This window comes from Orbicella faveolata, unplaced genomic scaffold (genome assembly GCF_042242905.1).
Source record: "Orbicella faveolata isolate gen_17 unplaced genomic scaffold, um_ofav_v1 contig_48, whole genome shotgun sequence".
Taxonomy (NCBI): Eukaryota; Metazoa; Cnidaria; class Anthozoa; order Scleractinia; family Merulinidae; genus Orbicella; species Orbicella faveolata.
The window spans coordinates 1,485,658-1,555,000 of record NW_028301578.1 but is presented as its reverse complement, the minus strand read 5'-3'; the positions used below and the strand labels follow the sequence as shown (position 1 = coordinate 1,555,000).

At 42.4% G+C, this 69,343-nt stretch overlaps 7 protein-coding genes and 3 pseudogenes across 8 annotated transcripts in view; 4 read left to right on the top strand and 6 right to left on the bottom strand.

The window, feature by feature from the left end:
- LOC110054409 (uncharacterized) overlaps positions 1-4,642 on the bottom strand; it is an 11,377-nt gene extending 6,735 nt beyond the window's left edge. Inside the window, exons 1-4 of the mRNA XM_089281552.1 lie at positions 3,817-4,642; positions 3,061-3,135; positions 2,508-2,654; positions 1,093-1,194 (exon numbers count right to left, since the gene is read on the bottom strand). Of these exons, the coding sequence (XP_089137678.1) occupies positions 1,093-1,194; positions 2,508-2,654; positions 3,061-3,135; positions 3,817-3,819 (327 nt within the window). The 5' untranslated portion in view covers positions 3,820-4,642. The remainder of the gene's footprint in view (positions 1-1,092; positions 1,195-2,507; positions 2,655-3,060; positions 3,136-3,816) is intronic.
- Positions 4,643-8,811: 4,169 nt separating this feature from the next.
- On the top strand, positions 8,812-20,457 carry LOC149095896 (uncharacterized). Of its 2 annotated transcripts, none has more exons than XM_089281641.1 (6): positions 8,812-9,161; positions 9,839-9,913; positions 10,320-10,430; positions 11,576-11,677; positions 14,011-14,191; positions 19,726-20,457. In XM_089281641.1, exons 1-6 carry the CDS (start codon positions 9,159-9,161, stop codon positions 20,013-20,015), a joined length of 762 nt encoding a protein of 253 aa, XP_089137767.1. In that variant the 5' UTR covers positions 8,812-9,158; the 3' UTR covers positions 20,016-20,457. The 2 variants fall into 2 exon arrangements, with proteins under 2 accessions (XP_089137767.1, XP_089137766.1); XM_089281640.1 differs by having other exon boundaries at positions 8,819-9,161; positions 10,320-10,466.
- Positions 20,458-25,173: 4,716 nt separating this feature from the next.
- Positions 25,174-27,257, bottom strand: LOC149095895 (uncharacterized). The gene is made up of 2 exons (XM_089281446.1): positions 26,849-27,257; positions 25,174-26,557 (listed from the first exon to the last, which is right to left on the bottom strand). Exons 1-2 carry the CDS (start codon positions 27,057-27,059, stop codon positions 25,386-25,388), a joined length of 1,383 nt encoding a protein of 460 aa, XP_089137572.1. The 5' UTR covers positions 27,060-27,257; the 3' UTR covers positions 25,174-25,385.
- A 741-nt stretch (positions 27,258-27,998) lies between these two features.
- On the top strand, positions 27,999-28,572 carry LOC149095894 (uncharacterized; annotated as a pseudogene).
- A 15,697-nt stretch (positions 28,573-44,269) lies between these two features.
- Positions 44,270-45,232, bottom strand: LOC149095893 (uncharacterized). The gene has a single exon (XM_089281502.1). It carries the CDS (start codon positions 45,230-45,232, stop codon positions 44,270-44,272), a length of 963 nt encoding a protein of 320 aa, XP_089137628.1.
- Positions 45,233-45,745: 513 nt separating this feature from the next.
- LOC149095892 (uncharacterized) lies at positions 45,746-47,039 on the top strand (annotated as a pseudogene).
- Positions 47,040-48,014: 975 nt separating this feature from the next.
- On the top strand, positions 48,015-49,022 carry LOC149095891 (uncharacterized). Its single transcript, XM_089281503.1, has one exon. The coding sequence runs from the start codon at positions 48,354-48,356 to the stop codon at positions 48,831-48,833; it is 480 nt and encodes a 159-aa protein (XP_089137629.1). The 5' UTR covers positions 48,015-48,353; the 3' UTR covers positions 48,834-49,022.
- A 2,225-nt stretch (positions 49,023-51,247) lies between these two features.
- Positions 51,248-52,833, bottom strand: LOC149095890 (uncharacterized). Its single transcript, XM_089281630.1, has one exon. The coding sequence runs from the start codon at positions 52,814-52,816 to the stop codon at positions 51,431-51,433; it is 1,386 nt and encodes a 461-aa protein (XP_089137756.1). The 5' UTR covers positions 52,817-52,833; the 3' UTR covers positions 51,248-51,430.
- A 24-nt stretch (positions 52,834-52,857) lies between these two features.
- Positions 52,858-56,054, bottom strand: LOC149095889 (uncharacterized). Its single transcript, XM_089281629.1, has one exon. The coding sequence runs from the start codon at positions 55,389-55,391 to the stop codon at positions 53,160-53,162; it is 2,232 nt and encodes a 743-aa protein (XP_089137755.1). The 5' UTR covers positions 55,392-56,054; the 3' UTR covers positions 52,858-53,159.
- An 8,423-nt stretch (positions 56,055-64,477) lies between these two features.
- LOC149095888 (uncharacterized) overlaps positions 64,478-69,343 on the bottom strand; it is a 4,888-nt pseudogene continuing 22 nt past the window's right edge.

The following is a 69,343-nucleotide window of genomic DNA, read 5'->3' as shown; positions in this document are numbered from 1 at the left end:
AAGCAGTGAGTTCACAGTTGTCGAACGTGCTCGATCGAAGTTTATTTCGGAGCCTTCCGAATCGAAACTTAACTCTGACTCCAGTGACGAAAAAGAAATGATTCTGAGACAAAACTTGGACGTTTTAGTCCCAAAATACATCGGAACGATTAGTTTTGCGTTCTATTTTCTCAAGCAAATACAGAGAGTTGACTGAGGCGCTATTGTGTTTGGTTCCTGGGTAGACGTCATCAGGTACCGCCGCCCCAGACTCCCTAAAACGCGGTCGTGAAACACTTAATCGCGACTTTGAAAGGGCATAGAAAATCGAGGATTCAACCAAATTCAAAAATGTCTTCGCCCAAATGCTTCAAATAAAGTCTAGATTTGTTTTAGCGAAAAAAAATTTTGGGGGTTAGGTGCACTTTAAACATGTTAACCCTTAGCTTGACATGCGGAAGGCAGGTAAATTTCAGCAACGCTAAACCTGTGTTTCGGCCGCCCTCCACACTAAATTTAAAAACTCTATATTACAGTCTTTTTTCCGCGAGGAAGAAAATAAACGAAATGGTTTATGGATATTGATTAAATACCCAGAATTGTTTCAGCATAGACAAACTGCGATTTTGAGATGGCAAGTATGCACAATATATCTTGGAACAATTGTTAAAACAATTATTTCATAACACCAAAACTTCGTTCCGTTTCTTCTGTTACTTTTACAAGAGAACACATCCCGTGCCCCATGATTATCTTTTTAAATCTATTTTAATTTTATTAGAATTATTCCATAAGCCCACGTAATTAATCCCACACATCGTTATGCAAACATTTACATCCTTGAAGTAAAAAGTGAGGTTATAAATACTGCATCGAGCCTCCTTAAAGTATATGTGGCCTGTACTGGAAATGTCTCCCATTTTCCACGAGAAAGGTATTTCTCACTTATTTTAAGCAATGGTCTGGCAGCAAACAATGCCAACACGAACGACTCGGAAAATGGTCGAAAGACTACAGTAAGCTCAGAAACCTTGTGAAACACTGGCGAAATACCCATCTCTATTCCATGGGAAATCACGTTGTAAATTATTAACACTGAATTTTTCAACTTACCTGATCCATGTCTTGCTTCATTTTTCCTGGTGAAGGCAAAGATGAGTCCATCTTTGACACGTAACAAACTTTATCTTCTGGATCACGACGAGCTGAAAAATCCTGTGAAGACAATGAAGAGTAATCCAAATTTCTGATCTACCTAAGTTAAAATTAATAACTAAAATATGTCACAAAATAATTTAAACGTTTTCGAGATCATCATCACAAATAATCTTTATATGCATGATGACATCAGACTAGCAAACGTCACCACCAAACCTCGGCTTAACTGAAAATGCAAATATTGTAAATTTAATGATGAACGTTGTGAACTAAAGGGCTGCCAATGCGATGAACCGATCTTTCTCGTTTGTGGTCGAGAAAATATTTTGTTACATAATTACCTAATTTTTGTGGCGTCAACATTTTTGTTTTCCAATTCCTATATAAACGCAACCCATCTGTTATCGGCTCGAAAGAATAAAGAAACGCAGATTGATTGACGACTTTCAAAATGGCTCTCGACTCGTTAGGGTAATTGTAAGGCGAGGAGGCGTAAAATAAAGTGCGGCTTTTCTATGCATTTTACATTTTCATTGGTTACAAACGAAACAGCTCAAGGGTTCCATTTGAATTTGTAAGTTAATGATTGCCGTGTCACGCAACATACAAACTTCACAAATACGTTTGTAACACCGTTGTCATATGTTTGTGCGAAAATGCCCGTTTCTAAATATCACGAGTTGGCTTAAAGACCTTTTATATACCACAGGCGGCCCAGCTTCACAATGCGAGGATTTTTTTTTTTTTTTTTTTGATCTTTATGCGAACGTCCAGCGCGCGAAACGTGACACGGTTACCGCCGACATCTACTATTACATAACGACCGAGTTTGGTTACGCGAAACGTGACCTTCGCCTTGCAGTATGTGGTGGTGTTGTGTTACAACGGTTTGAATTTATTAAGGTTTGTACGGGGAAAAACGGTAATCGACATTACAGCTGAAATTTTGGTATTTTTGCAATAAAAATGACTCGCCTCAATACCTTGTTGTCTTTTCTATTGTCATCTCGCTTCTCAGCTCGATCCGAAGCCTTTTAAGCGAGTTATCGCTTTAGTAGAGGAAAACTATTATGCCACATTTTTAAATTTAACTTTTAGAAAGATGTCGGGGACTACTGTTCGTAGAGTTCCATGCAAAAATGAGTAGGGAAAATTAAAAAAAACAGTTGTTCTAATGCATGCTCTTAACATTTTCTTAGAATTTTGGTCAATCTCAGCCTCGATACTTTTATGAGAAAGGTTCTCCTTAAAAGAGAATGTACAACTTTCCTACGATATCCAAACTTAGTTAAATATTTATCTGCTTATTATAAGAAACTTCGCCAGATGAAATTAATTTGTAATTGACACTGAATTGACTCAGAAATTACCTCAATGAAAGCATTTAATTGTTCCAATGCATTCACCTCGCCGTGTTTAGGTACACGAATCACTTCTGTTTGTTCGTCCACATCCACTTCCACCTCCTCATTGACGTTTGTTCCATTCTCAACAACTTTCAAAGCATACTTTTCGACCTGCAATAAGAGAACCAAAATCGAAAACAAATGTCAGAGAAAACAGAAAATCGAATATTTGTTGTCTTTTCTTATTTATTCATCAAAAAGGAGAAGATCTCATCCTCTTGAAAAAATGGATAAACATCTTTAACTTTTTCCTTTTTCACACGGTCGCAGACCACATTGGTGAATTTTATCCTTAAGTACATGATCGGCTAACAGCACTGAATTGGAAAATAACATTAAATTCGGACTTGGGGGGTAAAACTTTGATATCGCTTCGTATGTCAAAAAGACATCGTTTTCGCATTGATACCATATCTTGAAGGAAAATGTGTAGGAAAGGTATTGTTCAAATGAATAACTTCTAAACAATGACACATTAAAATGACACCTTTGACAAAAAGTGTTTTAAAGTCCTTACTTTGCAATTCACTTGAAGTGCACAAATGAGAAAGAAAACGTTCAGGGTGAAAAGCATTTTCAGAACAGGAAATGCCTACAAAAGAAAAATAAAGAAATATTGACATTAGAGACCGGCAACCAACAAGCACACTTAATTCAGTAAACATGAAAATGCAAAGAAGTGCGATTATTTCGTTCAATACTTTTTAATGGCGTCACTCAGAAACGGAGTCTCTGTTGATACTGTATAGCGGCATCCACGCGAACGATAAGACGAACGTCAAAGAGATACCTCTTAGTCGTCGAGACTGACTACGTGGTTAGTAGGTGAGTGAGTGAGTGAGTGAGTGAGTGAGTGAGTGAGTGAGTGAGTGAGTGAGTGAGTGAGTGAGTGAGTGAGTGAGTGAGTACGTGACACTCATCAGACTAAAGCTGCCATAAACAACCAATCAAAGTGCTGCTTTTGCCTCATGTGTCAGAGGATTTGCTTCCAATTTGCGATGACTATCTTTGTTCTTCTATAAACAGGAGTAGATTTCCTTCTTATTTGTTCTAATTTCGCCATACCTGACTGTAATTTTTTGATAGAGGCGGATTCTTTGAAAATTTTCATCAAGTGTTTCAAGATACTTGTTTGAAATCTTGAGCGGCCGAGGAGGCAATATCCTCTTTATATCGGGATGGCCGACTTACCATGCTTCGATTTCTTTTGTTATTCTTCTCTAAACCAGTTAAAGAATATTATACAAACAGTAATTTCACGATGCCAACTTACCATGCTCCAGCAAAATTCTTCAGAAATATATCTCTTGACTCGAGGCAAAGCCTGAATGTAAACTGCTGATGGTCATATTCGTGCCTCACTTATATTTCCACTGTTTCAGCAATTTGATTGACTTAGTTTAAATTCCAAAATTCCAAATTTGGTGTGCTTGCTAATACTAAGTTAATTTTTGCTGAGTTGTCGTGTTTAAGGAAGTCAATGAGAATTGTTTTGACTAAAGTTTAGCGTTTCAGCAATTTGATGGACATGCACTTCCCAGGTATTTAGTGGTTTCTGAATTGGGGTTAATTTTAGTTCACCTCTTGTGCTGAAGGAAGTCAATGACGTATTATGGAAGATATTCGGAGTATTCGGATACCGAACGAGGGTCCGAGAACCGGCATCAGAACGAAGAGCCATTTGATTTCACTCTCAAGATTTTCCATAAAGTTCATTGTTAAACACAAGAGGAGAACTTTTTTTTTAAGAAGCATCGTTAAAAACGGATTGAATTTGTTAAGCATGTTCATTGTGTACAACTTTCTAATTTTATTCTCCCGTTCTACTTGTTCGCTGTTAAAATTCAGTTTTAACGAAGAACAACTAATAGTTTTACACCGCACTTTCTACCGTTTCAGCAACTGGATTGACTCACACTTCCCAACTGGGTAACTAGGCTTCGAGTTCTTCTAGAAAGAAAGGTGTAAGCGTCCAGGTCAAAATTCTTAATTTCATAAAATCTCAAACTTCATTCAACATCAAAAGCTAATCAAAATGTAATATGCTTACGCTTTGTAAAGTGGAAACCACTTTTAAAAACACATATGATTACCTGCTTTGTGAGGGCTTCATACGTTGGATTCCACATCTAATAGTGTTCCTGTTGCGCTGAAGGAAGTCAAAGAGGAATTTCACACTTCATTTTCTACCGTTTCGGCTATTTTATCGGCATGCACTTCCACCTAATTCTTGGAAGTTTGGTAGTTTCATTCGGGTTTTGCGCAGACTACGATCGAATAGTATCCCATGACGCAATTTTCTACGTACGTGACGTAACATCGAAGTTATCATGGATTTCAGCGTGAAATAACGTGGTTTTCTACGCGGTCTATTTCTTATTTTTATTGCAGTAAAATGTTAGAAAAGTGCATTATTTAATCTTTGACGCGATTATAATGATTTGTAAGGGTTTAAGAGTGCGGCCATATTATAGTATTCTTGTCTTTGATTGTGATATGTGACTATTCGCATCACAAAGTGTGCGCTGACCTGTAACAAGGACATGGATATTCGCTTTTCTTTGCACAGTATGTTGATGTCTTCGATTTTTGGGCATCACGCCACAAAATATAGACATAATAATGATTTTTGGCAAAGAAGTACCGAGAAGTACCAACACTTTTGTGACCTTTCAAGCGATCAAAGTGGACTGAAATTTCGTAACATACCAGTGTTGCGTGTGTGAATGTCTGTTTCAAGTTTCAGTTCGTTTGGCGCCTTATTCCCGAGCTTGGTCATCTTTTAGAGTCAAAATGATTATTTTCGAAGGTGTTTTGGTTGCTATTCCTTCCGAAACTGCAAAATGCTCAGCGGTGATAACTAGCCTTGATAACGGAGTGTTTAACTTCGTAAATTTCAATAGTTCAATGGAGCCGTAATCAAGAGATGTCATGCAGCAAACGGCACAACACGGAACAAGCCTGCTAAGAAGCGGGCAAGAGATGTCAAAAGAAAAATCAGAAAACCCCTGAACTTCTCTTCGGAGAATGTACCTGTTGTAACTTATTCGTATCAGCCCAGGGCTTCTTAACCCAGCGAATAATTCGTCCGTAGGCGAATTCACAACAACCACAGGAACGAGAGCTCTTCTTCGTTCGTCCATGCTTTCCACATAGCTTATATGTATTTCTCGACAGACCAACAAAACACAAGTAAAACCCCTCACTGTAACGGCAAAACTCTCCTTTGAAACGCATTGAATACAAACTAACTCGGTACTCTTAAAAGCAGAAGCTACGGAATCCAGACAAGTGTGAAAGCACGCCATGGCTTCATCCCGAGAGCGTGGAATAAATGATGACGTCACGTACGCAGTGATAATATAAGCCTAAACCAGATGCATCATGGGATACTATTCGATCGCCGTCTGGGTTTTGAGAGAAAAGGAGGGTTCAAGTGTTTAGATGACTTGTGTGTTGACGTCAGACTATCAACTGCATTTGGTTGGGGATGAGTAGTCTCTCATAATTTTAGGTTTTTTATTATATCGTGTATTTGTATTCATAGTGTCGTTCATTTTTTATTAGGTTTGTAACTTAACAAATCTGGTGTAGTTATGTGGTTAACTTCAAATTATAACACTAAACCAGAAAAACCCTTTAAAACTGTGACGACGAAGAGTTCTTGCGGAACTGAAATATTATTTTCCGAAATTTCTCGTCGATCAGACGCACGTTCACTTGACGTTTTATCACAGCATGCGGCGTGTCCAAAGCATTTTTTTTGTTTAATGTTTCAAATGGTTTAATAAACTAAGATGACTGATAATGTAATGTCTACTAACTTAAAGGTTTGATATCGGATGTTGGTAGAACTTGATGCCCTGAATAATACCTGGTAGTTAGTATTAGCCTGTTCGCGACCCACGCAGTATGTTTTCCTGTAATCTTTTAATGACTGCTCATTAATTCCTGCTAATGATGGAACAAACTTTACTATTGCCGCGTTTTATTGCGGCTGTATGCAGTTTCTATTGACATTGGTAACGTTGTCTTAGATCCTTTTGAGCGGTCGTAGAAACGTGTTAGATTTATGAAAAGAACGCCAAACTTTTGCAGTTTAAGACACTAATAATGTGGTCGGTTTTGAAAGAGTTCATGGTTAATTGACTGCGCATAATCAACAGGGAGTCACAGCCAATTAACTAGAGAGATAATTGTCTTGAATAGCATAAAAGCGGGTTCCAGTCTGCTAAGCATGAGGTTTTAGATCTATTTTTGTGCAGGTCAGCGTAAAAGATAAGTTCAAGTCTAAAAACGTTTTGACATTAAACGGATTTTGATAAATGATGAATGTGAGAACTTTTAGCGAGTGTTTGGATAGAAACCAACTGGGAACACTTTTAAACTTGAAGCAGTTTACAAGGAATAGCTTTTCCTGAAAGAAAGAATTCGAACAGAAAACGGAAGAGTGCTTTTGACAATGATCAGGGTTTTTTTTCCTTTTTTACTTCTCATCCGCAACGAAATGCATTTGATAGCAGTCGGCGAGTGGGGGCAAATCCAGATGTAACGGGTAGAAAGTGTAGTGTAACATTCTTCAGTAACTTTCTTCAGTACAACAGGCAACAAGTATCATAGCCGAGAATAAGACAGAAGTGCATGGTGCTCGAATTGTTGAAACAATGGAAACTGGAACATAAAATTCTTCTTAGACTTCCTTCAATACAATAGGAAAACTAAACTTTAACCCGAATAAATGACTTCATAGCAAAGCCGGGAATTTTTTCTATTGCACAACGTCAATTGAAGCCACTGCCATCCTTTTCATCACATTCTATTCATAAAGGATGGTTCGTTCAAGTATGCTCTTGTAGGGTTTGAAAAAACACAAGATGTCGTAAACAATTAATTGAAAATGATGGTGAAAGAGAGAGAGGGAGGGGGTGGTCTGGACAGCCAAGGGCCTGGGATCCACTAAACTAATCTAAATTTAACCCCCAAAAATGGGAAGTGTATGTCGATCAAATTGCTGAAACGAGAAAATATCGCCTGTACAATTCCTCCTATTGACTTCCTTGGAAACGACACCCCAGAAAAAATAAATTGTATCAAACTCCTTTAACGAGGATATTTTCTTGCAGAAACAATATTTTCAAAAATTGTTCCGCCGATTGCGCGCACATCCAACATTTTGTGAACAAAATTTGTTTCTGCAACTAATTTGTTACGTGTCTGTGAAAGCAGATAAACATTGAAACATTTTTCCAAAACTTGAAGTTTCATCGCTTACGAGGACTTTAATACTGAATAAATGCGGACGTGATGTGTACTAAACTCAGCCTGTTCCCGCATTTAAAACTTTTTGAATGTGCTCTCCGTGATATCATGACAGGTATGATTTTATTCTTACAGCTCATTTTCTCCCGCTTGTAGTAAAACGAACACAACAGAACTACAAGTGCTGAGTTTTGCTGTGGTGTGAACCAAGGTTTATGCAATTTTTATTTTCCTTGGTTACGTAAGTCACAAAGCCTTTTAACTGGTAGTAGAAACGGGATAAATTAATAACGAAATAAAAGCCGAGAACGACAAAATTTGATACAAGTACAGCTGTAGTTGATTGAATTGACGCGGTTTTGAAAGATTTTACGGTTAATTGGCAGCGCAGTTGCGCGGACCAGAAACAACAGGGCGTCACGGCCCATTAACAAAAGGGCTCTACTGTTTTAATAGTATTAAAAGTGGTTTCCACTTTACAAAGCGTAAGCACATTACATTTTGATTAGCTTTTGATGTTGAATGAAGTTTGAAATTTTATGAATTTAAGAATTTTGACCTGGACGCTTGCACCTTTCTTTCTAGTAGAACTCGAAGCCTGGTTACCAAGTTGGGAAGTGTGAGTCAATCCAGTTGCTGAAACGGTAGAAAGTGCGGTGTAAAACTATTAGTTGTTCTTCGTTAAAACTGAATTTTAACAGCGAACAAGTAGAACGGGAGAATAAAATTCTTCCTGACTTTTTTCTCTTCCTCCAACACAACAGGAAAACTTAATATTTACATCCCAAGAATGAAGCCATAATAAACTTAAGAATGATATGAGATTAGAAAGTTGTACACAATGAACATGCTTAACAAATTCAATCCGTTTTTAACGATGCTTCTTAAAAAAAAAGTTCTCCTCTTGTGTTTAACAATGAACTTTATGGAAAATCTTGAGAGTGAAATCAAATGGCTCTTCGTTCTGATGCCGGTTCTCGGACCCTCGTTCGGTATCCGAATACTCCGAATATCTTCCATAATACGTCATTGACTTCCTTCAGCACAAGAGGTGAACTAAAATTAACCCCAATTCAGAAACCACTAAATACCTGGGAAGTGCATGTCCATCAAATTGCTGAAACGCTAAACTTTAGTCAAAACAATTCTCATTGACTTCCTTAAACACGACAACTCAGCAAAAATTAACTTAGTATTAGCAAGCACACCAAATTTGGAATTTTGGAATTTAAACTAAGTCAATCAAATTGCTGAAACAGTGGAAATATAAGTGAGGCACGAATATGACCATCAGCAGTTTACATTCAGGCTTTGCCTCGAGTCAAGAGATATATTTCTGAAGAATTTTGCTGGAGCATGGTAAGTTGGCATCGTGAAATTACTGTTTGTATAATATTCTTTAACTGGTTTAGAGAAGAATAACAAAAGAAATCGAAGCATGGTAAGTCGGCCATCCCGATATAAAGAGGATATTGCCTCCTCGGCCGCTCAAGATTTCAAACAAGTATCTTGAAACACTTGATGAAAATTTTCAAAGAATCCGCCTCTATCAAAAAATTACAGTCAGGTATGGCGAAATTAGAACAAATAAGAAGGAAATCTACTCCTGTTTATAGAAGAACAAAGATAGTCATCGCAAATTGGAAGCAAATCCTCTGACACATGAGGCAAAAGCAGCACTTTGATTGGTTGTTTATGGCAGCTTTAGTCTGATGAGTGTCACGTACTCACTCACTCACTCACTCACTCACTCACTCACTCACTCACTCACTCACTCACTCACTCACTCACTCACTCACTCACCTACTAACCACGTAGTCAGTCTCGACGACTAAGAGGTATCTCTTTGACGTTCGTCTTATCGTTCGCGTGGATGCCGCTATACAGTATCAACAGAGACTCCGTTTCTGAGTGACGCCATTAAAAAGTATTGAACGAAATAATCGCACTTCTTTGCATTTTCATGTTTACTGAATTAAGTGTGCTTGTTGGTTGCCGGTCTCTAATGTCAATATTTCTTTATTTTTCTTTTGTAGGCATTTCCTGTTCTGAAAATGCTTTTCACCCTGAACGTTTTCTTTCTCATTTGTGCACTTCAAGTGAATTGCAAGGTAAGGACTTTAAAACACTTTTTGTCAAAGGTGTCATTTTAATGTGTCATTGTTTAGAAGTTATTCATTTGAACAATACCTTTCCTACACATTTTCCTTCAAGATATGGTATCAATGCGAAAACGATGTCTTTTTGACATACGAAGCGATATCAAAGTTTTACCCCCCAAGTCCGAATTTAATGTTATTTTCCAATTCAGTGCTGTTAGCCGATCATGTACTTAAGGATAAAATTCACCAATGTGGTCTGCGACCGTGTGAAAAAGGAAAAAGTTAAAGATGTTTATCCATTTTTTCAAGAGGATGAGATCTTCTCCTTTTTGATGAATAAATAAGAAAAGACAACAAATATTCGATTTTCTGTTTTCTCTGACATTTGTTTTCGATTTTGGTTCTCTTATTGCAGGTCGAAAAGTATGCTTTGAAAGTTGTTGAGAATGGAACAAACGTCAATGAGGAGGTGGAAGTGGATGTGGACGAACAAACAGAAGTGATTCGTGTACCTAAACACGGCGAGGTGAATGCATTGGAACAATTAAATGCTTTCATTGAGGTAATTTCTGAGTCAATTCAGTGTCAATTACAAATTAATTTCATCTGGCGAAGTTTCTTATAATAAGCAGATAAATATTTAACTAAGTTTGGATATCGTAGGAAAGTTGTACATTCTCTTTTAAGGAGAACCTTTCTCATAAAAGTATCGAGGCTGAGATTGACCAAAATTCTAAGAAAATGTTAAGAGCATGCATTAGAACAACTGTTTTTTTTAATTTTCCCTACTCATTTTTGCATGGAACTCTACGAACAGTAGTCCCCGACATCTTTCTAAAAGTTAAATTTAAAAATGTGGCATTTGAAATGTTTCAGCAAATGTGAACTGTAGGTGAACTCAAAGTCACAATTTGAATTCCTATCGCATCGTGATTATTTCTTTCGTTTAAAATTGCAAATGTTATACAACAAATTTGTAAAGAGCAATTATATTATTCAGAACCTCTCAAAATTAGACGGTTGGTATATAAAGGGTCTTTAAGCCAACTCGTGATATTTAGAAACGGGCATTTTCGCACAGTACATATGACAACGGTGTTACAAACGTATTTGTGAAGTTTGTATGTTGCGTGACACGGCAATCATTAACTTACAAATTCAAATGGAACACTTGAGCTGTTTCGTTTGTAACCAATGAAAATGTAACATGCAAAGAAAAGCCGCACTTTATTTTACGCCTCCTCGCCTTACAATTACCCTAACGGGTCGAGAGCCATTTTGAAAGTCGTCAATCAATCTGCGTTTCTTTATTCTTTCGAGCCAATAACAGATGGGTTGCGTTTATATAGGAATTGGAAAACAAAAATGTTGACGCCACAAAAATTAGGTAATTATGTAACAAAATATTTTCTCGACCACAAACGAGGAAGATCGGTTCATCGCATTGGTAGCCCTTTAGTTCACAACGTTCATCATTAAATTTACAATATTTGCATTTTCAGTTAAGCCGAGGCTTGGTGGTGACGTTTGCTAGTCTGATGTCATCATGCATATAAAGATTATTTGTGATGATGATCTCGAAAACGTTTAAATTATTTTTTGACATATTTTAGTTATTAATTTTAACTTAGGTAGATCAGAAATTTAGATGACTCTTCATTGTCTTCACAGGATTTTTCAGCTCGTCGTGACCCAGAAGATGAAGTTTGTTACGTGTCAAAGATGGACTCATCTTTGCCTTCACCAGGAAAAATGAAGCAAGACATGGATCAGGTAAGTTGAAAAATTCAGTGTTAATAATTTACAACGTGATTTCCGATGTAATTATATCGCAGTTAGTTAATCCAGTATTGTCAGCACAGCTATTCTCCTTTAATTTCTGAAGACTGTCCAATTTGGGATTTCCGAAGATCACCCGAATACTTCCCAGGATTTCCGAAGACTTGTGACAATCTCTGGCGATCTACGAAGATCACCGGATATTTTGGAAGCTTTCCCAAGTTTCGGAAGATTGAGGACCCAGTCTTTTTCTTCAGAGACAGTTACTGTAGTTTACCTTGCAAAGCTGTATTACCTCACGAGCTATATAATTAATAAGTAACAGGACTACATGCTGTCCAATTTGGAAATAATTGGATTCAAAAAATTCTTCTGACAGCCAAATTGGACTTGGCCTGCGGCGACGTCCACTTTTGGCTGTCAGAGGAATTTTTTTCATCCAATTATTTCTAAATTGGACAGCATGTAGTCCTATTACATATACGAATAGGGATGGGTATTTCGCCATTTTTTCACAAGGTTTCTGAGCTCACTGTAGTCGTCCGACCATTTTCCGAGGCGTTCGTGTTGGCATTGTTTACTGCCAGACCATTGCTTAAAATAAGTGAGAAATACCTTTCTCGTGGAAAATGGGAGACATTTCCAGTACAGGCCGCATATACTTTACGGAGACTGGATGCAGTTTTTATAACCTCACTTTTTACTTCAAGGATGTAAATGTTTGCATAACGATGTGTGGGATTAATTACGTGGGCTTATGGAATAATTCTAATAATATTAAAATCGATTGAAAAAGATTATCATGGGGTACGGGATGTGTTCTCTTGTAAAAATAAGAGAAGAAACGGAACGAAGTTTCGGTGTTATGAAATAATTGTTTTAACAATTGTTCCAAGATATATTGTGCATACTTGCCATCTCAAAATCGCAATTCGTCTACCCTGAAACAATTCTGGGCGTTTGATCGATATCGAATAAACCATTTCGTTTATTTTCTTTCTCGCCGAAAAAAAGACTGTATCGACTGTCACTTAAGATATTATATCTAAATTCTCAAAACTTTCCTCCACTTTAAAGACAGCGGGAAAAACTAATAGATCATAGGCGAGAACCAATCAAAACGCGAGAGTAATTTGGATGGGTTATTATGTAATTTGCAACGCTCTTGTAGTTTCCGGGACCGCATTTTCAATTATTTCTTGCATTTCGGAATATTAGTTCTTATAACAGATCTGGCACGAGACAAATTCACGCTTTACGGGTTTCAACTCTTTTTTTCTGTTCATCGTTTCCATGGCAATATCCATTACCCTAAAAACACTTTATACCTATTGTGTGCTACCCTCAATAAATAAAGTTTATTACTAATATTATTGTTATTGTCATTGTCATTGTCATTTTCATCGCCATTGCCATTGTCATTGTTGTTGTCATTGCCATTGCCATTGTCATTTTCATTGCCATTGCCATTGTCATTGTCACTGTCATTGTCATTGTCATTGCCATTGCCATTGTCATTGTCATTGTCATTGCCATTGCCATTGTCATTGTCATTGTCGTTGCCATTGTCATTATCGTTGTCACTGTCATTGTCATTGCCATTGTCGTTGCCGTTGTCGTTGTCGTTGTCGCTGTCGCTGTCGTTGTCGTTGTCATTGTCGTTGTCGTTGTCGTTGTCGTTGCCAGTGCCGTTGTCGTTGTCGTTGTCGTTGTCGTTGCCGTTGCCGTTGCCGTTGTCGTTGTCGTTGTCGGTGTCGTTGTCGTTGTCGTTGTCGTTGTCGTTGTCGTTGTCGTTGTCGTTGTCGTTGTCGTTGTCGTTGTCGTTGTCGTTGTCGTTGTCGTTGTCGTTGTCGTTGTCGGTGTCGTTGTCGTTGTCGTTGTCGTTGTTATTGTTATTGTTATTATTACTAGTTCCAATGACTGGTGCGACCTTCACATTGATCCCATCAGGGAAAGTTTGCTACAAAGCTGACTGATAATGTTACCTGTAATCGAGAAAAAAAAAATCAAAAAACCTTTTGAGAACCCTGAAGTCCATCCTCCCAAGAATAGAAGTACGTAAAACCAATTTTTTTTCAGTTTCACCTGATATGGTAATGGACAACAGAGCCGTAAAGGCTGACACAAAACACCGACAGCAAAACATATATAGCGAAAGAGAGAGAAGGTTAGACCTTATACATAGAGTAGGGTAACCCAGATTAGTTATGGAGGAATAAATTAGTGCCTGCTTAATTCGGCACATGTGATGTTTGTGAATTAACAGCTGACCTGGGATGTCAAATATCCGGAGATAATTAATGTTTCCACTTTATAACATATTTCAGGTCTCAAAGCAATCCCAACCCGATGAAGAAACAACCGAGAATTCTGAGTGGAAAGTGGTGGGTCCTGTAAACAGCACAGTCTTACCTCAGAAGATTTTGGAATTTTGTGGCACCTTTCCAATCTACGAAATCGAAATAGAAGAAAACCCACCGGAAAACACAACACTGCCGGAAGAGTCTGGTAAGACTATTAGTAATTTTCAGAACGCCAAAATACGAATGCACTGTTAGTGCGGTACGGCGTCTAATCCCGTAGGACTTTCATGCCGAAATTGATTTTTTTCGCTGTTTTGCACTTATTTTGGGCCGAACAATAAGAATCCGATGGGGTTCAAATTTTCTGATCCCGTCTTCCAATGTTTCTGGCTACTCTAAGGATTTAATGTGTGCTAATTTATACTAATTAGATGCAAAAAAGTCTTGGGAATATCGTTGCTCTTAGATTCAAGATACAGGGACCAAACGTTATACGAAGCTTACTCTTGATGACGTACGTCGTATGACGCAACTTGGCTACCATAGCAACCAGCGATGACGCCAGGTTTAACTATCTGCTATTTTGGTGGCGGCCATCTTGGATCCGCCATCTTGGATTTTCCAACTCTCATTTTTCTAAAGCAAAACAGTGAATTTTAAATAAACTTTAACTAATGAATGATTTCCGTTATGAGCGATGTCCAGTTAAGTGCAGAACTTTCTTTTATTTTCCTTTTTTGCTAAACACATATAATCTTTGAGTTTCTCATACGAAAATATCATTGACTTTTGTTAGTCCCATAGTAACAACGCAGACGCTTTTCGTCTTCTTTCTGTTATGTATAATACTAATGTACAGTTCCGTTAAACCTGTTCGTGCATAAAATGTGAATGGATTTGTACATGTTTTTACAAAGCATTGACAAAGAGGAGTGCATGGAATTCCGTTCTTGAAACAGCTACAGAGTCCCTTGCAGTCTGACTTGCAGCCGCCTTTGGTAAGCTCAATAACAGCTTAGGGTGCAGGGAGAGACAAGCACATAACGGGCACGTATGCTCCTTAAATTTCGCTCCAGCCGTTCTCTTTAATGAGGGGAAGATCTGGGCAGCTGGTGGTATAGGATTTGCCACGCATGGCTATGAAGTTCGTGCGCTTGATGGTAGCATGTCACGTTCCAAGTTCCTGAGTCAAAAGTGCTCCCATCGAAGTTCAGGAAGGGTGGTAGGTTTCGCTTCTCAGTACACTTGGCAGACAAATTTCTCTAGGTCTTTAACTTGACTTGGCAGTTCTCCGTTGGCTAACTGGCTTTGGATAAGACCCTCACCAAGCTCTCTGAAACAGTCGATCGCGAGATGGTCGTCATCGAGTGCCATGCAAGTTTTCACCCGGGAATTCTTCGTGATACCAACAAACTTCTCTCCCCAGTCGGCTCCGGTGAAGTGGTGCAATCTAATCAGACCTTGACACTTGTGTATTCCAGTCGCTTGGACTCGCTGAGTAACATCAATCTCTCTGTAGTTTGCACCCTTGCCTGTCAAAAATTCAGGCTATTCAGGTTTCCATGACGTCCCCTGGAAACCAAGTTGAGTAGCAGGACTAGTACGTCAGTGTCTGGCGAGGATACACAAATCTCTTGCGGCAAATGCTCATCTAGTGAACACATCACCTGATTAGGGATCAGTAGGTGTTGCGTTCACTAAATGAACGCAACAAAATCAAACTACATTTGATTTTGTTACTGTAAACCATGACCAGCTTGATAGTTGTGTTGCTGGAGACGTGCGCTAATAATCCATTGGCGAACAAAGTGACCAGTCTAAGCTTTTTCATAGCGTCCCATAAGGAGTGCTTAGAAGATTGCAACAGTCAGTCTTCAACAAATGCTTCAAGCCGCTTTTGGCCCTTCTCTGCGTAGCACAGGATATCTTCCTTTCCTTTTTCAGGCACAAGAGCTGACGACAACACACTCTTTAAGGGAGACTCAACTGTAAATGGGTTGCCCTCGCAGTGCAGCTCTATCGACTGGCGGAGTTTCATGGCGTTTTTTCGCGTTCTTACAGCAATATCCCAAGAGAGCTGATAGTGCTCGTTCCGCTCAGAAGCCTCGGACACTTTAGGAAAGCGTTTTATCGCTTTACCACACGGTAGAGATGCAGTGACGTGACAAGAAGGTGATCTAGGGCGGCTTCGTCTTGACTTAACCCGAACATACCTCCGTGGCGCTTTAATACTATGATCTCCTGTTCTAGCGTCTGGTCTGTGAACAACCTCGTGAACGGGATCTCTGACAAAGCTAGAACAAAATCCTCGGACTTCAATGTCTCATATTTCATAAGGTTCTCATGCTCGAGTGCGTTCATCTGCGCGAGGTGGACTGGCATTAGCCGAGCGCAGTTGAGGAGATCGTGCGCGAAGAAGTACTTTATCAGGCATTCCATTGTTTTCAGGTAGCCTTCCCAGTGCCCAGAGCGGCAAGCATGGATGAGCTGTAACAGGTTGTGCAATTACTTGAGGTACTCTATAATAAATTGCGAAAGATTTCAAGTCCTTGTTCTTCACGGTCTTGTGGTTTGACCTTTTCAGAGTACCAGGACTGGATGTCATCATAGATGTTAACCATTCCTGGACTACGCTCGTGGAGAGCCTCTTTAAGGGATACGAAGATACGAATAGAGTGTTTCACTTTATTCAGATGTTCACCATTCTCTGCGTTAGCCTTGCCTAAATAATTTCCATTACAAACTTGTCATCGGGAGGATAAAACTAAGCTTTATTATGCACATCACTGTGCTTCCTGCACTCACGATTTCGATTTGGCACATGTGAAATGCCACGTCTAAATCAAATGCCGCATGTTCTTAATTCGAAGCGACTCAAATTGGTATTTGATTCGGCGCATATGAAATTCGACGTCTAAACCAGGCCTAAGTAAAAAAAAAAAAAAAGACCAGACGTAAAAATCCAAACTCTAGGCGTGTTTTGCAATTTTAAGCCCTGAAAAGAAACTCGTCAGTTCGAGCAGCACATGTTATCATTCGTTACTTAGGGTGCGTTTCTTTGTTAAGATCATTCCCCAGTATTGCACTACGCATACCTACTGCGCATAATTTTAAACGTGATTAGCCCGCGCGCATTAAAAAATGGCGGCTTTTTCTTTACGGCTGGACCTCGCCATATACGTAAATCGTCATGTCCTCGAAAACGAGTACGGTGACCTATCATTTTTTCTGTTGTTTTGAATTGAGTAATAAATTTCTGTGTGTAAAACAAATATGAACCAATTCTCAGTGTAGAACAAGAAACAATCGTCTGAAACGTGAATTTAGCAAGCAATTGTGACTATAATCATGGTGCTATTATAAGGATTTATTGGGTACAAACAAGGTGCTGTTGCTCCTAAACGAACAAGGGGACCCCTCATTTTTATTTCAAAATTTAAGTTCCTATAATATAGACAATCAATAGACAAAGTTTGACAAAAATCTCAGTGCAGGTTCTATTTCAGTGGAATGACCTTAAGAAAATCCAAGATTGGACTGTTCAATCCGAAAACGTATTTTGCGTTTCTTTACTAAACAGATCAATCCGAGATCACTCAGATCTAGGCTCTTACCGATAGTGCTAGCACTTTTTTTTGGCATTATTTGGCTTCGCGAGCATTTTTTTTTTTACATTTTATCCCAAAAAGCACTGCTAGCACTATTTTGGATTTTCGACTGATTATTTGTATAATTTTGTGTTAAAAAGCTCAATCTGACTTTATTTATGGCGTCCAAAGCCTCCCAGATGCATTTTGCCCTCATTTTAGTCAAAGGAGCCGAGGAAGCCTGGGGAATAGGTTTGATAGGTCAGCGGTTGCCTTCTAGAAACCCAGTCCATCACACTCGGTCCAAGATTGCGTCATCCACGTTGTCATCGAGGAACAATGGAAGTCAGCCAGAATGGACCAATGGAAAAAAAAAGCATTGATCGTTACATTTTGTTGTTGAAAAATGTAACTGAAAATCTGAAAAATGTAATAATCTATGTTTAAAAAAATCGGAAAAAAGTGAGCATTTTTATGTAACCCACGAGCACTTTTTAAAAAAATTAGCATTATTTTGCACTTTTTTGGCAAAAAACAAGCACTGCTTTAAGCATTTAATGCTTTTTTTACGAGCACTATCGGTAAGAGCCTACTCAGGTCAAGGTGCATCAAAGGAGCCGAAAAATCCTTGCCCAGAGTGGATTCTTCGGTCCTTGATCCGAGAGATCTTGGATTAATCTGTTTAGAAAAGAAACGCAAAATCCGTTTCCGGATTTAAGAATCCAATTTTGGATTTTCTCAAAGAAACGCACCCTAAAAGTTTATTAAAAATGCACTGTTTTACTTTAGAAGTTCGAGAGTTCGAAATTCCAAGATGGCGGATCCAAGATGGCCGCCACCAAAACAGTAGGTAGTTAATCCTGAGGTCATCGCTGGTTGCCATGGTAACCAATCTAAGTCATACGACGAACGTCAAGAGGAAGCTCCGTGTAAAGTTTGGTCCCTGTAACTTGAATCTAAGAGCAAAGACATTCGCAAAACCCATTTTTGCATCTAATTAGCATAAATTAGCATACATTTAGTTCTTGAGTAGCCAGAAACATGGGAAGACGGAATCGGAAAATTTGAACCCCATCGGATTCTTATTATTCGACCCAACATTAGAGCAAAATAGCGAAAAATTCCGCACACGGACCGCACTATGTTTGCTTGCGATTAGTTTAGCTCATGTTTGCTTGCAGCATTATATTGTATTTGGCCCTTTCCAACGGATAAAAGCTACCGCAAACAAAAATGAATGATACCAACCACAAGCAAACTGTTCATTCAGCGTTAGGCGTTCTGTATTCTGCGTTCGGCGATCTGAAAAATACCCCTGCCGGCCTAAGGACTCATCCTAGTTACGCCGGGGAATTTTGAAAACGCAACAATTATCGGTCCGGTTGGATTTGTGTTTGAGGAAAATTATGGCAATGAAATCACATGATTATCTCGACGTCATCGTTTTCAAAAAGCTCTGTTTTCAAAATATTTAACGTCCCCACTAAATCGCAAAGCCGGTGTTTTCATGTTCTTCAGGTTTGAAGAGGGCTTTCATAAGTTCCGTTTTCTTGACCGATCAGTGTGGACGCTAGGCCTTACCGTAGAAATAAAGCTACGTTTTCAAATTTCTCGGGCGTAGTGTGGACATGGTGTAAGAGATAAAAACTTCAGTAACCAATGACGTCAGCAAAGATTTCTTTTACCTACCCTTGTATGGATGGTTTATCATTCAGTTGGAAATAATAAATACCGTTTTAGTTACGGGTGAATTCTCTCAATAGATTTGACAGAAAATGTAATTTGCGTACAATTTTGTATTAGAAAGGATCGAAATTAAACACACACACACACACACAAAAAATACACGCAATAATTACCTTCTCTAGTTATCAGGAGCCATTTCAGGCCGATTACGGCTTCTACTAATACTAATGTTGTCCGAAGTTTGGTATAACATTCAAACGATTATTTGAATAAAAACTTTATCTATTTTTCTCTATGTTTGTCATATTTTGTAACCGCCGTCACTTCTGAAGATGTATGTTCTAACATACGAAACGTCAAGGTTAATATACCATGCGAAACCTGTTTGTTATGCTTGTAACTGCTGTTTGTTTCCTCTTTCTCCTGAAATTGAAATGACCGAAAAACAAGAATTTTTTTTTTTCAGGCGAGACGCGGAGCAAGCGGTCCAGCGGATACAATTTTTGCTCGTATAGCGACCAAAGGAGGCGGGACTCCTGTCGTTCCTACAGCCTAAATTATCAATGGAACCACCGAAGATATTGTTACTATATTTACGTTACAAGATGTTATTCTACAGGCTGGTTTTGGCGCCGTCGGCGTGTATGTAAATGTTATCGAGTTTGTAAATGCATTCGCATTAGAACTACCATTCCCTGCTGTTCTGTGACTTGTCATTTTGATTATACTAATGATAAGAACATCCCAATAAAATAATCTGATTCCTCTCTCCTACCCCATGACTCCCATTCAATGTTGTACAATACAAGACAAGCAGTGCTCATAGAAGTGACCTCTACAATTGTAAATCTTCAACGTTAAATGGAGCTGAGGGAGAAAAGAAAGTGTTATTTGCTTAACAACAGCCTCCTAGAGCATCCGGTTTTTTCGGCTCTTGTAGAGAGGCGGATGCTCTCGCAGGCTAGTTTAAAACGCGACGCTTTACTAGATTTTTTCACTTTGTTTAGATAACGAAAAGCACCAAACAGTTTTTTGTAATAGCCTGTACGAAATGGGCCAAACCTCTCTGGTGATGGTTAAGGACTAGAGTTTCCCCTCTACTTAAGTTGATCTTAGAGTGCAAATAGGATGCATTAAATAATTTCACTTGCTGTAGAAATCAATTTTGAGGGTCAATAAATGTTACAATTTTGTTTAAGTTACTTGTCATTGTTGGTATTAATTCACTCGTGCAAAACAAATTAAAGCAAGTCCCTTTTTCGAGACTGAATATTTGCTCGGAGATAAATGTAAAAAGAGATTTTAAATTGGCTTTCTAATATTAAAGAGAAACAATTTTGTTTGCAGCGATGCTGCATTGAATAATACACATACACATGGCATAGAATAAGGTCCTTTCTTGTAGAAACGGCAGCTTCAAAAGCGCAGGATTAAACATGATAATGTGAGCCAGATAGTAAATTCTGGCAATTGCAAGAGGTAAGACACAAATTTGAAGACAGCAACACATGACAAAGTATAATTAAGGTAACGAAATCCACCAATGTGGCCGGGTTCTATTCCGGCTCGGTGCCGTATCAGGGTGCAGTTTGTCGTTGGTTATCGCCTTGCTCCGAGGGTTTTACTCCGGGTTCTCCCGTTTTTCTCTCTCCACAAAAACTTACACTCCAAATTCCAATTCGACCAGAATAGAGGACTTTCATGAAAACCAGCTAAGGCTGATGTGGCTTCCTCTCTAAATATTGTAATTTATTTATTTATGAGCGTGTCCACGAGAAAACCAGGCAGAGCCAGGCAGAAGGTGATACAGCTCAAATCCCCGCTTTCGCTCAAACTTGGCACAAATGTTGGGTTTGGTGAGTGAATGACTGTGGCAAAAAAAAGCAGGTCAAAATATTTTATTCCCTTCAAGTTAGGGGGATCCCCTGCAAAAATGGCCATTTGATACTAGTTTATGCATATTTAATTAGCCATATTTGGTTTAGTATTTCTACAACAAGAAAAACCATGCCAAAATGAAATTGACTGGATCATGTGTGCAACTATCAGTCTAAAAGCACAGATATTCATTTCAACTGAACAATTTGATTTCTGTCCGTGACTTCATCTTAAGTAAGGTGCATATTTCGTAGTGTTGTGAATAGCCTTTAATTGATGGCAAACATCTGCAATGGGCAAAACCAAATACACGTTATTCTAACATGGATAGTGAGAGCAGTCGATAAAGTTCTCAAAAAAAGCCATAAAATTGTTATGGACGTCAATATCTTTTCTGTGCTGGCGTTTTGTTTCCATATAACTTTACGATTTATGGCCACTTCATAACATTCACTAAAACACAAAAGCCATTTCTCTGTCTTAACCTAACTCGAAATCAACAAGAAAAAACTAGCTAAGCATTTTCTTATCGATTACGAGTAAAAAACTCGGCGAGAAGAAGCACTTGAGACACTTCTCTCAAATATTTTTTGAGCTACATCTTCAGGCATATCGATATCAATACTGCAGCAGAAGATTCAACTAAATAAATAAATAAATAAATAAATAAATAAATATTCTGCTGCAGTATTTGCATCGATTTGCCTCAAGATATTATATGTTTTTTTAGTATATACCACACAAGTAAATAGTGCTTTTCGCACGCTCTGATTGGTTAACTCGGAGGTGATTAACAAGTACTATTCACCTCCACTTCGGTGAATAATTGTTAGTTATTTCTTTATTTCTTTATTTCTTTATATCTTTATATCTTTATATCTTTATTTCTTTATTTCTTTATTTCTTTATTTCTTTATTTCTTTATTTCTTTATTTCTTTATTTCTTTATTTCTTTATTTCTTTATTTCTTTATTTCTTTATTTCTTTATTTCTTTATTTCTTTATTTCTTTATTTCTTTATTTCTTTATTTCTTTATTTCTTTATTTCTTTATTTCTTTATTTCTTTATTTCTTTATTTCTTTATTTCTTTTTTTCTCTAGTTTTAAATTAGTTAGTTAGTTAATTTATAGCAAATAAATCTAATAAAAAAAACCCCACTTTCTTCTATGTTTCTTCACCCTTACTTTAGTAGGTTTTAATCGTCTAACTGGTCATTAAAGTAGTCCACAAAATAAACAAATGTCATGAAAGACAGTTCTGAAGAATTGAAGCTGTTAACCCCAACACTGAGCTAAACTCCTTTATTTTCTTTCGCTTATTTGTTTATAACATTTCAGTTTTCTCAGTTGGTTATGTACTCATTTAGCAAACCCAATTTGCGCTGCGATTCTAATTGGACAGCCGTGTACGCGTCATCGGTCATCATTAAATGTGATCACAAACTTTAACGGAGAGAGCGTATTTGATCTTGGCAAACTTTATGCATATCACAGATACCCTTCCCTAGCTAGCAGAATTAATATATATATGTTATTTGCCGGCTGTGAGGTCCGTGTAGTTAAAAACTGTGACCGTTTTTGTTTATTTTTTTTTCCTGCGATAAATTGGTTTTACAGATTACAAATGGGTTTGTTTACGCAACTTTTTCATTGGCTTTCGCGCCGTCTACTAACGATTCGTAAAAAACTCTTAGCAACGAGCGAGTAACTCAGATAGTAGACAAAGAAACATGTATTAAAAAACAGATTTTTTTCGAACTGCTTTATGTTAGTTGCATTTATTTCACCAGTTAAGTTCTCCAAAAATGCTTTTGCGGTGCGAAATTTCGTGCGAAGTTTGAAGTTTTACTACAAAAACAATTTCTGTCAGTCGTTGCTTTTAAAATCACCTGAAATCAGACTTTTCTACCGTAAATTGAACAGCAGAAAGCGAGGAAATTCGTTAAGTGTATTCCACAGAAATTCTCCTAAATACCGCAACGATCAGAGAGGTAAACTCGACTCAAATCGACTGAAATTTTACGGCGAGAGAAACACAGGATTACGCGCCATTACAGCGCCAAGCTACAAACAACCAAGCAAACTCTCTTAACTTCAAAATAGGCAATTGAATTTACTTACAGTAACTTTCCTTGTCATTTTAAAGTGAACAGAGATAAACTTGCGTTGACTAATCGTCGATGGATGTGTAAAAAAGGCAAAAGATTGACGATTACCGCTAACTTTTAGGAGCGAAATTTAGGCAGCAGGAAAAAAATCCGGCCCGTGGGCCGGTATCGCAAAAAGCTGGACCGGTCACGTGAGTATGATTAGCCAATCATATTCGAGGATTTAGGATTCCGGCCCGCTCAGATGCTTGAGAAAAAAATAAATTCAGAAATCGCTTTGAAGTACAAACGTTTATGACGGAACGGTCACGTACGAGACGATCATCAGTCCGTGTGTAGGGTGGTCGGTAGGTTTGAGAATTCATTCAACTTGGAGCGACTCTGCTTCTAACAGGCTGAATAGAATACGTTTTTCGTCAGGACATTATATTTTGGTTATAATTTAGATTTCTTGTTTGGAAAAGTAACTTGTCTGCAATTAGGATACCGCGCTAGACAAACACAAATTTAAGTGAGAGGGATTCCCTTGAATGAGTTAACTCGTTTAATGATATAATGCACCATCTGATGGTGTAATCAGTACCAATCACCTTTAGCTCTCAGATGTACTTTTGTCAGATACAAATATCCAAACGATCATTTTATACATGGCGACTTCTTCCTGAGGGAATTGCAAAAAAAAACCGGCAAAGTTTTGAAAAAAAAAAAATAAATAAACAACCGCTGTTCATCCTCAGCAAAAACTGAAAGAACTAGATGCTCTAAGAGCGTTTACTCGGGCTTCGTACCGCAATATCAAACAAGTAAGCTGATTGAACGTACTCAATAAAAACAAATAAAACAATTAGGATATTTTAACAAAAGAATTACGCTTAGATATTTAATATTCAAGTTGCTTCGTCGACTCTCCTCTTTATTCAATTGCACGTTGTTTGCCTCATCTTCAAAGTTCTGCTTATGACGATTCTTGATTTTTTCAAGATCTGAGGTGTTCGTCTATGCATCATAGTTTGTTTTTAAGTCAGTAGTCACAGGTTTTTGCCAGTGTTTTCGTAGTTTGAACTCGTACATGGCTCATTTGTTATCTCGTGAGAATGAGCATGCACTTTGCTTATTTGGCAGGCTTTCAAGCAATATAATTCGTGGGCCGACCCGTTCCAAATTAAAACGATTGAAATTTTTTCCAAAACTTTCTTCACAAAACACGAAGAACGAGCACACGATAAAACAGGTAATCAAGAGAGGCCCCTCTCCCTTCTGTGACATTTCGTGGCTTTTGTACAAATTAACAATGAACGGAGACCACGTAAACACACTATATATGGTAAAACCACTTATGCCGAGTGCTTGCGGTTAGTTACATCCCTGTTCGCTTGCGGTTAGTTCCACTCGGGTTTGCTTGCGGTTAGCTTTTATTTTGTGATCTTAGGCTTGCAGTATTGATAGTTACAAAACTCAATCTTCTTCAGCTGATGCTTTGGTGGTGTAGTGGTCAATTAAAGGCCTTCTGAATCAAGTGACCGGGGTCCGACTCCTGGTTTTCGCATGTTGAGATTTCTCTCAATATGAGAGCTCCGGCGGCCCCAAGGGCCGCCAAGCGGAGCCCCATATTCATATAGGAAGAGGAAACACATGAATGGATTTTCTCATGGTTATTATGGCTAGCGGTATTGATCGTGGGCGCTTGTAAAGAACTGGGCTGGCTTCGGTTCAGCCCAAAATACTCAACTCCTTGAGGGGTTTTTTCGCAAGGACAGCATTGTTAGCTGAAGTGCATAGAGAAGCACGAGGCGCAGCCGAGTGCTTCTCGCACTTCTCGAGTGTTCTTAAAAATTCCCAAGTGCTTATATAACTCAACAATGCACGAAGGGCAAGGTTTTTTTATTTCTTTTATAAAATGTAAACCACCACATTCACATAAAGACATATTAAACAAGAAAAGGATTGCGAATTTTAATTAATCAAAATAAGTATTCTCCTTACATGTACATGCTTTCTTTTTATTGGCTTAAATGCTGAATGAAAAGTAAAACCGTTCCCTTTGTGGCAAGAAACAAACGTTTTCTAAAAAAAGTCAGAACGGTTCTAAAGAAATTATTACAGCAAAAAGAATCTTCGAAAGCTGAAGCAGTTCCCCAGTTCACTGACTTTTGCTCTGAGGAGGATAAAGATTGATTTGCATTGAACCGATTGTGCAAGAATTGAACATGCCGCCAAGCATTTCGCTGTGGATCGTTGTGGTGGATGATCGGCTGTGCGTTTCAACCACTCTGCCTGATACTTCTGCTGCTTTTGGCTGACTAAAAGGCTCATCGCATTGTGGAGATTTCTGTTTTGTCTGGTCGGCCCCTTGTAGAGCAGTAGACAAGACATCACTACATTTCCTGAGCTGGATAGACGACGGACGAGAATTGTAATGCTGGAGACTATTCGGGTTTCTGTGTCCCGAAATGTGGCAGATGTGGCGATCTGACAAACCGGCTTGAGACCACAAGGTTATCGCTGTCGCCCGAACACAGTGATTTGTGTAAACTTTGGAAAGCTTGGCCTTTGTACTTATTTCTTTCATCATGTTTCCAAGAGTGTTGACACCAAGCGGGCGGTTTTCGTACCAGATTTCGGGTGTGATGGCGGATTCATTCCAGTCGCGTCGAGGTTGCTGAAATAAGGCTTCGCATTTCGGATTCAGCTTGGAGATATACAAGCTCAGCGCTCGGTAGCCGTCGTTCTCACTCTCTGTTTCGTACATACGAGCCGTCTTCTCAAAGCTGGATCGGTCTTGAAGTCCACCGGGATGGTTTTTGGTGGTCTCTTCGTGGGTCATAGTAACGTAGCGCTTGCCTTGCTCGTCTACTTCAAATGCAAAACTCGTCGGCTTCAAATTTCTCTGCCCTTCACGACCTCTTCTACACCAGTAGAGAACAACATGGAACCACACGTTTCTCAGCAAAGACCATGGATTTGCAAGGCTTAATACTGGACCAGCTTTCAATTTCTGCAAGTCGTCAACTGGCATGGCCTCTTTGTGCTGCACATTTTCCTTCCCTTGCTGTTTCAGGCTCTTAATTTTGGCGTTCAGCATACGGTTGGAATTTGAAAACGTTGAAGAATTTAGCTTCAAACTTCTGTTATAAGGTGGGTTGTTCAAATGCCTCTCTATTGCATTTCTGAACGTAATTAAGGACGACTTGCTGTACTCTTCACCCGTTTTGCTTCGTGCTTCTGTATAAAACTGCGACAGACTGTTGTCAAGTTGTTCGTCGCTCATTTCCTCTAGTTTTGGCAGCACAGGAACTTTTTGTGCACCCCATTCTAGGAAAAGAAAACATTTTTTCCAACTCAGCCTTTAAGTGTTGCAAGCGTATTTCGAGTGGTTAACTGTTAAATGATATACGCAACAGCTGCTAGAAAACATTTAATTGTATAAACAAGTGAAATGTTGCTTTTTGTTGACAAAGATGTAGATAAGCCAGTATAACTCATTATTTAGGAAGCATTGTAATATGCTTTTTTCGTCATTCTGCCTTTTAAATTAAAACAGGTTTTAAGTTTTAGTGTTTGAGATGTGTATTGGATTGTAGTCATGTTTACGTAAATTCATACCTTTGAAAGCGTTTACTGCCCAATTTGTCGAGCTCTTCGTAGACTTTGCTTGCGTTTCCACCAAAAGCCGGTTTCTCTCCGCTTCTGTCAGTTCTGCAAACCGTTTTTTCTTTGGAACAGGTGCCTCATTTTGAGACTCCTTAACGCTGCTACTTTTCTCGGCGTTCAGGAATTCGAACCCGAGTTGAAACCGTGGAAATTCTTCAGCCATAATGGCGGACGGACTAGCTGATTCTCAAATTTTGTCCAGGGCAAAATTTTCGTGACGTAGCTTGCGTGCATATGTTGAGTTATAATGCACGCGCGTGACGTAAGCAGAGTGCTTTATGGAGCTATAATGAACTCGAACTGACCAATCACAGCGCGCGCAATTACTCGAACATTTTATAATAATAAATAAGTTAATCAATCACACGACATTCATGGAAAGCAGGCACTTCGTTATTGTTTTTATTTTTGTTGTCATTAAATTTAATTAGTAGTAGATTAGTATCTTAACAATATAATTAATGCAAATTTTAGTATTTACTTTAAGTCTTGATGTTTTACCCGTGTATAAATAAAGTTAAATAAATAAATAAATAAATAAATAAATAAATAAATAAATGTGGCCTGTCTTTCTGAATTAGTCTTTTACAGATGCTCTAATACTTTATTACTCATGCAGTGAGGCCTAGGTTTAAATTTCGGCTCCGTTTTTGTGTGGGATTTCCCACACTTTGTCAAAGCCAGCAAAATTTAATTATTTATTTATTTATTTGTCCACGAGAGCAAAGCGTTTGTCACGTGGTTTCTACTTGGCGTGTACACTGGGTTCCATTAGCAAAAGGTTGAGTATTTTATAAACTATTGTGATAAAAACTTAAGTAAAAAGTGTGCCACAAAAACAAACAAACTTAAGCTAGTTCATTATTTGATGACACTGTTGTTACAAATTGTTGCAAGTCTTCTATTTTCTGAATAATAATTAATTAAATTATATTTTGCCCTTCTCAGAATAACAAGAAAACAGAAGAAATGGAAGGTAAGCAAGTTCTAATGTCTGTCTGTCTATATGTATGTCTGTCTGTTTGTAAACAATAATTATCTGCTACAAACACAACATATGCCGTAGTAACACATACAAATACGAGCAATTTTTATTAAAATGAATTTCCCCAAATGATATGTTCTCATCCAAAACTACCTTTTGTCCTTTTCACAGATATTGCTACCCCAACTGTACCAGGAAAAATGATATGCTATATACATGGTCTATCCTCAGTAAAAAATGCAAACAACTCTGACAAGAAGTACTTCAACTGCACCCTACAATGTAAAGATAGAGTTCGTCGAGCTGTATGTTTCTCACAGCAGAAGCACCGTGAAATCAAAACGTTTTAAAACACAAAATGTGCAGTGAAGATTTTGCATTATACAATATCCAAAACTGATGACATAATATTGAACCACCAAACCAAGATAATCCAAAACGAAGAAACCACAGGATTCAACCACTCTGATGATCTGATACCCAGTGGCATGGTGACCAGCATTTCCGCACTAAATAATGTAGCCTCTGAGCAACTCATCAGCATCAAAGCACAAGTGGTGAACATTTCAGCTGTCAAAGTAGCGAAAACTCAATATCAAGGAACACTAAAGAAGCAAGAAGTTTTAATACGACACACTACAAGTTCCATTAAAGTCATTCTCTGAGAATCCTACACCGAAACCCTCGTGCTAAATTCAACTTATGGTTTCAAAAACCTTAAAGTAACTAGACGCTTTGCTGCATGTACCCAGGCAGTCGTTATACTGAGAACCACTAGCTATATTGCAATTGAGCTAAATGTTCTGCTATGAAGTTGTACGAAATTCAATCGAATTGATGTGCTTAAGCTATTCTGCTTTTGATTGCATTTCTTGGAATCGATTAATAGTTTATTACTCGTTTGCAGGCCTTTAGGGCGTGAAATGAGTCAAGGTCTTTATATCAGCCTATAAACGTTTCAGTCTATTTTCCTTAGCCTTTGTCGCTGTTATTTGCGTTTCTCGAGCAAGCGGCGAGACATTTTGAATTTCATAGTTATGACGGTGCGTGACATAGACCTACGAACGCGTTTGTCGAAATCATATACTTATCTCGTGATTTTTAGCCATTCAGAAGTTAAAGTAACAGGAAAAGTGATTATGTAAATGCTTGTTTGTTCAGTACAGATAATCAGTCGCCTAGATAGCCAAAATAAGTTCCAGATGTTTACACTATTTTCCGGCCGCAATGTTGGCGTACCGCGGAGGTACACCAACATGGCGGCTCCATACTGGTCTCTGTAAATTTGTGCAAAATATTTCGACGAATATCTGAGCTTGGGAAAACGCACAGACTTAAAATTAGAGGAGTGTCATCTTTATTAACCTCCTATAACATCACAATTTCTTGATTTTATCCACTAAATGGTTTTCGAATAACTTCTTTATTGCGTCAGGATTGCGTGACAGTGCAAGCCAAGAATTGTTTTGCTGGGGTTAACATACATTAGTTTCTTTCAGCTTAAATGTACAATAATTCGCTACATGAGCTTCACTCTTGTAAAGACATAACTCTGTTACAAGAAAATAACGAGAGAATATCGTTTAGTTCGAGATTTTATCTTTATTATACTTTGCGAAGTTTCTCAGAGCATTTTACTTAGGTGTACTCGAACAGATACATTCGTAAACAAATTAGCTAACCTTTCTGCTCTTGTTGCTCAGACGTTCTTGAGTTCGTGTTGGGATTCTGCTTGGTTCACGATTACGTCTAAAAATACGATGATGCTTCTGAAGATGCTTTTTATCAAGTTGAAGAGTTGATAGCTCCCTTTGATGGCTCCTTTAGTATAACATGATTCTTGATAAATTCACTCAAAATGTTCGCTCGTAAATTGATCTCTCATAAGGCTTGCAGACCGACCCGTTCGGAAAACGCTTAACGTCCTTTAATGTTGGTCTACCTTGAACGCTGTGTTCGTTTGTATGTGATTTCATCGCCCTAGAAATCATGGAATACGTGTTAACTTTTCACGACGACAACTTTTGTAAATTCCATGTGCTATACGCATGCTCAGGTGACGCATGCACTTTAGAGACCAGACGGCGATTTGTGACTGAACGCATTCTCGTCCCCAGTGCTACTCGTCTTAAAATGTCGTTGACGAGTAGCTCTGGATGCATCCAAAAATTCGAATTTTTTCATTGGCTGACAAAAAATGAATGCGCAGCAGAAGTGAAAATTACAAAGCTCTACGCATTCCATTTTACTTCCGGCCCGAATGGCGGCACCTTCGCTCAGTTGACACAGGCGCGCTTTACGAAAAAAAAGCAAAACAAATGGTGACCATTCCCGATCGATCCGAAGGAATCGTAAAAGTTTCCACATAACCAAAGAAGTACATCGCCTGCAACGATGTAATTCTCGATCGTAATCATCGTCCTTTGTTGTAGCAACGGAGAAGGTGGGAAGAAACGTTTAAAACTCTGAGAATCAACCAGCTAATACAACAATTACTTTGTCGCTGACCATACCCCAAGAAATCATAAAATTAAATTCGAACCGGCAGTGGGTTTCAAAAAACGTTTTTCTTCCTTTATGAAAAGCTTGAAAGGAAACTTAGAGCCTGGTGAAAAGACGAAGAAATATCACTGTTGCTGAGCAAATGTGGCACTGGAAATCCGAAGGTGAGTTTTCTATCTCTGAAAGATCAAGCAGATCAGATTCTAGCAGTCCAAAATGTATTGAATGATATTAAATTGCCCAAATGAGTCATAGGTCCGTGTTATAATACTCTGCTATGTACTTGGATGATGTAGCAAATGGTCTGAACATTAAATTTGGTTTGTTTCTTCCACAGATTGTTATGTATGTATCTGTTACTACGTGTACCTGTTACGAAGCTTCTGCTGTTAGAGATATATATAATATCTGTTTTTTAGCTCCCTCTCCCTCCCCCCCCCCCCCCCCAAAAAAAAAACACGAACAAACCTTTTGTGGTCAGGAAAGAGTTTAGTTTGCTTTAGAGCCTCCACCCAAATTTTTTTTTTTTAATAATTTACTTGTGGAAATGATGAGTAAAGGGAAATAACCATAGATAACCATAGCTGAAATTTGAGGCCCTTTCCTCTCTCTCCACTTTAGTTAGGAAGCAACTCCAATTAGCAAAACTTTATTCCTTCACAATAACATTAATCAGTAAATAACAATAATTTATCATCAATTCAAATAACTGTGAACAAATATGGAGGCAATAATTATTATTTATATAACTGATGAAAGAATTATCAGACTAGTGGGTTTCCAAATGTAATGTGGAAACTCTACTAAAAACAAATCAAACATTATAGGTGTACAGAGTTACATTAATATCCCCGTAAGAAAAATATCATAATCTTTTGGTTAGCCTTTGAAAGATTATTTATTTCCTGCCATTATTTACTATTCTTTGTTAATTTTCAGACCATAATAGTGCGACACAAATTCTTCGAAGGATAACAATATATGGATAATTCAAATAGGAATGTTGCTCTTGCAGTTCAATAAATAATACTGAAAAAAAGGAGATGGAGATAGAACCATCGTTAATTGTAAAGCTATGTGGTTGATGTTCCGATCAACCACAAGAAGTAGAAAGTATGCATTTGAGATTTGTTGTTGTACATGGTCGAATAACAGGCTGAAGAGCCTTATTATTAGCATGAAGTAACACGAATATTGCGTTATTTCCCATTCATTTTGTTCATCCAGTTTCCTAAAAAAAAATCTTCCATAATGTGCACTGTGGCACACCAATATGAATCACTCTCTTCACACCAGGCACCTCTACATGTATACCAATGCCAAATACTAATTTTATAGTTACATCATTTTGGCTGTTTTATATTTTTGGTGCAGTCGAACCTCGATTATCCGTACCTTGATTATCCGGATTTCTCGATTATCCGGACTTTTTCTCTAGTCCCAATTTTGTCATGAATATTTATTAGTCATGATCAAGATCCGTAGCAATATTCTTTTTAAAACCATAACATTGAAAAGTGCAGTCAAAAGCGAGTTTGTTTTGCTTTTAAATGGCAAAAGCAGTGCTTGCACGCTTCGTAACTAATGAAGAACACTCGAATGAGTTCAGATTGGCTCAGAGTTGAGTGGTTCAAGATGTACAGTAGACCATATTGTTTTCCAAGCGATTTGTAAAAGTGTTTTTTCACGATTAACTGTTGCTTTATTTAAACAGTTTTGTTCTTCATTAATATTCAGATTATCGATTATCCGGACCCTCGATTACCTGGACTATTTCGTCTAGTCCCAATGACTCCGGATAGTCGAGGTTCGACTGTAACACCATGTACTCATATGGGAATACTGAAATAAATTGTTGTTATTGTTGCTGTTGAAAGCACCCAAAAGATTAAGCTTTATATAAGCTGATTGAAAGGTATAAAATGAACAAAAAAAATTATATCAACAAAAGCAGTGGGGGTTGGGGAGAAAATGGTGGGAATAGCCCTATATCTAGTTTTGTGATGTCTCCAGTCACAGAAGCTCAGGTGACCAGGCTTTTCTCAAGCCTGAATGTACAAAAATCATCATTAGATGTTCCAAATAAGCTAATTAAAACTGCTGCAGAGCCATTATGGAAGCCCCCAGCAGACATATATAACCACTCAATAACACCTGGCATACGACTTTTATTTATTTTTTCACTGCGTTTACCTTAACATGGTAGTAACGACTTTAAAAGCCAATTTCTACCCTATACCCCGGTTACCACACACATACTTTTTTTTTTCTTTCCATAGCCATATGCAAAATAGATTTCTCTTCTCATATTTATTTAATTATAATACTCATGTAAATTAATTCTGTAAATAATGCACAATAAAAGTTGATTGATTGATTTAATTTGACAGTTAAATGATTGTGTAAGACCCTTTTTTGTAAAGAAAAAAAATAGAACAGAATGGGGTGACTTGAAAAAATGAGGGCACGATAGATCATATGAAAGTGAGCACCTTTATTACATTCCTTGCAAGGAAAGATGAGCAAAACTACAGTACAACAAAACTTTGCCGAGTTCAACAGATTTTTATCCTGCTGCAGCTTAGAAACCTATGTAAATAACCAGGAGGTAAAAAGTTCTTACCATTAAAAGATTCTCCCTTTATCTATCAGCACGGCGTATATTTAAATCCTCTGGTCAGTGATGCAATTTCCACGGCTGATTTCCACAAACGCTTCCGTGTGTCCATAAACAAATTTCACCGTGTCATCGATAGACGTAATACATGTGGTATCCTGATTACTTTGCTTGAAAGCTTTAACAATTGCATCTCGCTCTTTAAACTTCTCCTTTTTACCGAATATGAAGAGAAGAAACAACAAGAACACAGCTATCGATCCCTGAATTTTTCTAGACGGTCCACCACAAAATGCGCAGCGAAACCCGTTGGTAAAATATTAGACAAGCTTGCAATTGTGTTTGAAGCAGCGACGGCATTTAAGGCCGCTTTCTACTCTCTTTTTAACTTTAAATCACCTATTTAAACTTCAGCGAAGTGAAAACACATGTCAATGTTCCGATCTGTTTACATCTGGAGAGTACACTCTATTCCTCTCTCCCCTCCCTCAGGATTAGTTTCTGAGCATGAGCAGATATGCAGGCCAAAATTACGCATGCGTTACCGGATGTCCGTGAATTACGGACATTCGGTAATGGCTGCTACCAGAGCCCTCCGTTTCTCCGACCACGTGACCAAAAGAAACGGAGGCTCTGGGGACGAGAATGGACTGAACGTGAGAAAAAAAAAAAAAAAAAAACGGAGCCGAAATTTAAACCCAGACCTCACTGCGGGCCGTCGATAAAATCAGGAACATGGAACATTTCGGAAAATCCCGGAACATCGAATAATTATCATAACTATACGAAAAATATGTAAAATTAAATTTTTAAAACTAACATAAACAAAAATAAACTGGTATCAGCTTGAAATATGAAAAGATATTATTGGGGATAGGGGAGTCGGTATCAGAGGGGTAGGGAGCGTTGGGTATTCATTCAACTGAACACAATGAGTGCAGGCTCCTCCCCTCTTTCCCGCCAATTGCGTCACGGCGCTTTTCAGCACTCTGTTTTTCAACACAAACGTGGACGATTCTGACGACGAATGCCAGGTAATTCATTGCGTCTCCTTTTTTGATCCCTGATTTCTTCAACATCTGAGGTGTTTGTCTAAGCATCGTACAGTTGCTTGTTAAGTCAGTATTCATAGTTTTGTCCCTATTCCGTCTTCATGTTGCTATTTATCATCCCCAGTTTTCACGCCGCTCCGCTAGGAACGCCTGGCACTATGACCCACTAAGTGCAGACTCGGCCTTTCCGGAAGCCCGAGTAACAAGCAAGTTGTTATTAATAAACTAGTGGTAATCACAGATTTATAGAGCAGAGCGTTCACGCGCGGTTTTCGCATGTCTGGTTTACGTTGGTGGTGTTCGAATGACTCGATAGAAAACTATTTGATCGAATGTCAGATAACGATCTGCACGTGAAGTTGAACTAGCGATGAATCGATTATAGCCTGCGGTAAAAGTATTTTTAATTAATTAAGTATTAACTTGTAGTGGACAAACATTTTCCAGGAGATGCATCTGAACTGTTGGCGACACTAAGAATTCAATTTCAGATCGCCAACACTTGTTACAAATATTTCTAGAGACAATAAAGTTTTGACCAACGACCCCGCAAGACGGCGGGCGCGTCGCCAAATGTTTTTAAATTTTGTGTTTGTATTTGTTTACACTGTCATCAGAGGTCGAGTAGTCCGAACTAGTTTAGACAAGAAACTCGATGCCGAAGAGTTTCTATTTCTATCTCATGGAGAAACTATTTCTTCATAAGAAATCGTGTATACGCATATCTTTGTATTGACGTAATGAATTGAATAAAGGAATCACACTCGTGTACCCATACTTTTAGGTCTGATTAATGAGTTCGAACGCCACCACCTTAGTTTTCTGTGAAAAACGAAATCTGGGAATAAAAGACAGTCACGTGATTAAACTGACGGTGAACGGCTGGAAGGAATGGCTTAGTCTTCTTAGTTGCTAGCCTTCACTCATTGCAGTCACTTTCATTTTTCTTTCTTTTTTCCTTTTTTTATGTTTTTGTTTTGTTTCTATTTTCCGAGCTGATACCAGTTTATTTTTGTTTGATTTTATTTTTTAAAATTTTATTTTACATATTTTTTCGCGTAATTATGATAATCATTCGATGTTCCGGGATGTTCCAGAATGTTCCGGGATGTTTCGGAATGTTCCATGTTCCTGGTTTTATCGACGGCCCTCCAGTTGGCAGTGCTTTCATTCTTGAGTTGCACTATTCAGCGGCGGTCGGGGTAATTATCTCACAGGAGAAACCGCAGTCACGAACGATCGGAACTAAATCTTCGGCCTTTGCCTTTTCCGTTTTAATCCTGACTGTAAGTGGGACGTTTATGCCTCCTCCTACGTGCCATCTTCCTTTTGGGTCATTTTACGGGCTTCCAGTTACAACGCTGTAAGGAAGGTGTTTCGCATTAATTATATTGTAGTTCTTTGTGTCACTGAAGCGAACTACATATAAACAGGATATTTTCCTGGACATTTCTTGATCGAGGTACTTACCACTGAAGTCTTTCGAATGACCACAACGGGTCGACAAGTTCACGCTCCAGATGATCTAGTTGTCCACGATCATTCGAAATCTTAAATGCCCTCCCCTTCATGCCGTACTTCTGCATAGCCACAAATCGCTCTCTAGCAAGGTCCGTTGGAATGAAACCCACCATTGATGATCCTGATGAAGACAATAACGATGATGACAATGACAACGATGGTCACGATGAACGTGAAGGTGATAATAGCTGCCTGGAAAACAATGTGCGAGGGAGAGACCAACATTATGGGGGCATGTAGCTGAGGAAGATCATTGGTTTTACCGTTCCTTTGAATGCTTAGGAAATGCATTTCGTTCAAACCAGGATGAAGACGATGAAAACCACAGCTGTTCGCCCACTGCTGGTGACGAAGACGATATCAGCGCTGGTGGTCCAACGATCTCAGGTAAAGGAAACAATTTATCAATAAAGGCAGAGACATATGTTAGCTTTAAAGGAGTGTTAAATCTAAAACAACTTACCCTTATTTTCTGCCTGGAAACATTCTATCACACATGATAGTTATTCCCTTTCTACTGTTCTGTTTGCAGATGAATTGCTGCCACTTTGTCAGGGTCTCCAGGATGAGCGACCCCTCCTTCAAGGCCTGGTGGAGCTTGATTCAGATGAACAACAAAATACTGAAGCACTTCTGTCTAACCGTGAAAAAGTTTCTCCTAAAGTTACCATTCCTGGTAGGAAAGAAGAAGTATACAAGTCGACGCTGGTGTCTGTATTGAATGAGGATCCTCACTTATCTCACGACAGGTATTATATTGACTTTTATTCTAGTTGATCTAGTTGGTCAGTAGAAGTAGCCCTTTTTTAGGCGTCACGGTTGTGTTATAAGTACGAAGTCAACTTCATCGCGTCCCCTGAACAGCAGAATAATAATTACGTATGACACACCATTTGTAATTCTTTTGTTGCCTTGTTTGTTATAGATTGCAAAGGGTTCGTCAACGCCAAGAATACCGAAATTCAGGAAGGCGCACCACACCATCAGGATGCCGACAGTGGTAGAGTTACTACTTTGTTCAATGACTATGCGGTTTTGGACAGACGTAACAAATCATATGTGATCGGTAGCCTTGTCCGTCTTGTTCGTGTTGGAGACCATGGCCGCCAAGAGTACAAACGACCGGTCCCCTACGATGACCCGAAGAAAGAAAGTATCACGTGTTTTTTCCAAGCTTACAATCCGATCGGACAGAACCCTTTTGAGTTTACTACGGCCAAGTTGCTAGAGTTTCCATTCAAAGACATCTTGGCGCATGTGAACTACGCGATTTCTGATGCAGCCGACACCCTTCTTATCCCCGAGGAGCAACACAGCGAAGTCAAAAAAAGTGTAGAGAAGGTATTCAGGCAACCCCGACCAAGGACTATCACGGACGCGTTACATTCCCCCTCATCAAGCACGGCACACCAAGGGTACCCTGACAGAGACGATGGAAGGGTGGTTGTTGAAGTACAGCCAGAGCAGCAAACCGAGGGAGGACCGCGAAGGTCGACCAGAAAACGAAATGCAATAGTGTACGATTTCTAATATATGCACGTCCTCTTTTTTGAACAGCAAATTTAATGTAAATAATTTAGGCAAAGTACAAAGGAATTTCGTAAATAACCCTGGTAAAATGTTCACGTTTAACAGGGTATCGTCCTCTCTTTCCGTCCACAAATAGCCCTTAGGTAGATATGAAACGTGATGTAGCTCTTTTGAGCTCGAAGCGCTTTAAATTCGAGAAAATCGAGGAAAACGATTTTCGCCTCGACAGTCACCAAAATGGCCGATCGCAAAGGCTTAAAATACGGTAATGTAAACTTTATTTACGTTCGCGTGTAAAGGAGAACCAAAACTTATCATTTCTCTTTCTTGACGGACAAAGTATTCAGCTAGTCAAAACAGGTTAGAACTTGACTTGAGCGCCATTTGAGAATAAACACACAATTTTTAAAAAAATCCCTTTAAGTTACGAGATCGAATTCGTAATTTACGAATAAAAATCAGCGATATTTTTCATCATGTGCCATAACTCCAAAGTCCTTGAAACTTCGCCTTTGGAACACTTTTATGTCGTTGTAAAACATGTATTAAAATCGGCTTGGGTTATTCTTCGAGTGGTTTTTGAGGCCCGGCTGAACACCCCCGATCTTTAGTACCTAAGACATGAAGAAAAGTAAACAATGGACTTCTGCGTGTTGGTCTGAGGGCAACGGGTATAGGCATTTAAGTCCTTATATTATGAGTTCTTTGTGCAAATACGTAAATTGTTTGCTTGGTTCTGTAATATAGCGGTAAAACAGTTCAATCGCAACGCCAAAGTAACTTTATTTAATCCGAGTATGTTTTATCGCTTCGAATGCCAGACATTTGTGACGAGATGTCGATTTCACACCAAGAAGAAACGAAGTCGAAAACGTTTCACTACGCGGCCTTCCAATAATTAATTTGAGATAACTTACCGCTGAAGGAAATATTTACTGAAATAAAGCTTAAAACAGTTGCGTTTTATGCAACCTGTCATGTTCGGTTGCAAAAAGTTATTTCAGGACCGGCAATACAGGTTAAATTCATTGTTTATTTGTTTGAAGTCACGGTTTCATTCCCGGCCGTGGAATTTACTATGTCCCATAGCACAGACCAGATTGGGTTGCATTACAAAAAGGGCGACCGTTTATTTCCGAAGTAAAACATGTTTCCGACAGTCTTTAGTAATTTCGTCGATATATAGTTTAGCTAAAAAAAAAAGGTCTCGCCAATTCCAATTAAAAGTTCGGTCAGAAATAGGGCAGGTACAAAAGTCGGACCGGATCAACTCGGACCGCCAGTCCGGGTCGGATCAATTCGGATCAACTCGGATCAACTCGGATCAACTCGGATCGACTCGGATCGTCTCGGATCATGAAAAAAACATAAAATTAAATGAAATTGAAACTTTTACCCATTTGAAGGTTAAAATTCCGGTCAAAAATGGGCCAAATTAAGAAAGACTCGCGACGTTTCTCCGTGTCGTGCTGTGTAGTCAAGCCGCCATTTTGTATTCTAAGTGCCAGTTCCTCTCGGACTCGTCTCGTGTTCCTCCATCCATCCATCTGTCGATCTCCACGATCATGGACCTAGATGAAGGTAAATCTTTCTCAATGAATTTGCATCTGTCCACCAAATTGATAGTTTCAGTCATAACCCATTTCTGTTTCGCTACGTGATTTCGTAGAAATTCGCTTTACTTCCGTTTGGCTCCTAATTTGGAGAACAGGAAGTTGATAGATTTAGCTAATCATTAAGCAAAACTTGGCCTGCTTGACGACAAGGGCTTTTAGTCCAAAATGGTTGGCGTTTTATACGAGCGAACTTAAAACGATTTTCAAAGATCCTGAAGATAGTTTTTGAGGAGGACGACGATCCGAAAGGTATTTCAAGTAATTAAGAAAGTAATTTTATAGTTAGCGCGAAAAATTGAGCTGAACGAACTCCCGTGAGCTTCGTTATATCTCCTCATAGTACGCAGCTCTTACAAGGTCTCTCCTGATTGGCTCGATCAAACAATCGGAAACAATAGGGTACTTAAAATTCAAAATGGCGGACGATAATCGCGAAGCGCGAAAGTGAACAGAATGAGTTGTTTTGGAGCGGTACGTTTTCCTCTTCAGTTATTAAAAGCCTGGCAACGGTTTATCTATAAGCAAAGAATTATAACAGGTTTGCATCGCGTTTTCATTTTGGCGTTTTTGCGGTTTAAGCGCAGATTTTCTCTAAGCATTACGCGTTAAGAATTATTGAAGCAGATTATTTTCCACGAATTACCAAACAACACTACATATTAAACTTATTTGCAGATGATTCTTGCAGATGTTACCAGAAGTGTTATTTTAGTTTAAGTAAGCTTACATTGTGAGTACAAACATAGTAGAATTTTAAGCTATTATTTTCCCCATGTATTAAATGAATAATATTCGATCGCATGTGGTGTTTGGAGGTTTTTATAAAATAATACACTTCATCAAGAATTAAACGCTACAAAATGTAAACAGAATTTCCAAAACAATTGTAGTTTAAACCCCGCTTGTTTAAAAATTTATGGCACTTTCTCTGCAGAGGTTGGAACACCAACTTTATTAAAGTTGATGATTAATTTTTCATCAAAGTGTAAAGCCTTGCTCAATCCTCAGGAATTACTGATCACTTCAAAGAACATCATAACAAAATAAATGCAAACAAATAATATTGAATCAAGATGGGGATCTTTTATAAAGTAGCTAGCCAAGTTTTTGTAAGGCTTTTAATTTACCAGATCAGTAATTTTTTGTCATTTATGGTGCTGTCTTGTTGGAGAGTCAAAATCAAAATCATTGAAAATCAGCTTAACTTTTCACAGGGTTGTAACACCAGATACAGCTTTCTGTTCATGAAATCATTCTTTTGGACACCTGCATAATAAAGATGCCTTTCTTTTATGGATAATTTACAGAGGCAGGTCCAGATATGTTCAGGGAGGATGGGTGAGGGATTTTTTTCAGCCATAAGGGGGGACCTACAGTAGTATAGGGGGAGTCAAACAAATACCGTTTCGCAGAGGGAGCTTTATTTCACCGTTTCGCAGCCCCCACCGTCAAGTCCGGCCCTCACAAGCTCGGGCCGGTTGAACCTGGGGGCTGCGAAACGGTGAAATTCAGCTCCCTCTTTGAAACAGTATTTGTTTGACTCCCCCTATACTACTAAAGGGGGAGAGACACCTATTAGAAACAAGCAAGCCCGCTGTTATACCGCCCGAGCCGTGATGTCTCGAGCGACAAACAAGTGCGCGTGGCTGATGCGGGGCCGGAAAGAATGTTGCGGAAAAAGCTGTGCCGGTGTTTATTGCGGGCAGCACAACTACCAGCTAAAGAAAGGAATGAAAATACCAGAGCCTTGCAGAGGCTGCGGAGTCGGCCTTCTATGCGACTACCGTCTCTGCAGCCCCTGTGGCGGGAACGCGCTAAAACAGCGGCTTATCCGCAAGCGTAAAAAAGCAAAGAGAATTTTTGAACTTGTTTTGCTCGAGCTGAAAGAAACACATCAGTTAGAGAAATGAAACCTTAGGTTATAACAGAAGGAACTATGTCTTCCAACAACCGAAGCTGCCAACTTTCCGAGGCCATTCAAAGCCTCCCTCCAGAGCTTCGTGAGATGATTCTCAAGGAGTACATCGCGATAAAAATCAAGGAAAACATCGCGATAAAAATCAAGGAAAAAAAGGAAATGGGGTGGGGCGAGGTTCACAAGAATATCTTAAAACTACCATTCTGCGAATTCAAGCAGCAAATTGTGAGAATGGTAATTTGCGTTGAATATCCGGACTGTCCTTTCGATGGCTGCTGTTTACCCTGTTTCGAAAGTAAGGGAACTATTCATCAACCCTCTGTTAGGCCGCAAAGGAGCCAAAACTTCTAATTTCTACACGACCTACACTGACAGCGGGATGAATCTTCCCCCGCAGATAAGAGCTTTCTACATCTTCCACTTCTAATTTTCTGGAAATATGCTCTTGGAATGGTTACAATTGGCACGAGTGGTTCCTTTTTGACAGGGAGCGTTAGCGTCCGCCTCAACCATAGCAGCAACGATCTCGCGCGTGATATCGCGAGAATCTTTTAGCCACTCAGGGGGTAAATATTCATTCACAAGAAGCGCGACCAAGTGGAAGCAGGCAATCATGTTTTTATAACATACAAACAAAACCGTCTGTTTCTAAAAGTCAGTTCGAAGCGGGAGGGTTCGTGATTTTTTTTATCATTTCCGCTTCAACTCTGCCGCGGATGTCTTCCTCCATTTTCTTGACATCAACCTCGGCAAGCCCTCTCTTCGATGGTTGGCGAAGCATCCTTGCTCGGACCTGATCTTTCAGAAAGTTATACTGATGAAACTCTGAAAGGATGGTGTCAAACTCATGCGAAGACACCTCGTTATTGTTCAAAGCGTTGGAGACCAGTCTGTTGACGGTATCCCGCTTGGCAACGGCGAGCGTGGTAATCTCTTGATGCTTCTTTATTTTCGAGTCGAGTTTTTTTGCTGGCGATTATCAGCCCCGACGAGACGAGAGCGAAGCATGCACCAGCGCCGCCAAGAGGAACTGCTGCCGGCAGGCCAACCACAGACAGAGCGGAGCCAAAACTTGCGCTGGAAAACGCTGCCGAGAGAACGCTCGAGCCGGCAGCACCCCAATTAACGAACTTCCTCGCGCGTTTGTATCTTTTAGCAACGAGGCGATAGTGGTGGACCTCACCGCCCAAAGTGTTGGAAATCTCGTTGACCTTCTGCAAGCGGAAATTTTGAGAAGGCTCCGCCACCACTGGATAGAGACGCTCGTCAGGCGGCGCGCTTGGAGGCAACAGATTCGCCGAAGACATTGCGTATATATAGAAATTTAATTTAACTCTAATTCAAAAAGAAGAGGGAAGCCCTTGAAATCAAAGAGTTCGCCATTTTCATCTTTGACGTTAATAGTGATGCTATTTATGAACTCGTCTGTAGAGCAGTCTCGCAAAACCTGTTGCGGAGAACCCTGGTAGCTCACCTTTTCATAAGGCTTCCCTTTCACATCAAACAGGGCTAATACATCTGACCTTTTGCCATTGAAGAGATTCTTTTGTTTGTCGATCAAGTCGCAATGAATAAAATATGTCGTTGGAGCTGTAAGCCATTTTACGAAGGTTATAGGCTGCAACTTTCGCACAATACCAAGCAAATTGGCTAAATCGCGATCAAGTTCAATAGGTTTTGCCCCAGCCCCAAAATTTCTGATTACAAGCTGGCCAATAGGTTGGTTTATTGCTGTTTGTAGCTCTTTATATTGATATTTGGCGAACAGACCGTCTATTTCTTTCGCCAATCTTTCTAAACTGTAATGCCCTGGGAGTAATTTACTAACTGATAAAGCTCTATCTTTGTCTTTATCTCCCAAGGTGGCCGAACCTTCTCTTGTCAAATTGTACCAGCTGTTGTACAAACTGCAAGAAATGAGTTTCATGAAATCGACTCTCGGTATCGGCTTTTCAAAATAGATAGTCTCTCCGTTCTGTTGCGTGACAATAGTGAGAACAACCATTTTTATATTCAACAAATAAAATTGTGTTCAAATAAGATGGCTAATTTGTGGAATGGTCCTGCGTTAAAAAAAGCGGAGGCGGCGAAGAAAAAGGCGTGGACAAACTTTTTAAACCACTTCCCCAAAGCGGACAAAAGCCGGTTCGTTTCGCAAGGAAGCGTCGACGAGAAAAATAACGTGACCGCGGAGGTGTTTTTCAAAGAAAGCGAAGACTCGTTTCAAAGCGTCTTCGGCTCAGATAGAAAATATTGGAGCGCGGAAATGAAAGAGGCGCTAGGTTTGGGAGATAGCGGTGGTTTTCCTTATCAATTGTCGCCGCTCGGTTCAAAAGTTTCTTTGCCCATCCCTGCGGTACCTTTCGACAGCAAAGCGCCAAGCTTGAAAAAAATATTCAACGATGAAATCCAAATCTACGTCACGCCTGACCAATATTTCACGACAAAATTCCGAGAAATATTTCAAAAAACAAAACTCAGGCACACTTCTGCAGCCGAATCAAAACACTGGTTAGGAGGGCCCGACATGAAATATTGGCCGCAACAGCTCAACTTCGCGGTTTTCTGCGCGACACAGGGGTGCGGAGGTTCTCGCGAAATCTTTGACAGCGGGATGAATCTTCCCCCGCAGATAAGAGCTTTCTACATCTTCCACGTGTATTTCACGGTCAGGCGAATTTTGTACCAGCTAACAGGTATTCAGAGCATGAGCGCTTTGCCCGGAGACCCACCTTTCAACCAATACCACAATCATTATGACGTTGCTTCGTACAAAAGGATATGCAACGAGTTCGGTATAGACCCCTCGAGCGATTTCCGCTACACGCACGGGGAAAACCACGGTCTGGGAAGCGTTTATGTTTACGTGTCCGGCGCCGGCGCGTCGAAATTCAGCGATGAAGGCGGCAAAGCTATTCAAGAAGACTTGATTTATTACATCGAGCCGGGGGCCGCTTCTGATACCCAATCGGACTGGTTCGCGCCAAACACAGCATCAGGTTTGACGCAGGCGGGCTTGGCGCGAATAAATCAGTCGATCGAGGCTTTCGTTTACTGCATCCTGGGCGCGCAAGTCAACGTCCGCAGCAGCATTCTCGGTTCTGGTGGCCGAGCAAGAGAAGCCCAGAGCGAGTTCCTGGTGCTGGTAGCAGACGCGATCAGACAGCCCGACTTGGCAAGAACGTGCAAAGGTACCAGCTCGCCGTGGATCAAGCGAAGGTCAGGCTCAATCTCGCTGTAGCCCCCCTGGCCTGGCTCATGCCCGCACAAATGATAATCAACACCGCAAGCACAATCGGCTACAACAACAAGCTTAAACAGGCGGTCTCTGGGATGAAACTGGGGGTCAACGAGGTAAACCCGGAGACAAAAAAAATCTGCCCTCAAACTCATGGCAGACGGCCCGTCAAAGATTAAACCTCCCAACAGCCATCCGTCCAACCCGATACACAAAGCCGCAACAGCCGAATCAAGGAAACCATCTTCGACCGAAACTGAACAAGCACAGCCGACGGCGCAAAAAATACAGCCCACGGCTCCAGATAAAACACCGCAATACGAAATTAACAAAACAGCTGTCATTGTCGGTGTAGTCGGATCATCGGCTTTGCTGTTCATGGCTTGGCGGTAAGTTAACGCTGCTTGTTAAAATATTGTTCGAACAAAAAGGCAACCGCGGCAAGAATGAACAGCCAGGTGCGCTCGGCCAGAAATCCGACGACTTGGCCGGCGGCTTTGAAAAGGAAACTCACAATCGAGCCAATCAGCACGGGCAGCAGAGAACCAAGTTTCGCGGCAATATCTTTGAGGCCATTTCCCAAAGCTTTGCCGGTGGCTTTCAAACCTCTGGTGAGGGCCCCGATGACAGCTCCGATTGTGGTCCCGGCGGCGATAAGAATAGCGGTCAAGGTCACGCCATATTTTTTGAAGATCTCTTTGACCCTTTCCAAGAGAGGCCGCCCCCTTTCCCTTTCAGCGATCTGAGTTTGCAAAAGCGCGAGCTCCTCGTTTCTTTCTGCCACTCTACCTTCTGCGGCCTCTTTTTCGGAGGGCGAGGCATTCTCATCTTGGATGATCGCCTGGTCTTCCTCGTTTTGGCGCTGCAGCTTGCTTTCCTGCTCTTCCAGGTCGTCCAACGGTTTTGTTTGGTCGAGCCTTTCTTCCATGGCGTTTGTTTCTCTTTCTTTTGCTGCGAGGCTGGCTCTGAGTCTGTCAACCTTGGCTTGTTCCTTTTCTCTGTTTTTTGTTTGTTTTGTAAGCGAATCCAATTCTTTATTCTTGTTTTCAAGATCGGTTTGATAGTTCTTTTTCAGTTGTTTCAGCCTACGCAGCTCTGCTTCACTTTCAAAATTGGAACCTTGATTTTCCTGAATGGCCTCAATATTAGCATCAGTTTGCTCGATTTTACGTCTCAGAACTTCGATTTCTTTCTTCTCTTCTTCTCTTTGCGAAGCGAGTGTTTCCGCCTGTTGTAGTTTTGTCTCTGCCTCTATCAGTCTTTGGCGTTGTTCTCTGATGGTGTCGCGGTCTTCATCTATAATTTCTTTACGGCTCGGTCCAAGTTGATCGTTGAAGTTGTCTAAAAAGCTTTTCATGAAGCCTGACTCATCATCTTTCAGAATCTTGTATTCAATCGGTTTTTTAACCCCCACCCCCCCCCCCTATAGCAACAATTTTCCCTCATTTTTTCCAGTGCCTCTTCTGATTGGGATTTTTTCAAAGTTTGTTTTCGGGAATTTGTCTTTTATCATATCTACAGCTTTTTTGAGTTTTCGCCGCAAATAGCTTTCTTTTTGAAGATCACCGATTGAATCTGGACCAAGCAAAGGGTTATCTTCTCCCCCAAATGATGTCTCGGTATAAGAAGTGTCAGGCAGGCCTGACTGCTCGTGCCGCATAGTAGGCATTTCCGTTTGTTCACCCCCGTGGTAGGGGGCCCCAGGTTGGTAGGGAGTTGATGCCACGCCTGGGTCAAAACGTTGAGTTCTGTTGACCTCTTGTCCGTCATCAGAATCATCGTGGTCAAGCCGATTGTCAAGATCCGGGTCTCTGTAACCAAATTCGCCACCGCCTTCCGCCGACATAGCGATATATTGCAAGCCTGTTATTTTTCAAATTAGAGAAATAATCGCCGGGATATAATACACAATGTCAGTGGTGCCGGAGTACCTTCGCCCTTCGCAAAACGAAAAGACATTACACGCCATGCAGGCCGAGTGCGCGGTCAAGCGAATCACCTTTACCCCTTCTGAAGCCAACCCCAGCATTACGCTGTATGTTTCCGTGCCCAAGCTGAACGAGAACGAGGTTCTGGTGCCGGGTTCGCTAGCGCTTGTCTTTGACATCGACCTTTCTGGAGGGCAAGCCAACAACTTCCTCGTCCAGAACGTCACGCGGGCGCTCGTTGATAGGCTGGTCGTGAAGTTTGCGGGAACAACCCTGCAAGACACGGTTGGGTACGACATCTACAAAACTTTCGAAGACCTTTTTCTTTCGCAGGAAGAGCGCGACAACAGGATTCTCGAAGGGATTCAGAGCGAGGATCTATGCAAGATCCGCTCAGGCGCGGGAGACAAGAAAACCTCGGGCGTCGACGCTGAAAACAAGCTGAACGAGGTTTACGAAAAAAAGTACCGGATCAGGCTTGACCACCAGATCTTGTCCAACCATGGCGTTTTCTACCCCCAGGCCCTTTACAACGACCTCACGTTCGAAGTGAAACTTGCCGAAGCAAAACACGTGGTCATGGGTTCAGACACAACCCAGCTGAAATACAAGCTGAACAACATCCAGCTCGAGTACAAAATGATCCGCAGCAAGACTCTGGCAGACGAGGCGCGGAGTGTTTACTCCAGCGGCAAAGAGTTCCTTTACGACCACGTGCTGCATGACAAACAGGTGACCTTCAAAAAAGACACTAAAACGGCCCTCAACATCAAAGTCAACGCCTAAAGAAGGTCGCTCAAAGCTCTCCTCCTCCTGTTTGTAGAGCCGTACACTGCGGGCGCCAGAGATTCAGAAAAATTCATCTTCCCTGATCTGACGAAAGTCAGCGTCACGGTCAACGGCATGCCCAACAGGCTTTACAACAACGGCATCGAAGGCAAGGACATGTGGGAAGAGGCCCGCAACCTGTTCGTGAAAGAAAAAAATAAAACGGAGCACATGAATATGACAAAGTTTTACACCGACGATAAGTTCGGGCTTGTTATTGATATGCGCTCCATGGCGGACCGAGCCATGCACGGCAGCGGCATGCGGATTGTGAACAGTGCGGACGGGGTCCAGCTGGAAATTGAGCGGAAAGCCGAAGGCTCAGGCGACGTGAAATACCATGTGTTCGTCATCTCCGACTCCCAGTTCAACCTTATGGACAGACAGCTGGAATCTGTACAGTTTTAATATACATGGACCCCAGCAAGATACCCTTCAACGCTCTCATTGTTGGGCCGACGAATTCAGGCAAATCGAGGTTCGTGGTGGACCAGCTCTACGGCCCTTTCCGCTTCAAGTTCGACTACATCGTGCTCATCTGCCCGACGTTCACGCACAACAAGACCTACCACCGGCTTGGCGAAAACGATCCAAGAATGGATGTGATAGTCTGCGAACAGCACGCCGTGGAAAAGTGGTTGAAGCTCGTGAGATGGCTTTCCGAGGGCACCAACACGCTAATAATCCTCGACGACTGCGCAGCCTCCAAAGATGTGAAAGGGCGTACAGGCGAGCTGGTGAATCTCGCCTTTTCTGCCCGCCATATGGGCATCAGCGTTTGGGTGCTGACCCAGAAGTTGACCGGCATAACATCTTCCTTCCGGGAGAACGTGGCGGCGATCGTCCTCTTTTACACCCCCTCGGCCAGGACCACGAAAGCCATCTTCGATGATTACGCCGGCGAACTCTCCCCGGATGATTACAAAGGTCTGGTTTCAAAGCTGAAAGAGCGAAAGTTCTCTTATCTTGTGTTCGCGCTTCGCCACCCGTACGGGGTAAAGTTATTTGAATAAAAAAATGAAAGTCGTATATAGCCTTGAACAATGGCTGGAGAAGAGGCCGCGTTAGCAGAAGTTATGAACCTTCTTCAAACGGAGCCCAAGCCGTCGAGTGGTCCCGCAGGTGGCCTTGTTCGCACCTCCTCCGGACCTGACATTCCTGCTCTTCGCGAGCAGCTGGCCGTGCTGGTGTCCACAGGCAAAGCCAAAGAGGCCATCGGAGTGCAGCTAACCCACGAGCAGGTGAAGCGCCTGAGCGACAAAGAGGTCGAGAAATACACCAAACGCTACGAGACATACGTGGGCTCGAAGACAACAGAAAGCCTGATCGACAGCTTCATTTTTCTTGTATCAAAAGCGGTCGGAATGGCCGTCAAAATCAAAGACATCGACGCTTACCAAAAAGAACTCAGAAACGACTACATCTTAAACAAAGAGCTCTCCAATCTGGCCGGCAACCTTGCTTTGAAGTGCGGCCGGTTTCTTACTGTGGCCAACGCTGCGCTGATTACCACTAAACATGTTGATTTCAGTCCACAGTTGCCGGAGCAGAGCCACCCTTCTCGTGATGAACACGGATATCCGCTTGAGGACATTGATGAAGCACCCGGCTCAGCAACTGCAGAATAACTGGTCAGCATTCATTAACAAATGCTGAGGGCTTGCTGACAAATTGTTAACAATTAAACTTTTTTCATTTTCTTAGAATACGGTTCGCTTCAGAATGTCAACCGAACAATTAGAGAGCGCGCCTCAGGTCGAGACCCAGGGAGCGCCTGCCGCCGATATCACACAGCAAGCGACAACTCCAACTCCAACCACGCAGCGCGTGAAAAATCCGAAGCGTGTGGCTGCTGGCAAAGCGACATCTGAAAGAACGCGGCTGGCCCGGGAACAACAGAAGAAAGATGCCGAGGCTTATAGGGCTCTCGGGGAAAATAAGGCGAATGCCGCCACAGAGGCCCCTGAGCCACCCCCGACTACAGAAGGCGAAAGCTCAAAGAGCAGCGGCCTCAGCGCCAACCAATGGATTGCTAATGGCGGCATAGGCGTTTCACTGCTCGGGATTTATTACAAACGGGAAGAGCTCAAGGCTACGGCCAATGCCGCATTCGACAAAATTAAAACGCCGAAGGCCGCGCCTGCGCCCGTGCCAGAACCTGCTCGCGCGACACAGCCAATAGGATTAAAAAAAATGCTTTGAACTTTTGAGTGAAAAGTATATCACGATGTCGAACCCAAGCGTTGTGCAGCTTCTCGTCTCTAGAGCCGCAATTGGCGGAATTTCGGTATTATGGCTCGAATTTACCGCAAAAGCTATCAAAAAGGTGGCGCATCTTACCAACGAAATGTTTACTGATAAGGGCGCAGAAGAAAGAAAAAGACAAAGAAAAATAGAAGAAGAAGAATAGGAAAAATACTAAGAAGAGTGGAAGAAGCAGAAGAAGAAGAGGACGCGGAAAAGACAGATTAAATTAACACAGTTTGGAGAAAAGCTTATGAAAATATACTCAGATGGAAGTCTACTGCGTAAAAGACGGGCGAGTGACGCCGAACGTCCGAGGAACAGCAAAAATTGTTGCTACAAAAAGCAACCGGCGACTGCTAAAAGTGAGGTATGCTGTGTGCGGAATTGCCAAAACAAAGTTTTTGCCTGGAATTCCCAGAAAGGCAGCCAAATTGAAATAAAGAGCTAGCCGAAAAGGCAGATTAATTTTATTTTAAACTTTTGTTATTTCCTTATATCGAACGCACCATGTCCGACAACAAGCTCGTCAAGACCGTCATTGAAGCCGCAACTCTCACGGGATTAGCCGCGGGCATCGACTGGGCCGCAAAAAAGGTTGTGAAAGAGAATCTCACTTCCGATCCCAGCAGCAGCCCGATGAATTACGTGAAGTTCACCGCTGTCATGGCGGGCAGCATTGCGCTCAAAAAGTACCTCGAGGATCAGAAAATTCTCCCCGACAGCGTTTGAAATTTTTGAATTTTCGTTTTGAAGAAAAAAAAGTCTATTATATTGCGCCATGGCAAGTATTGCAAGCGTCGACGTTTACGAGGCTGTTTCGAGATCCGCGAGAGAAAACGAAAAGAGCTACGACGAAGCACTCAAGGAGTTTCTTGAGCTTTTCGAGCATTCACTTCTCAACCATTTGAGGCAAATGTGGGTACAAAGAAAGATGCGGAGTTTTTGAAAGAGTGTCAAGAGCGAGCCATCGAGAATTATCAAAACGCCAAAGAAAAATACAAGATCGAACCCAAAGGACTTCTCGATTGGATTGCGAACAACTTGGTACTATTCAAGGAAAACAGGAATAACTTAGAGTTATGAATTGAAAAAAGCTTCCGATAATATATAACTATGGCGAGCATCGCGATTATGGTTGGCGGGGCTGTGTTGAACGCCACGGCTTTTATCGATGGCAATTATCTGGCGAGGGCGCTTGGCGGGGGCGACAAGGCTGCGCTTGAAGAAAAAAAGCGCCACGACAAAGCTCTCGAAGATTATCAAGCGGCTTACGCGAAATACACGCGCGACCGAACACAACTTCTCGACTGGATCACGACTAACGCGCAAACGAAGGCGGAGGCCAAGCAGAACTTCACCAACACCGACTACGCCTTCAAACTCTACAACCAGACACATCCTGACGAACAGATGGTACCCCCCAAGGAGCCCAAGTTCTTAGATTTCTATCAGCCAAGCGAGCAGCAGAAAAAGGGTGAACTTGTGTTCGTGGGCGCCGGGACGCTCGCTCTGGGCTACGCGGCCTTCCGGTTCCTTTAAACTTTTTTACGCCTTACTTATATGGATGTCAAACCCGCAAAGATATACTACGGCCCCGGGGGCTACTGGAAAGGTGTCGCCGCGATCAAAAAATTAGCCGAGGCTGCCAAGGTACCTGAAAAAGCCGCAAAAAAGTGGTTGATCAGGCAAGCGCTCTGGCAGATATTCCTCCCCGCGCCGAAGCGAATTCCTCGGCCGAAATTCGACGTTCCCACACCCAACAAGGTCCACCAGGCGGACCTTCTTTTTCTGCCGCACGACAAACTACCCCGCTGCCGCAAAGTTTTGAAATACGCGCTGACCGTTGTCGACATGGCCAGCCGCTACAAAGAGGCCGAACCCCTAACTTCGAAAAATTCTAATGAGGTCGCCCAGGCTTTTCAGAAGATTTACAAGCGCTCGCCTCTCAAATGGCCTGAAATGCTGCAGGTTGATCCTGGGCGCGAATTCCTGGGCGCTGTCACAAAAGAAATGGACAACCACAAAACCTTCATCCGGCGCGGGCGCGTTGACATTCACCGCGACCAGGCAATTGTCGAACGTTTCAACCGCACCCTGGCTGAGCGCTTGTTCGGCCACCAGTACGCCGTGGAAATGCGACTCCCTGAGGGCAAGCGGTTCACTGCCTGGGTGGAAAGACTTCCAGAAGTTGTTTCGGCTTTGAACAACGGGGTCACAAGCCTTATCGGCAAGAAACCCGCCGTTGCCATCAAAGAAAAATCTGTTTATGCAAGGCCGTCGACACCTTACTCGAGGCCTGTTGGAAAAAGCGAAAAAATACTTCCCTCTCTTGTCCAAGTTGGTTATCTCTACCAGCCTGGCGAGCTTGAGGGGGGCATGAAAAGAGCCACGGATCCAATCTGGTCTTTGAAAATTTTCGGCCTTGAAAGATCTTTCACCAAACCGGATCAACCCGTTCTCTACTATCTGCGCGACGGCCCCAAGCGCGGCTTTGTTCGTGAAGAGCTGCTGGTTGTCCCTCCGAACACTACTCTTCCTCCAGCTGACGTGAACTAAATGTGAAACTCGATCGGTTCGGTGTGAATCCCGTCGGCCAGCACCCACCGCTTGTCGTTATAAGCGCTCAGCCCCAGCTTCTGCTGCTCGTAAGTGACTATGTGCCCGTCCCCCATCCTGAAACCTCTGTTGGTAGCCATATCCTTACTGCCTTCCAACGCTTCATTAAAACGCTGCCACGTGATCTCGTTCTGCTTCTTCGACATCCCCTTCGTGCTGAACTTCTTTTTTTCGCCCCCTTCTCCTTCGTCGGCGAAATAGCACTTTGAGCAGAGCGCGATCATCCGGCTGCCCTCGAACTCAATTTTGAAGAGGCCTGCGGTCCGGTCGCTCCACTTGTCCCCAGGCACCCACTGATTTTTTTCCGCCTCGAATTCTTGCTTCAGCTCCAGCCGGACAATGTCTTCGAGCCGCTCGTCGGAGATTCCCATGTAGTTGCTGTCCGTGTCCATCTGGATGAGCTCGAAATCTCTTCTGTCGACATACTTGCCGAGAAAGTCGTAGTAGAATTCCAGCATCCGCAGCTTCGCCAGCTGATAGACAGCGATTCCAATCTGGAACTGCCGTCTGATTGTAATCCGGGGCTTAGGGCTTACCAGCTCGTAGGCCTCCCCGATCTCGTCGAGGTCTTCGAAATACGCGCTCCGCAGCGCTCTGTCGACAACCTTCTCGTCTTTCGTGTATATCACGTTCGTTTGCCGCTCCAGCGCTTCGATCAGTTTCCCGTAAGCGCTGTTTCCGAGCAGTTTGAACACTTCAGAGAGCAGCGCCTTGCTTTTGTCCGCGTCTCCTGTCCGGCGCGCCTCCGTCACCTGCTCTACGAACCAGGGAAAGATCTTGGCCGGTTTGTAGTCGATTGTTCCGTAAACCCTCGTGATTACCACCCCGCGGTTCACGTACCACAACAGCAGAGGTGCGTACACCAACATCCGTTCTGCAGACAGCGCTCCCACAAGTTTTTTTCCGTCTCCGCGTTTTCTGCCCGTTCTTGCCAAGTAATCGGCCATATGTTTCGGCACAGCTTCGGCAGGCACCCGCTTGTTGTAAAAGAAAGGACACATCTCCTCAAACTTTGGCCACAAACGCTCTGGAATCTCGATGTCGACTTTGGCAAATCCGGACCAATTCTCTTCTTTGAGCCTGTGCGTTAGTACAGGAGCCGCCTCCGCTTGGAGCTCGTCGTCGTAGTGCACGACCCTTTCCTTCCCGCAAGGCATTTCTCTTAGCAAGGTCGAAAGATAGAGAGCGGAGACGTCATAACCGACGATTTTTTTGCAAAGACGCGGTTCTGCAAATAGATGAGACCTTATCCCTGTGACGCCAGCTTCGTGGTACCTTGTGAAAACCAGGCTCGGCCCCCCGACAACAGCTTCTTTCAGCATCTCATACGCTTCTTTGCTCGGGCTGTAAAGATCTGCGCCCCGCTCAACCGCCCCCCGGAGCAAGTAGTGCAAACTCACGCCTGGGATGCTCACAGCGTCTTTCAGAATGTCGATTCCCTTCTCGGTGTAGAAGCTTCTCATCTTTTCCAGAGCCTCAAGGCCGGGCGCCCCATCGAGATTGTTGTAGTAACGCAGCCAGTCTGCGAAGGTGCGCATCCCCTTTTCTTTGAACAGCTGCTGGCACCCCTCCCACTCTTCCCGCGTGAGAACGTACTCACCCTTCAGATTCGAATACTAGTCCTCGTATTTTGGGAGCCCCGGGTAATCAAGCTTTTCGGGGGTGTCAAACCATTCGTAGGGGAACCAGGATTTCACTGCCTTGCATCCGTAGGCTTTCACCCATTTGTCGTAGCTCGTCCCCGGGCAAAGGTAGTTGATGATATCGAGGAAACGGGCGCCCAAGGTAAGCAGGAACATGGTTTTGTTCCCCTTCTTGGCCACTTTGACTTTTTTTTGATACTTCGACAAGAGTGGTGGCGAAGTGGTTTTTGATCAGATTCAGGTCGTACGATCCTGAGTTGAACCTCACCACAGGGACCTGGTTGCACCATTCATTGATTTTTTGCTGCTGATCTTTTGTCAGCAGGTGCATGTCTTCTGGCACAAACTCCGCTCGCACCTTGTCCTGGATGTTTTTCTCGTGTCTAACCAGCTCTTTCAGGAACTTGCGGACCAGCTCCGCGGGGTTTCTTTGGCATATGTGGGTGGGCTCTCTTTCAAGAGTGTCCCCGAAGCTCACGGAGATCGGCACGTGCGCGTTTTCCATCGTTAACGCTCCTGTCGGCGCTTTCCGACAGTTTTTGTCGCCATACGCCTCGAAATCGTACAAGATCGCGTGCGGGTAAGTTTTCGTTTGCTTCCTCGGGAGTTCCCCCTTAAGAAACCCAACTTCGCAAGCCCACGCCTCGATTACTTTGTAGCCGCTCCTTCGCAGAAATGCGGTGCGGTTCACGGTGGCTTGGTACAGTTGTTCGGCTGTTTTACCGTTTGTTATAACCTCCTGTCGGTCAGGATAACATTTTGGGCATCCGTGGAACGGGCAGCCGTGGTATTGGAAGACCGTCCTCGTTTCGTGGTTGTACCCGTCGACAGGAGAAGACTTCATTTTCCCGCCTTCTCGCGGAAGCCATCTCTCGCCCCCGTGCCCGCACATTGCGTGGTGGATGTGGATGCCCCGTCGCTTCGCTTCTCGATCCAGCCACAGCAGCGCTTGTTTCGAATATGAGGTGTTTGGGTACATCACTTTCTCGAAAGCTGTCTGCGGGGCTTCCACTTTTGTCCCCGGGCAAAAGATTACCGTTTTTCCCGCGCTGCAGGTTTGATGGTGGCGTTGCAGATTGCAGGTTTTTGTGAATCTCTGCCCGCAATGCGTGCATGCATAGGCTTTCGCCAGCTTTGCGATGTCTTTTATCAAGAAAGCGTGGCCTTCGTAGACACCTATCGTCAAAAGCTTTTTAAGTTTGGGGTTCGGGTTTATTCTGAGGTGCCAAACCACTTCGCCGTCTTCCAGGCGCTCAGGCTCGTAGACACGGATTCCAAGCCAAGATGAGACCGGTGAGCCCTCATTCAGATGGGCTTCGACCTTTTCCAACTCGTCAAGAGACGTTTTTGCGAAGTTCTCTGGAATGGTCTTTAGTTTGTAGAAACTCTGGGCGAGATTTCGGGCTTCTTTTGTGCAACGGTCTGTGCGCGCCGCTCGGTGCACAGCGATCCACCGCCATAGGCACAGGTTGTCTTTATACGTGTCCAAAGATACCATTGCCCGGCTATGGGAAAGGTTGTGCAGCCAGTCGGGCAAAGGCCCTGTTCCCACCAAAGGCTTCCTGTCAAGCACAACCTTCAGGTCAACGTTGAAAAAGGCTTCGAACACCCACTTCGTGTTGGGCCTGTCGACTTTTTCATTGTCGAAACGCAGTTCTTCCTGGCGGTTAAGCCATTTTTCCGCGTCTTCCAGTTTGTCAAACCACTGTGAGCCCTTGGGGTTCGAGTAGTACACAATAATCGTTCCATCCTCAATGTTGCGCAACTGGTACGCGAAAACGTGCCTCAGATAGAACGACGTACTTACTCTTTCGCGTATCCTCACCATAAAGTCTGGTGTGAGGTTTCTCTCCAGACCTCTGATAAAGCGCCAGCGAATGAAACGCCGGCCTTTAGTCTCTTCCCCTTCTTTCTCTGCGTCATCGAACAGATCCAGAATCTCCTTCTGGTAGTCTGTCACTGTTCGGGTTTTCCGCGCAGGAAAGGGGTCGTACTCCCTCAGAAGCTCTTGCGCTTTTCTCGACTTTCTTTGGCGTGGAGGGGCTCTTGGCTGGTAAGGCTTCGGAAGAAGTGGCTTTTGCAGATGCGCCTGCGTTTCTTGAGAAATTGGTTCATCCAGCACGTTCTGGACAACCTTTCTTGCCGCTGGCGTGTTTTCTGCAAGAAGTTGATCGAAATACTGCAATGTCGCTGGATCTATTTTTGCGAGTTCTTCTTCCAGTCTTTCTTCGTACCTTCGGTTGTTGGAAGACATAGTTCCTTCTGTTATAACCTAAGGTTTCATTTCTCTAACTGATGTGTTTCTTTCAGCTCGAGCAAAACAAGTTCAAAAATTCTCTTTGCTTTTTTACGCTTGCGGATAAGCCGCTGTTTTAGCGCGTTCCCGCCACAGGGGCTGCAGAGACGGTAGTCGCATAGAAGGCCGACTCCGCAGCCTCTGCAAGGTTCTGGTATTTTCATTCCTTTCTTTAGCTGGTAGTTGTGCTGCCCGCAATAAACACCGGCACAGCTTTTTCCGCAACATTCTTTCCGGCCCCGCATCAGCCACGCGCACTTGTTTGTCGCTCGAGACATCACGGCTCGGGCGGTATAACAGCGGGCTTGCTTGTTTCTAATAGGTGTCTCTCCCCCTTTAGTAGTATAGGGGGAGTCAAACAAATACTGTTTCAAAGAGGGAGCTGAATTTCACCGTTTCGCAGCCCCCAGGTTCAACCGGCCCGAGCTTGTGAGGGCCGGACTTGACGGTGGGGGCTGCGAAACGGTGAAATAAAGCTCCCTCTGCGAAACGGTATTTGTTTGACTCCCCCTATACTACTCTTACCCTTGGTAAATATAGGCAAACACATTGCTGTGGACACCTCTATGATAAAGACACCTCCTTTTTATAGATAATTTATAAAGGCAGGTCCAGAGATGTTCAGGGGGGGGAAGGGAGAGGGTGGTTTAGGGAATTTGTTCAGCCATAAGGGGAAACTTACCCAAATATTGCTCTAATTAGCTCTAATTGTAAGGATGTTGAATACTTTCTTCCACTGATGGGTCTGTTTGATCAGAGTAACCTTATTAATTTTGTTCAGATTTGACTGTCTATCTTATTTGTTATTTAATTTAAATATTTTTAAGAGACAGGTTTTTAATTTTTTAACTTAAGTGTTTTATAAATTTCATATTTTTAGTTCTATTAATTAGTATTAATCTTTGAGGTCCTTTTCGAAAACCACATGTACGTGAAAAAGTTTCCTCAATATAGATTATTATTATTATTTATTATTATTATTAATTTGTTTAAAGCAGTTTTCGATTGAGTGTTGTAAAACCAAAACCAAACAGTTACTTACCAGTGAGACTAATCAGCCAATCTGAAACCATTGCAAAACCAAAGCCAAAGTTATTGCCTGATTACTTTTGCCACTCAATTGAAAACCACTCTATTATATTTAATATTTAATTTGTTTTCTGGTTCGGTCTCCTTTTTGTTATCAAATGCCCTTGTCCCTTTGTACTAAGCTGGGCGTTAACCAAGGCATTTTCTCATGAATACTGAAATTAGGTCAAGTAAATTTGGAGTAATTTTGTACAGTTAAGTGTGATGCAATGAATTAATTTTAAAAAATGTGAAAAGAAACCAAGGTTATATAAACAAAGCCGCTTAAGCTTAGCTTTCAAACTGTTTATTCTAAATAGAAACCTGATGCAATTTTAGCAATTCATAGATATAATGTCTCAGCAGAACAAAACCTAAGGTGAGCAGTAACATGATAGTATTCAGTGAGGGATGTTCCACAAGTATTTTGATGTCCATTATTTCCAGTACTTTGTATAGCAAATTCCCTTCCATTTTCATATGGCAGGATTTTTTCCACCAAGTTCTGTTTCAAATTTAGTTTCTAAGGTTTCTGACATGGACAAACTAGTTTCATGTCTCCCAGTTGACTCTGGTGCTCTGGGGCTTGAGGGATTGGATATGAGGACTTTGCAGATGAGCTCCCAGTTGAGGATCTTGGAGGATCTTCTTTCCTTACTATCACCACAACTCCATCCTCAGGACTATCTTAATTTGTTTCTCACTTTATCGTCATCATCTGCTCTCATCACGTCAGTAGGCACATAAGGCTGCCATGGTCTCAATCCAACACTGTCCTTTTTGCGCACCCAGCCTTGTTACTTCATTTCTACGTAGTCTTTCTCCAAGTGGTCTCGGTTCTCCCTCTAGCCCTTCTTCCTTCTGGTGCCTATCCCAATGCTGTGAAGTACTCATTCACTTACGCTCTGTCTCCTTAGTGCTTGTCCTAACGAATTCTACCTTCTACGTCACACCTTGTAATTTACGTCATTTTCCTTTCTCAATTTTAGTGGATGTTTTTAAAATTATTTGAGGGGAGGGGGTGTATACACTGTTCATCAGTCGTTGATTAACTGGTGGTTGTCGAGAAGTTATTTTCAATTGGCAGTTGTAATGCGTTCAAGTGGCCGTCCCTTCTGTGGACAGGCGGCTGTTGTGAATGTATGGACTGTCCGCTGGGACAACAAAAAGTGAATGTTGTTGGAGAGGGGGCCGTTAGAGGAGGTTCAACTGTAATCATGCTGTTGTTTGGTGTTGTAATTGCGCCCTAAACACCTCACTGACTGACAAACAGTGTTAGGTACTTTTCCATGTCGATGTCGGTTAACGTATTCCAGTACTAGCTCTACAAATTAAATTCATTAAATTGCAGTCCAACCTTTTCCAGCAATTCTATCTAGGATTGTATCATTTAGTTTCCTGAGAATTTCATCCTATCTGAGAATTGGATTGATTCCAATTACCTTTAACCTTTTCCAGTGTTTCCACCCACTTGTTTCTTAAGCTGTCCTGTGTTACTTTTTGGCTTATCCAAATGGTCCAACAATACCAGATGAAAGTGTTCCAAAAGCATGCATGCTCCCTTTTTAAAAGTAAACCAAGGGCATTAGATAATCACTGAAAAGAGAGCTATACTCCATTTCAAGAAACCATTCACAAGAGATTCTGAGTGCCTCTGTTAGAGAGAGATTTTCGTTTGCTTCACTATGATGGCAGGCAATTTAAAGCCAGTTTTAGCAGCCAGACAACACAAAGCTTAAAAACGTTTGAATGCCTAGGGTTGTCCAGGTGCGTCAAAAAGCCCACCAAAGTGCTTGATGGAAGTCGAGTCAAAATAAATATAATATAAAACTGGCATAAATCAAGACAAACATGAAAGACAAAAAAACACAGTATCTTTAACACTTAAGAATAAAAAGCAGCGATATCAAAGAGTGACGTTTCGACGGCTCCATGCCATCATTCTCAAATTCAAAGAAGATACGTTATGTGAGTTCGTTATATAGTGAATGTACGTGTGAAGGTCTCAGTGCATATGATTAAGAGATAAAAATAATTGATGAATAAAAATAAAAATAAAAATACCAAGTGTGGTGCGCTTGAACTGTGAAATAACTGTCATTGTTCGTTAACGAACAATGCGTTGTTTATGAATACAAACGTGATCTGTGCGACGCAGATTATGTGGGCTATACATGCCGACACCTATTTCAGCGCATTAATGAGTATAAGCATCCTGTCATTGGTAAACACCTGCGGGACGTACACAATCTGAGGAACAAAGAAAAAATCTCCGTGACCAATTTACAATCCTCAAGAAATGCCGTCGGAAACTGGATTGTTTAATTTATGAAATGCTCTTCATCAAAAACAAAAAACCAACACTTAACAGTCAATCTGACTCCGTTAAAGCAAAACTTTTTATTTGACAGTTCAAGTGCACCACGCTTGGTATTTTTACTTTTATTCATCGATTATTGTATCTCTTAATCAAATGCACTGAGACCTTCACACGTACATACACTATATAATGAACTCACATAATGTATCTTATTTGAATTTGAGAATGATGGCATGGAGCCGTCGAAACGTCATTCTTTAATATCGCTGCTTTTTATTCTTAATTGTTTATCGAAAACCTTAGTTATTAGAATCTTTAACACTGTTTGAAAAATACAGTAAACACATGTGAAGTTTATATGAAATAATTCATATATGAACTGCGGTTGTAGATGATAGTGAAGAATGATCATCGCAGTAAGTTTTCCAATTTAAGCAACCGGAAAGAAGAAGCCTGAAAAAATCAGGGCTTCTACGGGATTCGAATGTGTGGCTTCATAGCTCAGTTGGTAGAGCATCGCACCGGTATCGCGGAGGTCACGGGTTCGAATCCCGTTGAAGCCCTGATTTTTTCAGGCTTCTTCTTTCCGGTTGCTTAAATTGGAAAACTTACTGCGATGATCATTCTTCACTATCACAGTAAACACAGTCAACTATTAAGCGGTCACCCCTTATCAAGCGGCCAGTGTAATTTATCGAAGTCCCGAAGTTATTGTTAGTAAACGACTAGCCTGCGAGCAGACTCACCTTTGAGTCGCGCGCGAGCGGCGAAGAGCAAAGCGATCCGGCGAGAAGGAGTCTGGTGAAGAGTAGCCAAGCGCGGCTTCGCCGCTCGATTTCGCGCTCGCGGCTAGGCCGCGCACGCTTGTCCTTCCCGCCGGATCGCTTTGCTCTTCTCCGCTCACGGGCGACTCAAAGGTGAGCCTGCTTGCAGGCTAGTAAACGACTGCAAAAGAGCCCTTTTAACCGGCCACCCCTATTAAGCAGCCACGGCCACGTTTTGGTCATCCTGATGCCGAAAGCCGGAGAGCGGCCATTCAAAATTTAATACATGTATGCAGTTTGACGAAAAGGCGAAGAAAGATGGTCGTCTGGGATAGAAAGTGATGACTAATAACATCATCTAAGCACACATTTACCATGATTGTCTTGACGTGATTCCATGTCCATTAAACAATTAACAGTATACAAACCCCTATTAAGGTCATTCCCCAGTATTGCATTGCGCATCCCTACTGCGCATAATTTCACACGTGATTAGCGCGCACGCATTAAAAAATGGCGACTTTTTCTTTACGGCTGGACTTCGGCATAGAGGTAAATCGTCATTTTCTCGCAAACGAGTATGGTGACCTATCATTTTTTTCTGTTGCTTTGAATTGAGTAATAAATTTCTCTGTGTAGAACAAATATGGACCAATTCTCATTGTAGAACAAAAAACAATTGTCGGAAACGTGAATTTAAGAAGCAATCGTGACTACAATCATAGTGCTATTATAAGGATTTACTGGGTATAGACAAGGTGCTGTTGCTCCTAAACGAACATGGAGACCCCTCATTTTTATTTCAAAATGTAAGTTCCTATAATATAAACAATCAATAGGCAAAGTTTCACGAAAATCCCAGTGCAGGTTCCATTTCAGTGGAATGACCTTAAGCTACCTTGAATTCACAAATGAGCACGAAGTAGTCGAAGTAATTCTCTCACCCATTAGCCACAAGTCTCCCAGAAGAGATGTCTGCGAAGTGTTAGGGGAAATGTGGACTGAAATAGCATAAAAGTTGGATTTTTAACGTTTTAGGAGTTATCTTTTAGTAGAAACCTGTAGAAATAGTAACTAAATAATTTACCTTCACCAAACTTAAAGCAATTTTTGACAGTACGTATATAACAACAAATAACCATTTCCATTTGCCGTTAATAGAATGAATGTATTTTACGCTAAACAAACTGAAATGACTAAGCGAAAGAAAACTCAATTTTCAATTTATGTTGTAAATTAAAGTTGGCTTTACACAGCTCTCTAAGCTGGGCGTACATTCTCTAGATGGACATTGCAAAACACCTCTCTAGAGACCTCTGAATCAGCTGTATTTATCGAGGTTTCAAATTGACTTCAGTCAACATGCAGTTGAGTTTAATCAGGCTCTTTCAGGTTTCAAGCTGACTTTATTCAACCTTCTTCAAAATTGTATCTCGAATGATGCAACCACGTATTTTGTTAGTATAAATAGAGAGTTCTTATCCATGCAAGACGATTTACATCGAAGATTTATGTTGAAGATGGAAAGAGAAGAATAGTAAACATCTACAATCCAATTTCAATAGGTGTCCTTATTTCAGTTCAAACAGATCCAGTTGGTACCTTGGAACCCAGAATCAAGCGCACAAGTTTCCAGCCTGTAGGCCTCTCAATGTCCATTTAAATCGTAATTTAGAATTTAGCGACAAAACCTATTCTTACCGGCATATTTTGGTCGAACAATATCTAAAAACTAATTAGAGCAACAAGGCAACAAGGGCAACAAGGGCAACATGGGCAACAAGGCAACAAGGGCAACATGGGCAACATGGGCAACATGGGCAACAAGAGTAACAAGGGAAAAAAGGGCAACAAGGGAAAAAAAGGGCAACATGAGCAACAAGGCAACAAGGGCAACAAGGGCAACATGGGCAACAAAGCAACAAGGGCAACAAGGGCAACAAGGGCAACAAGGGCAACAAGGGCAACAAGGGCAACAAGGGCAACAAGGGCAACAAGGGCAACAAGGGCAACAAGGGCAACAAGGGCAACAAGGGCAATAAGGGCAACAAGGGCAACATGGGCAACAAGGGCAACAAGGGCAACATGGGCAACAAGGGCAACAAGGGCAACAAGGGTAACAAGGGCAACAAGGGCAACAAGGGCAACAAGAGCAACAAGGGCAACAAGGGCAACATGGGCAACAGGGCAACATGAGCTACATGGGCTACAGGGCAACAAGGGCAACAAGGGCAACAAGGGCAACATGGGCAACAGGGCAACATGAGCTACATGGGCTACAGGGCAACAAGGGCAACAAGGGCAACAAGGGCAACCTAGGCAATATGGGCAACATAGGCAACATGGGCAACAGGGCAACAAGGGCAACATGGGCTACATGGGCTACAAGGCTACCAGGCTACAGAGCAACAGGGCAACAAGGGCAACAAGGGCAACAAGGGCAACATGGGCAACAGGGCAACAAGGGCAACATGGGCTACATGGGCTAAAAGGCTACCAGGCTACAGAGCAACAAGGGCAACAAGGGCTACATGGGCTACATGGGCTACAGGGCAACAGGGCAACAAGGGCAACAAGGGCAACAAGGGCAACAAGGACAACAAGGACAACAAGGGCAACATGGGCAACATGGGCTACAAGGCTACCAGGCTACAGGGCTACAGGGCTACAAGGGCAACAAGGGCAACAAGGGCAACAAGGGCAACATGGGCAACATGGGCTACATGGGCTACAAGGCTACCAGGCTACAGGGCTACAGGGCTACGAGGGCAACAAGGCCAACAAGGCCAACATGGAGTACATGGGCAACAAGGGCAACAAGGGCAACAAGGGCAACAAGGGCAACAAGGGCAACAAGGGCAACAAGGGCAACAAGGGCAACAAGGGCAACAAGGGCAACAAGGGCAACAAGGGCAACAAGGGCAACAAGGGCAACAAGGGCAACATGGGCTACATGGGTAACAGGGCAACAAGGGCAACATGGGCTACATGGGCTACAAGGCTACCAGGCTACAGGGCTACATGGCTACAGGGCAACAAGGGCAACAAGGGCTACATGGTTTACATTAGCTACAAGGCTACTGGGCTACAGGGCAACAAGGGCCACTGGGCAAATCTTCATCCTTACTTTATACCTTTGCATGAAGCATCTTTTATTTCAAGAAAGTAACAAAGAACTTCCAGGCTAAAACTAACTTAAATCAACCGATGCATTTGATCTACGTTCCTGATATCCTTTCCCATCGAAATCTTTTTATATTTCCTTCTATATTTATTTCTTGGTATTCATTTGTTATAATATTTTTAATTAATCCACTTCTTATTGAATATTTTTTCATCCTAAAACTACGTCGACCAATCAGAGCGAACCTTGTAAGAGCTGCGTACCGCCTCAGCAATATCTACATCTACATATCCTCAAAACAGAACAGAAAAAGACTGAATCTAGAATAAACTACGATTTATTTGTACATGTAAACAGAAGGATTGCGTTTCACTCCTCATGGCAACCGCCAGTAGCGTCCATGTCCGCGTCCCAATATCGCAACAAAACGAAGCCTTTATCCAAAGTTACGGAGCTCTACACTCCCAAAACAACTCAGTCACTACACATTATTCAATAATTAGCGAGATTCTAAACATAAAAACGGCGATCCGAAGAGTATTTAGCTGCATTTGAACAACATGTTTATGTTAAAACTATCTTCAGGATCTTTGAAAATCGTTTTAAGTTCGCTCGTATAAAACGCCAACCATTTTGGACTAAAATCCCTTGTCGTCAAGCAGGCCAAGTTTTGCTTAATGATTAGCTAAATCTATCAACTTCCTGTTCTCCAAATTAGGAGCCAAACGGAAGTAAAGCGAATTTCTACGAAATCACGTAGCGAAACAGAAATGGGTTATGACTGAAACTATCAATTTGGTGGACAGATGCAAATTCATTGAGAAAGATTTACCTTCATCTAGGTCCATGATCGTGGAGATCGACAGATGGATGGATGGAGGAACATGAGACGAGTCCGAGAGGAACTGACACTTAGAATACAAAATGGCGGCTTGGCTACACAGCACGACACGGAGAAACGTCGCGAGTCTTGCTAAATTTGGCCCATTTTTGACCGGAATTTTAACCTTCAAATAAGCAAAAGTTTCAATTTCATTTAATTTTATGTTTTTTTCATGATCCGAGACGATCCGAGTCGATCCGAGTTGATCCGAGTTGATCAGACCCGGACTGGCGGTCCGAGTTGATCCGGTCCGGCCGACTTTTGTACCTGCCTGTCAGAAATATTCCCAGCCAAAGCAATTTTTTTTTTATATATGTTTTCACTTTGTTTCGACTTTCTACAATCCATGACTCACTAAAAAGACCCGCTTGCAATAGTTAGCTGGACTGTAGGATGAAATATTTAAGCACGCCAAATCTATTTCAGCTAATTAATTTTACCCATAAGTAGGTTGAATTTTCCCTAGAGAATTCCACGCCAGCGAGAAGGGTATACCGGGAGAAACGACACGAATCACTTGAGTAGAAGGGCCTTATTCCGGGGCGGATAGCACGACTGCAACTTAATACAAGATGGCGGACCAGGAATGGTGATGCGTCACATGACTGGCCATATACCGCTGACCGGTAATGGCGTGACCTTTCTCTCTCTTGTTCTCTTACCTTTCTTAAGAACTGGAACAAAGGGTGTAAGCCGAATAGCTACTAAACTAGGGGAAGTCCTCTACGTAACAGATAAACAGTCTCTAATATATGATCGTCTTTCAACTATAACTATACTAATTAATGAAAAAGCTTCAAGAAGTCAGGATAACATATGTAAGGTCGGTAACATAAACGGGCTAACTACTGGTCATTCGTAATACGCTGCAGAGTGTTATATATATCAAAATTCCGTAACATAGTCCTTGAAGCGCTCAGGGGGGCGTCGAGGGCGAGACGACCTTAGCTGGCAGGCATCCGTAGCGAGGTTGGATTCTGTTGGAGGAGACTGTGCTTCATCATCCTCATCAGGAACCGGTAGGTCAGGGCAATCGGTCACGATCTCAGTCGGGGTCTGGGCAAGGACTGGTACAACGTTCTGGTTGTTGCTGTAAGGTGGGGGTGTTGATATGTCCTCTGGGATATCAGGAGGTGCCGGTGGTCTGGCCTGTTCCTCGGTATCACCATCATCGTGGCTATCAGTGTGCGGTGTGCGATGAAGTAGAGGTGCGGACATCTCGGTTGGAACCTTGAAGCATTCAGAGAGCCTTACGCGATAGGAAGAGCTGCGGAGTTGAGATCCGATGAACTTTCTGATGTTGCAGAACGGGGCTCCACTGATGTTACTAGGTACCGGTCGCGGCCGCGGGACTTGTTTCGGTCTGAGTGGAGGTACACGAGGTCACCAACTACAATGGGCGGATCTGGGCGCTTTTGTGCCAGTGGAGCTTTGGACTGTTCGCTATACAGGTGGTTCTTGAGTCGCATGAGGTGTTGAGTGCTACTGAGGGAGTTGTCACTGAAGGCGATCTGGGCGTTAGCAAATTGGTCCCTCTGAGTCCACATTTCGCGCGAAGAAAGTCCACGGGAGCGGATTAGAGAATTTAAGACAGCAGTTGCTACGGACAAGGCGAGTGTGGTTACTGCTCCACCCAACGGGTCTTGACGAAGGAGCTCAGCCTCTAGCTCTTGTACTGCCCTTTCGGCTACAGGATTTTTGTTAGGATTTTTTGCCTGGCCAATCTCTAGTGTGATCCTGTGCTGATGAAGAAGCGGATCGTCAACTAACGCCTTGAACCCAGGGGCAGGATTGGTGCGTATCATTGCTGGAGGGCCATCCATTGGACGCAAAGGGAGGCAAAGCTGTATAAGGGCATCACGCAGGGTCACGTGACGTTCATTGTCGACGAGTGCAGCTACGGTAAACGATGTCACTGTCTCTCGGAGGACTAGGATGAGCTGTCGGTGGCGCTTGATCACATCTGCCGCGAATGCTTGGCCCACTGCCTCGGGAGGTGCGGAAGTTGTTTGCTCCTGCTGAACTGTAGGGGTTTGGCGTAACGCGGCACAAGAGTGACAGCCACTGGTGACTCGGTGAACAGCCTTGTCCATATCTGGGGCATACAAGTAACGCTTCACGACATTCTTGAGCTGGTGGGAGGTGGGGTGACTCAATTGTATGTGGAGAGCAGTTAACAGGCCATCTAACACCTGGCGTGGAATGATTATGCATTCGCGGACTGGCACGAAAGGCTCATTGCGTTTAACGACCAGAAGTCCATCGCTAGCAACGGTAGCGACGTTCAAATACCTCTTGACGTCCTTGACATTGGTGGTCTTCCGGGAAGGTCTTGTGCCTTGAACAAGGTGTGCGTGCGTGCGTCGGAGGTCAGCACACTAAGCTTGTACTGCCAATCAAGCCGAACGGCTTGTGAAAGGTAGGCACACACTGCCTGATAGTACATCTTGCACAGACGTGGAGCGGACTACGGATTCTTGCGTACGACTAATGAAGGAGCAGATCTGACATCTCTCATCTTCACAAGAGGGAACATTACGACTAGCAAAGTCAGACGGTAAAATTGCTGAGCTTGATACCTGCTCACAACAGACAAGAATGTGGAGACGCGAGGGCTTGTCGAAAACTCACCACGACATAGCTTCTCATAGGCCTAGACGCAGGGCTTACTGTCTGTCAAGATGCAAGCATTTAGGGATGACTGAATGATGAACGGGCTAAAGTGCTTGGTTGCGGCTGCAATGGATAATGCTTCCACCTCACACGGTAACCACGTTGTCTGTGAACCACGCAGCTTGGCGCTAAAGAAGCCAGAGAGGTGCAGTTTCCCTTCGCGGGTGAAATAAAGGGTGGCACCTATACCTGGTTTGCGGACGGCTCCGTCAGTCACAATCCAGAGCTGATCTGTTGGTCTGGGGAGGGTAATGGTGCGACAGGTTGAGAGTGCCTGTTGGGCGCTTGCAAAGGAGCTCCGGAGCTCATCAGTCCAGGCGATGGTTTCTTGGGACTGACGTCCAACGGTGACGTTATCTAGTGGGGCGAGAAGTGAGGAGCATCCAGGAAGCACACGAGATAAGACCTTGTAGGCACCTACGAAGGATCTCATCTGACCAACTGCATCTGGCGCGGGACAGGAGGCTAGAGTATTGACGCGGTGTTGACTAGCACAGAGAGTACCGGAACTCCAGATCCAGCCAAGTACGGTAGTGGTCTTTGGGTTGATGATTGTTTTTGATGCCGATAGTCGCAGATCACACCTGTAAAGAGCCTGGAGTACTCTCTTCCAGTTTTGGAGTAGCTCTTGAGGGCTATTGCCTCCACAGTAGAAGTCGTCTGCAATCTTGGTGACGATTCCCTCCTGCAGTAGATCACCCAGAACGCGGCACATGATCTCTTCTAAAGCGATTTCTGAGCCGGGCATTCCCATCGCAGTGCGCGTATAGACTCTTACCCCTTTAAAAGGAATTGCAACACCACAGTATTTCATAGACTCGCGTGCAAGGGATATTTGGTAAAATGTACTGGTCAAATTTGAGATGATAATGTGCTTCCATTGTGCGATTTGTCGGAGAGTAGAGTCCACGTCAGGGAGCAAGGACGGCTGAGGCTTACTCTAGCGGCCAACATCCGCGAAGGCCGTGACGAGACGGGATTCACCATTGGTCTTCTTAACAAGGAATGATGGATTTAGGTATTCTACTGTGATATCAATCTCCTCAGGACCCTGGAAGACACCGAGCTCCTCAAGCTGGTCAAACTTATCTTGCAGCTCTACGAGCTTGCCATGTGCGTACTGAGGGAGGCGCCCCTTGCGTTGTGGGGGCTCGATGGGACCCATGTTTACTTTCGCCTTGAATGGGCCAGCTGCACCGTTGTAACCCGTGATTTTAGGGTCAAATATTGAGTCGTACTCGTTTAGCAGTGATCTGAAGCTGACTCGTATGTCTGGGGGCAGAAGGTTGTCGGGATCAATCTTCACGGCCGACGGGTGGCCGCCTGGCAAAGGGGGAGGCGAAGCTACACTAGGCTGTGGTACTTCAATGGAGTCGTCGCTGGGTTCGAAAACGGGTGTGGCTTGGCAGAAATGTTCATTGCGCCTGAGCATGCGAGGCTCGTTTGTGAGGTTTGCAATGCGTATCTTTCGAGCGACACTTGAAACGATGCTCGGCTGGGGCCATATCTGGGACTGCTGGAGTTTCCGAAAGCTGGGAGAATCGGTGCCTTGCTCGATAGCATACTCTGAATCAGGTTGGGCCTCTTCGGGTAGTTGCATTTCGATGAAATCGCCGGGCCAAATAGTTTCCTTGAACGGCGGAGCACGGAGCACAAATGCGCGACAGGCGGAAGCGTTGCAACCAGAGGAGGGGGATGATCCGTAAGTGAAGACCGTGCCATCCCCAAGGATCACTTCACGCTTAGCTGGGCGTACGGTCACGTCATTAGTTTCCATGAAAGGAGTGCCAGCGAGGATGTCGACATCCAAATTTTCGACCACCAGGCCCTCGAACTTAAATTCCTTGTTGTCACGGGTGAAGGTGATCCGGGTTTCACCGATGACTTGAAGTCTGGAAGAGCCGTCTGCTTGGTGAACTGACTGAGCGCTACTCACTATCGGAGACCCAAGTTTTCTTGCAGTGGCGTGCCTGATCATATTTCCTGTAGCTCCACTGTCTACGGTACCTCGCACAACATGGTGATGGAAGAAGACATCAAAATATGGGGACTGGCGGGTCTGGACTCGGTATACTACGGCGCCTGGGCTGGAATAATCACTTTCGTCTCCATCACAAGCAGTAGGGGTTCCATCAAAGGTGGCGTCTGGTTCTGCCTCTGCTTCCAGGATGCCAACAATCTGGCGAGCCTTGACCATGTAACGTCTGTCACTGTCGGGTAGGTATGTGCACTCGCTGAGGAAATGCCTTATATCTGAGCGGCCGGCTTGCTTACAGAGGGGACAAACCTTGCCTGGCCGAGGCCTTCTGGAGTCTGGCTTGACCGGGCCTTTGCTACTCGGTGGAGAGCGATGGTATCCATTACCGACCGCCGTACGGAGAATCTTTGCATCGTCGGAGGCTCGAATCTCTTCCAGTAGGGAAGTAAGGGCCTGTGACATTTCTGGTTTGATAGAAGCGAGTGTTCGGGACCTCAGTTCAGTACCATATCTTTGCTTGACAAGCCTAGGCAAACTCGGGTGGATAAGCTTCAACCATGTGAGTACAAAAAGGTTTTCCAATGTTGGGGAGAGCTCTTCGTCTTCTTGCAGTGACTCACCGTGATAACTTAGACCACTGGTTCGAAGGAGTGAGTCCTCAACAAAGACCATAAGCCGCTGGTATAGATCTTCAGGGCGCTCGCCTGCCTCAAGTTGCATATCAGAAAAATCAATAAAGTGAGCTCCTGTAACTTGGAAGCCAAAGTGCTGTCTGATCGTTTGCCAAATAAACTTTAGAGAGGTCGAGTTTTTAACTAAAGTGCTCCTTGAAATAATTGGACAGTAGTTAGCTATTTGGCCAAGCATAAGCTCTAGAAAGCTAACCTTCTGCTGAGCAGTTAGACGTTTTGGAGCTGCGATGTCTTCACCGTCGTCTTCGAATCCTCTTAGTGGCTGGGCTTTCGTCTTTTTCAGCCAAGTAACTCCTTCAGCCAGAAAAGGGGCAAAGTTATTATCCAAGGACAAGCAGTATAACAAGTTCTGCCTCCAGTTCTCAAAGCTGTTAATTGTCTCCACCTTTGAAAGGCACCACTGCTTCG

Bases quoted from the DNA above. Each gene is read 5' to 3' on its own strand.
- LOC149095889 (XM_089281629.1), bottom strand. From the start codon at position 55,391: ATGTCTTCCAACAACCGAAGGTACGAAGAAAGACTGGAAGAAGAACTC.
- LOC149095895 (XM_089281446.1), bottom strand. From the start codon at position 27,059: ATGGCTGAAGAATTTCCACGGTTTCAACTCGGGTTCGAATTCCTGAAC. The intron at 26,558-26,848 runs GTATGAATTTAC...TTCTTTTCCTAG, and splicing joins GGCAGTAAACGCTTTCAAAG to AATGGGGTGCACAAAAAGTT.
- LOC149095890 (XM_089281630.1), bottom strand. From the start codon at position 52,816: ATGCTGAAAGAAGCTGTTGTCGGGGGGCCGAGCCTGGTTTTCACAAGG.
- LOC149095891 (XM_089281503.1), top strand. From the start codon at position 48,354: ATGTCAACCGAACAATTAGAGAGCGCGCCTCAGGTCGAGACCCAGGGA.
- LOC149095893 (XM_089281502.1), bottom strand. From the start codon at position 45,232: ATGAAAAGCTTTTTAGACAACTTCAACGATCAACTTGGACCGAGCCGT.
- LOC149095896 (XM_089281640.1), top strand. The intron at 10,467-11,575 runs GTAATTTCTGAG...TTGTCTTCACAG, and splicing joins AATTAAATGCTTTCATTGAG to GATTTTTCAGCTCGTCGTGA. The intron at 14,192-19,725 runs GTAAGACTATTA...TTTTTTTTTCAG, and splicing joins AACACTGCCGGAAGAGTCTG to GCGAGACGCGGAGCAAGCGG.